Here is a 72089-nt window from a genome sequence, read left to right as displayed (position 1 = left end):
TCCCCCATTTATGGGTCACCCACCCACATGGGTCTTAACCATACCATGTCTCTGCCCCCCTTATTTATCTCATTGTAGTTCTGAAACAGAGCAGAACCCTATAGGCTCTCCCTGATTCAAGTCTTTTCTGTGCCCTCATTTCTTGTTTGCAGGAAATAGGCTCCCTTCAGCCTCCTTGACTTTCCCTGAGTTCCAAAGGGCAGACTCAAACAGTTGCTAGTCAGGAGGGAGGGAAGGGAGTGTAGAGACCAGGGAGGAACAGTCAAGAAACAATAATGCAGATTTTGGGCAAGATCCTGGTTCCTCCTCAAGGTGTATACACATAACAATATCTCTGGTGGGAGTACATGGAAACTGGCAAATACTACAAATCAGAATTTTTTTTTTTTTTTTTTGGAGAGCCAACTGTTACACATTTACGATCAAACCACTGACTTAAACATTCTTTGTCTGCCATTGGATCAATTAGCTAAGCCAGGGAGACTGGCCTCAGCACAGAGCTGGCCACTGAGTATGCACTCTTATAGATAGGTGCAGTTTCCAAGTGACAATGAAATGTGAGCCCCATGGTCAGTACAAGGGAGGCCTGAATTAACTCTAAGCCTGGTGAAAATCTATATGACAGGAGACACTGGGGGGAAAGAAGCTGATGTGGAATTCACTAGAGAAAGAAACTGAACCTCCTACTCAGCAGAGCTTTCGGGTGCTGTGTGTGTGTGAACCTCACGGACTTCCGTGTGCGTTAGGTCAGCGCTCATCAGACTTTCAGAAATTTTGGTCCAACAATATGAATTTTTAAAAAATTCTGGGTCTGGACATAGGATTACTAGCTTTTAATTTTTCTAAATTTGATATTATGAAATTGAACAAACCCCTGTCATTTTTCTATTTTGATGTATATTTTAACCTTTAAAATGTAGATAAAATGGCATTTACCACATGATATCTTTTTATGAGATAAACTCGGCTTCATGGAGAACTAATGACATTTCCTTTACATGTCTCACTTTCCTGTGGCTGGTAAGCATGTCTTCAGGAATCACGACCCATTTCACATGGACTTTGGGGAAATCACTCTCCTGCGGATAGTTCTGATGGTTTAGAGCACAGGAAGAGAAAGTCTCTCAAGGGCACAAAAACAAAGAAGGGAATGAGGGAGTTAATGAAAGGGATGCAGTGGAGATCACACTGTCTGTCTTTCAGAGTCTGTTCTCTCTGCTTCGTTCTTTATGTGTGTTCTGCCTGCCTCTTCCACTTCACATTGCCTTCCCCTGTACACTCATCTTGGACTTGGCCTGGTTACTTACAAGCTCTGGACTTGGCCTGGTTACTTACAAACTCCTGGCCTGAATACACAGCGTTCACTGAGGATTTCCTTCTCAGTATCTGTTATGGGATAAAATATGCCCCACAGAAAGATATGGTCAAGTCCAAGCCCCATATTTCTGAACAGGACCTTATTTGGAAATAGAGGCTTTGCAGATACAGTCAAGTTAAGATGAGGTCACTGGGATGGGTTAATCCAGTATGACTGATGTCCTTAGAAGAGGAGAAGAAACAGAGATGGATACACATAGAGGGAAGACACACAGGGGAAATGCCACATGATGATGGAGGCAGAGATTGGAGTAATGCACCTACGAGTCAAAGAATACCACGGGTAGCTGGCAACACCAGAAGCCAAGAGAAAGGCATGGAACGGATTCTCTCATAGTGTCTTTAGAGAAAGCATCACTCTGCTGGCACTTTAATTTTGCACTTCTGACCTCCAGAACTGTGACAGAATAAATTTCTGTTGTTTTAAGTCACTACGTTTGTGGTACTTTGTCACAGGAGTCCTAGGAAACATGTAATATCGTAGCCAAAGTTGCTGAGAGAAGCTGATTAGCTTTCCTCATGGCCTAATCCTGGTCCAGCCAGAGGCCAGCCTAGCTTTGCTTCTAGACTTGGGTAACTATGAGTGGGTAACTTTGACCTACATGTCTAATACAGTAAAGCTGGCAGGACCCACTCCAGAAAGGCCAGTGAGTGTGGCCAGTGGCTTGATAACATAGAAGTGAAAGCAAGATTCAGCTTTGGTACCTTCTTGGGTTTGAAGCTTGGGTTTCAGGAGGTCACAGTGAACTCACAATGAACAGAAAGTCTCCCATTTCTTCAGCCATAATGAAGGGTTTTTTTTCATTTTACCATGGGGGAAAGGGAAGTTTTCTGGGGTAAAACACCAGAAATAATGTTGACCAATACTGTCTTATTTTGACAAAATATCTTAACTTCTCCATGCTGGCCATTCTTACAAAATATGGTTCCACAGAGAAGAAACACTGGTTAATGGCCTAGCTACTCCAAGACACAAGTATGCCAAACAAAATGGACTATTCTTAAAATTATTAATCTGGGCTCTTTATGGCAGTAATAGGCAGGTCAGAGATTTAAAACAAATGAACAAACAAACAAAAAAACCCACATCAACACCCAACGATGTATCTGGTATACTGTGTTTCCCTAATCAGATTGAAACCATTGAAATGGGAAAAATCTTTTTTCTGGGGCTCTTTTGCCATTCTTAGAATTCCTTCACATTGCAGCTGGGAAAATAGGCCTCATGGAGTACAGATCCAAGTTATGAATCATTCCCCCTACATAAATAAACAAAACCTGAATTTGAGCCAGACCAGTAAATCCATTATCTTTTAATCTGGGAGCTGCGGTGTACTGGTAAATTTCCAACAACCGGTTCTCCTGGGGGAAAGGCCCAAATCTGCAATGTGTGCTGGTTTCTGACTCCCATGATGGCTAATTTCAAGTCACCGAACTGAAAACCGTGAACCTGAGCTTGGGAGGAAATGTGCACCACCCAAGTGCAGCTAGCTCCTGCACACAGTTCCCTGGGAGTTTGTCTAACAATGCTTGACATCTGCAGAGAACTTAAAAATGTTTTTCTTTGTACCAGGTGTTTCACGTAAGAACTTCTTCACAGTTGACATTCTTTTAAAATTCTTACACTTGACGAGGTAGCTACTATCTTAGTTTTATAGGCCATAAAGTTCAAAGCCTAAGAGAATGAGTGGTTTGTAGAAAGCCAGGTAGCGAAGCTGAACTAGGCAAGTTATTTAATCTCAATGGCTTTTGTTTCCTTTTCTACAATGTGGGTTAAATATAATAGTACCTCATATGTGGTTGGGAGGATTTACTAAGATAATGCATGTAAAATTCTTAGCACATTGACTGATGTGCATTCTCTATTTCAAATGCAATAAATATCCAATGTAGAATATTAAAAAGTACCAGTATGCAAAAAAAGAGGAGAATTTAAAATACTTCTAATTGCTAATAATCTCGGTGTAGAATTCCAGTTCTGGCTTAAGATGATTTATGAAGGGCAGTCCGAGTATACAAAATTCTTTTTCAGTGATAAAGCATTTGAGCAATAGTTGAGTGCAATTCTGTTTGGATCATGATGGAAGCCTAGGTTGCATAACAATGTATGCAAATTACTTTTAAAAATAAATTAGAGCAGGAATAATAATGTCACTGTCACTTGAGTGTGCTATGATGTTCTCTCTGGAGTGGGAGTCCTAAGAAAGAAGATGAAGCCAAGGTCGAGGGCATTTAATAATTATGGATGGGATGCCCATGGGGGCACGTGGTGGCTGTAAATTATACCCCTCAAGAATTCTGCACAAAAGATGGCGGAGAGAACTGAGTTGGACAAATTCACAGTTAGGGAGAGCTAATGTGTTTCTTTCAAGCCGAGTCATTGGTTAACAGCTCCCTGGAGCACGATGCTAAAAAGGACAGTGGAGCCTCTCCTGTCAGGGTGGGGGTGGGGGGTGGGTGCTATTTCCAGTAGATGGCAGTTTATCTGATTTGACTGAGGATTTTCAGTGGAAACAAGAAGTGATACTTTTTTTGGTTCTGGAAATTTCACCATTTTTTGTTCAAAAAAAAAAAAAAAAAAAGCCTTGTTTTATTTTTGTTTTCCTTGTTACCGTAATTTGTTACCATAATTGAGTATTTAGGAGGTGGGCTTGTAGCTTAGTTTGCATGTACAGGAAAAGTCTTTTCTATTGTTCTCAGGCATGATTTAAAATGAACACATATGCACATAGAATATTTCAAAAACTGAGAAAAACACAGAAAAGCAACAACTTCTCATATTTCCACTACCTTTTTGTGCATTCCTTCAACCTTCTAAAAATGGTATACCAACATATATCTCTGTAAATACATATCAACAAATACTTTTTCAAAAAAAAGTCATGCAATATACTCTACCACTTGCTTTTTTGTTTAACAATAGATTGTAGACATCTATTCAAGTGGGTACATAAGGAGTAACCAAATTCTTTTAGTGACTGTGTATTTCTTGTGTAAATAAATGAGCTTCAGTTACGTAACCATTGCCAAATATCTGATTGAGGGATATTTACGTTTTTAAACAACGATGTTACATTGTTAAATCACAATGGTACGTTGTTTAAATTTGTGTGCGTGTGTGTGAATTTGTGTGCATGGGTGGCAATTTCAAGCTATGCGACTTGAATATTCTTGGTATATCTTTATGTACCTATATTAATATTTCTGTAAATATACATTCCAAGAAGTTGAAAGCTATATACACAAATTTTTCATAGTTATTAATGTTCCAGATTTTTCATTTCCTCACATCTTCCAAACCTGGCTGGGTTACAAATTCTTACTTTTATCATTGATAAATTTCTGTGGTTTCTCCTTGGATTCTTGGAAACCCAGGAGGCTAAAGGCCACAAAACTAGAGATATGGTAGCACTGATTGCTCTGTTAGCTGCTAGGAAAGTTTTAGATCTGGAGTCAGAGAAGGCTATTCCAGGGTTAGGGCAGGAAGAGACTCATGCCCTCAGAACAAAGGACTGCACACAGTGTGCGGCTGCAGTGGCAGTATGGTGGCAAAGCAAGATGGCAGATCCCTTCATTTCAGCTCAAGGTAGCATCCTTTGTACTAGAAGCAGGGTAAGGAGGGGTTGCATCTCTAAGAGTAGTTTGGTGCTCATCTCTGTGCCAAATTTAAATAGTCCTGTGAGATTAAAGATTTGTGATTCTGAAATCCCTCCATACTCTACTGAGATTAGATACTCCTTCGGGGCGGCTGAGTCTAATCACAAGAAAGCGTGGGATTTTATTTCTTCAGGCAACAGACTTTATCAAGTCCATTTGATAGGCATTGTTCTAGACACTTCAAAACAGAATAAGATTTACATAAATTCAAGGAGTTTACAAATTAGTTGGGGTGGGTTGGGAGACTAAAAACCAGAAACTAATACCTTCCATAAAGTTCAGTACAGATGTGGTTGATATTTGCCTATGCAAATTGCAAATTCACCCACATAAATTTTTGCCACACCCACCTCCCCCCCCAAAAAAAGAAAAGAAAGAAAGAAAGCAAGCAGGAGGAAAGGAGAGTCTTGTACCAGACTTCCAAGATAAGGTGCAGATCACTTGATTGCTTCTTGGAGCTAATTTTACAGTGGTTCAAGTGGGTGGGTGTGAAGGAGGATTAATAAAATGGCCGCACTTAGGCTAACAGATGGCTTATTCTTATGCTCGCCCTTAAAATGGTCAACTGGCCTGACTGACCGGTTGCTACTCACGGTTCCAGGCCTCTTGTTAAAAGTGAAGCTATTGATCTTTCTGTTTCTACTTTATTCCAGTAATTCAAAGTAATAATCAAGCTTGGTCTCTAGGTCCTTCTCCAAGGAGAAGGTCACAGAACTGTAACCTTACAAAATAGCCTGAATTACCAAGAAGACCACACCTTGAGTGCTTACGAGATAAAGAGATCTAATCCGCTGGCTTCTATAGAATTGTTCGCCTGGAGGCATCATGCCACCATGCTAAGTCATCTGATAAGAAAATGATTCTGTTGCTTCTTATCAATGCTTTATTATTTGAGTTCTGGCTATATAACCATCCCACCGCAACTCCAAGGCAGGGTCACTGTTTTGAAGGAACTAGGCCGCTGTGAGTCCCCTTTGTCTGGCAAAGCAATAAAACTGCCACTTTTCTTCTTCTTTTTCTTCCAAGACCTTGTCTCTGGGTTATTTGGCTCGTCAGGTTTGGGGGGCTGATCTTTCGGCAACAGGTGGGGCAGTGGAAAAAGGATCTTCTGGAGTAGATCTTCTCAAACTGTGTTCATATGACTCCCTAGAAGCCTTGTTAAAATGCAGATTCTGATTCAGCAGGTCGAGGATGCTGAGATCAAGACTCAGAAGTTCTAACATCCTCTCAAGGAATGCCAGCACTGCCGGTTCCATGACCACACTTTGAATGGCCAAGTTCCAGGCTGAAGTAGCCCTAAATCCTTTAATATGACTGGGAAGGAAGGGGATGGTTTGTGTCAAATATAAAGTTTTAGAAGTAGGTAGGATCCGGCTAATTGTGAAGAGCCATTGGGATATTAAAAAGAGATGAATCAGGGGAGGTCGTGAAATATATTATAGCTCAGCAGACGAAGGGAATAAATCTCCTAAACTTTCCCCTTCTTCATCTTCTCCCCCTACCCTGCTCTTCCCCCTCATCAACATCATCATGTGTTTAAACCATAAAAGTGGAGAATTACCTGGAGCAAGCAAAGGGGATGCCTTCTGAAACAGTAGATTCATAATATAGTTTATGACATGACCTTGTTGGTTAGGACACTGACAACATACATCAATAGTATTTGAAAAGATATCCTTGAGGGAATCTTGGTTTGGCATACAGTTGGCTGTTATCTGTGTGTTCTGCATCTATGAATTCAACCGCTTGTAAATCAAAAATACCCGGAAAAAAAAAAAAAAGTCCATCAAGTTCCAAAAAGCAAAACTTGAATTTGTCCCATGCTGGCAACTATTTACATAGTATTTTCATTATATTTACAATTATTTAGGCAGCACAATGTGTTAGATATTATAAGTAATCTGGAGATGATTTAAAGTAGAAGGGAGGATGTGTCTAGGTTAAATGCAAATACTACACCATTTTATATAAAGAACTTGAACATCCAAGGGTTTTAGTATCCACGAAAGGGGCATGTCCTGAAACCAATCTCCCACAGACACCAAGGGATGCCTGTACTGAGGAATGAGCACTATTTTGAAGACGAAAGGAGATTTCTGGCTGTTACAGAATTCTTAGGTTTCTGAATTCCTTAAGATTTGCGAGATGAGTTTTGATCTCCTACAAAAGGAATTTTGCCTGTTTGCCTTACACAGTGGGTGCCTGCTTTGGCCAGACTTCTGTGATTTGAATCATGAACTGATGACTTGACAATGGCTCCTCTGGACTGGGATCTGGGACTTTAAAAAAATAATAATCATTGATTTTAACGACAAGTTTTATCAGACTCTGATATCATTTTCCAGAAGAACTTTTTTGTAATAAACTCCCTACCTGGAACTTCTCTCCCCAAACCCAGTAAAATAAACAGCTCTAAACCAATTACTTAGTTGAATTTACCAATGCTCATTTCTATAGTTGGCTGGGTAATAAAATAACTTAGGAGACAATTTTCATTTCTGATGGGCTTTGGTTGATGACACACACTATAACTGAGTCCTCTTACCATGAATCCCAGATATAATATTTGTATTAAATAAAGGCTACTTATTCAGATTTTTTAAAAAATGCCTGGTGTTTAATTAAACCTGGGGAACAAAAAGATGGCTTCAGAAGTCATTATTGGTAACCAGACAAGGTGATGGTACAAGGGGACGCCATGCCATGGAACCCAAAACAGTAAGTCCCTGCTTCTCCAACCAGTACACGTGGCATTGTTTATTATTAAATATTGACATCTGGATTAACAAATTACTTCATATTTTTCCTGAAATTTACACTGATTTCTATAAGCATGTTTATACCTGCTGTGTGCCAGGAACTATGCTGGGATCAATAATACATACTCATTGCCCTTGCAGGCCTGATTATAGGAAGGCAAAACAGAGATGTAGCAGATAAAAGCAATGAAGTGTTAGTTTTCATCCTTGTTTTCATTTTATAGGTAAAATAACAAAGGTATGGTGTGAGCCAGCAAGTCAAGAGTGGAATGGAGAGCAGAATCGAATCGTTGCCTCTCATCTCGCCAACTAAATCATTCACATAATAAATGCGCCGGCAGCGCCAAGAACTTCTGCCTTCCTGACTCCAGTCCCAGCTCGCTCTGGCCTGTTGCCAGCCTGGAGTGAGCAGCTGGGTTTTCCAGCCTGGTGTGTGGTAGCAGTGCTGTTCGTGTTCTTCAGTTCAGAGTAAGGCTATGTGAAAACAGCAGCTCATTCTGTGGACAGTCATCCATATTTTCACTAAAATGATAAAGTGACAGACAGTCAATTGTGGGACAATTTGAGCAGTGAAGGGAATTCTGTTGGGGGATCCATTTTAACGCAGAAGGCACAAGAGTGAGAGGTTTTATTCGGAGAGACAAAAAATAATAAGGAGGGGGAGAGGCTGAACACAAAATATTCAGTGTTCTGTAATATAACTTTTTTGGGGTGTTCAAAATTGAAATATAGTTGATGTGCAATATCATATTAGTTCAGGGGTACTATGTAGTGAGCTGACATTTGCATACATCATGAAATGATCACCGCAATAAATCTAGTAACCATCACCCTGGTACAAAGTTATTACAATATAATTGACCATATTCTTTATGCTGTACTTTACATCCTGATGGCTTATTTATATTATAACTAGAAGTTTGTACCTCTAAAGTCCCTTCCAACCCTCACCCCCCACCTCCCTCCCGTCTGGCGCCTACCCATTTGTTCTCTATATCTATGAGTCTTTTTGTTTTCTTTGTTTTTTTCCTTAGTTTTTTGATTCCACATATGAGATCATACTTGTCTTTCTCTGACTGACTCCTTTCACTTAGCATAATACCCTCTAGGCCCATTCATGTTGTCACAAATGGCAAGATTTCTCTCTCTCTGTCTTTTTTAATGGCTGAGTAATATTCTCCTGGTATATATACATATATATCATTATCATCTTTATCCATTCCTCTTTTGATGAACACTTAGGTTGCTTCCATATCTTGGCTATTGGAAATAATGCTGCAATGAACATAGGAGTGCATATGTATTTTTGAATTAGTATTTTTGTTTTCTTCAGGTAAATACCTAGAGGTGAAGTTGGTGGATCATGTTGCAGTTCTAGTTTTAATTTTTTGAGGAACTTCCATATTGTTTTTCATAGTGGCCACACCAATTTACATTTCCCCCAACAGTGCACAAGGGTTTCCTTTTTTCCACATCCTCACCAACACTTGTCACCTCTTGTCCTTTTGATAATAGCCATTCTGACAAGTGTGAGATGATATCCCATTGTGGTTTTGGTCTGCATTTCCCTGATGGTTAGTGATGTTGCACATCTTCTCCTGTGTCTGTTGGCCATCTGTATGTCTTCTTAGGAAAAATATTTATTCAGTTCCTCTGTCCATTATTTAATCAGGTTTTTTTTTTTTTGATGTTGAATTGTATGAACTCTTTGTGTACTTTAGATATTGACTCCTTATCAGATGTATCATTTGCAAATACCTTTCCCCATTCAGTAGGCTGCCGTTTTGTTTCCTTGATCGTTTCCTTCACCTACAAAAGAGCTTGTTAAGCTTTGATGAGTCCTGTTTATTTTTACTTTTGTTTCCCTTGCCTGAGGAGATAGATAAAAAAATACATGTATATTGCTAAGGCATATGTCAACGAGGTACTGCCTATGTTTCCTTCTAGGAGTTTTATGGTTTCAATCTGATATAACTTTTGCTACTTAGTTTTACAAAGTATTAACTCCTAAAGATTCTAAGGACAGAAGACTTCCAGAGTTGCAATTATGTTAAGTTGTTACACATGTAATTTTTCTCTAGCGACTGCTTCATAATATCCAGTTACACAAATACGCTGATCGTTTGCAAACAGTATCTCACTACTCAGGATATTTCTGTAGAATGTTACACTAGCTAAACGTGAAAATTTGAACTAATCCTTGAATGGAGATGGTGGTCCACAAATGACTTATTTATACATGAAAAGTTACTTTAGTCAAAGTTGAATGGAAATCTTTCCCAATCATTTATGAAAAAAATGGTTATTCTACTGTCCCTTTTTGTGGAGGAGACTCTATATAATTGATAAATATTTCTACATTTTTCTTCCATTAAATAAAAAATTTTTTGAAGCTCTCCATTTTAAATTACATGCATTTAAAATATGGGTAAGGAAATCTGACGGGTGTATAACTGTATCCTATCTATCTAAAAAATTAACTTAATTGCCACAATTCTGTGAGTTAGGGTGTACATTACCATATTTCATTCATTCTGCCGTCCCCCTTTACAAATTTAACCTCTGAATGCAGCAACATGGATGGACCTAGAGATTATCATACTAAATCAGACAGAGAAAGACAAATATCATATGATATCACTTACATGTGGAATCTAGAAAAATGACACAAACTTATTTACAAAACAGAAACAGACTCACAGACATAGAAAAAAAAAACTTATTTTACCAACAGGGACGGGGTAGTGTAGGGATAAATGAGCAGTTTGGGATGTCAGATACAAATTACTATATATAAAAGAGATAAACAGCAAGTTCCTACTGTATAGCACAGGGAACTATATGTATTACCTTGTAATAGCCTATAATGAAAAAGAATATGAAAAGGAATATATATATATAATTGAATCACTTTGCTGCACATCAGAAACTAACACATTGTAAGTCAACTATACTTCAATTTAAAAAATAATAATAATAACCTCTAAAATCACCGATGGCCAGACAGCAGCCCTGACATACTTGTCACCCCCGGACACACTTGAATGTGGTTGTTTTTCCTGAAGACTATTAGAAGATGGAGTACAAATCTTGGCTATTATCTGTAGACCTTTGTTGATAACTTCTCTTACTATCAAATACAGCAGTGGCATCAAAACTTGCCCAGTGGATATCAGTGCTTGGATCCTAGGGATAATATTTGCACATTAAAAAAATGCACTTAAAAAAATGTTGTATCACTATGTTATTGAATAATATTGTTTAGAAAACAAGGGCATTACAGTATTATTTATGGTTGAGCTATAAATATGAAGAAGTTTGAGAACTATGTAAATAATTTATTTCACAAATTATAGGCTTGCAAAATTAGACCTGGTAAAATAATGGCCACAAAAGAAAATTCACAATCTTGGGAGCTATAGTTGATTTAAAAAAATTGATAAACATAAAGCTTTTATTTTTGCTGTAAAATGCATATAAAAATTGAATCCAATAAAAATAATTTCAGTAAGAAAAATTTGGAACAAACTAGCAACAGCTTGACTGTACCTTCTGGAAAATTTAAGTAAGAGAGTAAATGGGTTTAATAGAGTTTTCCCCAGAAATAAAAACTCAAATTCATCAATAGCAGTAAAAATGTTTTTTCTGCAAAGATTTATATTCAGTTACAGATAGTGTTACATAAGTTTGTGTGCCCGAGGCACCATGAGGCCAAACAAATCGAAATGTCAGAGTTTGGAGCAGAGAAAGGTTTACTGCAGGGCCAAGCAAGGAGAACGGGTGGCTTGTGCTCAAAAAAACCTTAACTCGCTGATGGTTTAGGGGGAAAAGTTTTTATAGGCAAGATTTGGGATGAGGGGATTGGTTGGTGGTGAGGTAACAGGGTGGTGTTCCAGGAATCTTGTGCTCAGCCAGAAGTAGCTGCATCTGGGTTGGGGCCTTAGTTCCTACAGAAGAACTCAAAGATATTGTTATGTGTATCCCTTGAGGACAAGCCAGGACCCTGCCCTAAGGCTGCACTATTGTTTCATGACTATTCCTCCCTTGTCTCTGCACTCCCTTCCTTCTCTGAAGGAACTGTTTGAATCTTCCCTCTGGAACTCAGGGAAGGTCAAAGGGGACATGGAAAGGATTTATACAAGGGAGGACCCCACAGGGTCCTGCTGGTTCAATAATAATGGGTAAGATTCAAGTTCAAGTCTGGGACTTACATCTAGAGGTTTTTCCATCAGTGCCACTACTACTTTTAAGAAAAGGTATGAAGTGAGATCACACAGTGCTAACTTCAGACAAATGAGGTAATATGTTTCATTATTTAATAAAGTAAAATTATGTTAAATATTTTATAAAATTTAGTACATATAAAGCACTTCTGGAATTAGATAAGACCCAGGGTAATGTCATTAGCCATTTTTTTTTGAAAAATTGTAACATTCCACAGAAGCAGGAGGAAGAAATGTATTGATTAGATTCTACTCCAAAATCTCAAACAGAACTGGGTATATATGATGTAATCTAAAATATGCTGCATTATTAACAAGTTTTTAGGCAAGGATCTACAAAGTGGCAGCTCTAGGAATACCTTCTTCCCCTGTGTGGATCCCAATTTCTCCCTTATTTTTCAGATTATTTTATGTTGCTGGCTTGTTTAATATCTTCTAGAAATTCCTCAATTTGGAGCCCACTGATGGCAACTTTCAAATGTGCATAATTCTTCTCTTCAATAGAATTTAGCGAAGGAGCATGGATTTGATCCATTAACTTGAACGATAAACATCAGGCAAATAATAGTTTGATTAAACGGTGATTATAGGAAAATAAAGATCTACTATAAATATTTAAAGGACACAAATACATAAGAAAGAAATTCATCATTGAAGTATGACTAACAGCAGAGGAATGAAATCAACTCCAAGCTATTAGGAAATGTACAGCAGCTGACTCTAGCAAATACTGGTACATAATTAGGAGGAAATTTTAATCCTTTAAGAAATTTGGGGCTAAAACGAGTGCCATCAAGAAACCATTTCATTCTGTGCCTCACACAAACCAGGCACTTATTAATTATTTATTAACAGACTGGAAAACATTGTGAGAAATGCCCTGGGATCTAATCCAAGCTCAATTATCAAATTCGATTTATAAAACTAGAAGCTATTGAAAAGCTAGAGCTCATGGAATCCAAACACCTTTTCAATAGGCCCATTCCAACCAACTTGTAACTTGAGCTACCTCTTATTATAAGAGTCCTTCAAAATCTCCTAAAAACGTGTTTTGTTTTGTTTTTTTAAATTTTCAGTATCTCACTTGACTTAAATGACATCTGTTAACGATTTTCTATTATGGGTTAACCAGCAGTTAACCTTGATGTTGGAAAGGTAGTAATTTAAGTTAGGTGAGTAGCAAATGCTGATTAATTTTTCTGGGACTGTCAAAGGAGAGCGTTTTTCGCTTTTTCTTCTTGGTAGAGAAGATTTTTTTCAGAAAATAAAGGGCTACAACTTTTGCAGAAAGGGTCTCTATAGCTTCCAGAAAAGTTCCTTCAAACTTCAATTTACATAAAAATAACCTCAGGATCTCCTTAAGTGCAATTTTATTTTTTTATATATATTTTTATTAAAGTACGGTCAATTACAATGTGTCAATTTCTGGTGTACAGCACAATGTCCCAAACGCATTTATGCGCTTTTAATAGGCAGCTCTGAGAGGGGCCCGAGGGACCAATTCTGACAGCTTCCAGATGATGCTGCTGGTCCGAACACCAAGCCTTGCGTAGCGAAGGTACACATTCTCACCCATCTTAGGTCACCTAATTCTCGTTAACGCTGAAGATTTTATCCAAGGGGGCTTCTTATTTTATAATGAAAGGTAGTTTCCAGAGAACGTCAGGCCTGCTAATTTTCCTCGCTTTCCAATGGGGGGAAAAATGCAATTCAGAGTCGCAGCTCCACCTTCCACCTTCGGTTGTCGCAAGACGGCTTTGGGGACTGAGGTACGCATCCTCGACCCGAGGCCAGGTCTCCTCGGCGCCGCCGTCCGCCGTGGCTCGGGGCCAGTGGAAAAAGCCGACGCCGGGGACCCCGGGGGATGCCCAGCCGAGCCGCCACCCGCCGCCGACGTGGGGCCCTTTTCAGGAACGAGCGGGCCCGCCCCTCGCGCGCGGCCGCCCATTGGTCAGGACGGCGCCGAACGTGACGTCAGGCCCCGCCCCGCCGCCCTCCGGCCCCGCCCCGCTGGGTGGCCCGGCGGTTTGGTCTGGAGCAGCTGAAACCGGTTTGAGCGGAGCCGCTTCCTGCAGCTCGGCGCCGCAGCGGGCCACCTGGGGGAGCGCTGGCGAGGCGCGGGCCGCGGGCTCCCGGCACCTCGGCCCGCGGCTATCGCTCTTGGGCGCGGCGGCGGCGGCGCGAAGCCGCGGACCCGGCAGGTGAGGCGGGAGGCCGGGCGGGTCCGGCTCTCGGCGCGGGGGCCGCTGCGGTCGCTCACGTGGCGCCGAGCTGTCAGGGCTGCGAGGCCGGGGGGCGCGCCGGGGCGGGGGGGTCGCCGGGCCCCGGGGGTCGAGGCGTGGGCAGGGACCCCCAGCCCGGGCGGGGACTGCCCGCCGGGGAAACCGCGGCCTGGACTTCTGCTCCGGTAAGCCGATGGGTAGCACCTATTTATCCTGTTTATTGTTCGCTGCCACGATTCCGCTGGGCTGGCTGCCTGGTGCTCAGTTCCCCTCCGGAAATTCTGTGAAGTGTTGTCGTTGTGAAGTGTCGATATACCATAATGCAGAGGGCATAGCACCGCCACGAGTGTTCAGAGAACCGAGTTAAGGAACGGAGAAACAGATGCAGCTGGAGTCGTCTGTGGGCCCCTTAATTCACAGCGTGCCCCTCGCCCACCACCGCTCTGCGGCTTTATCCTTAAGTGATTAATAGTGTTATGACAACTGCTTATTTAATGAAATTGCTTAACCAGGTAGTTTAGGACATGCTAGTATAATTGAGTTATTGCAAGAAACCAAGGTGCCTTACTCCTTTAGGAAAAGGTTCCAGGAAGAGACATCAGTGTCCTTGATACAATTTTAAGACAGCTGCCCCTTCTCTTAAAAGCTGTACTTTTCCCAGAGCTCTTCAAATTGCTTTGATGATTTCTGGGAGAAAGCGTCCATCAGTTAGGTGCTTCATCAGCCTCCCCTCACCCCACTGCTCCGTTATAAAGAAAATCGGACATAAATTCAGTCATGAATTGTAGAGAACTCTTTCTCCTTGAGGCAGCTGTCCAGACTGATGTAACACAGAGAGGAACTGATAGAACCAAGCAGGATGTTCGAACTTGATGTCTCTTCATACTCATACTCATACTGTTTCCCTTCCTAGTTATGCCCAGTTCTTACCCACTACGTTACCCCTTCTTGTTTCTCCGTCTTGCTACATTTCTGACAGTTGTGACTTAGCTAAGAAGTAAACGCAAGCTGTCACTCCTTTTTGCAACTCCTAACATTCTGGATACGAATAACACAAGATAAATAAAACAAAACAGGTAAAACTGGATGTGGCTCAGTCAGTTCTCAACTAGGAAGAACCAATATTCGTCCTAGACAAAATAAGACAGAAAAGTTGGACTCAGGAATAATGACCACAAAAGAAATCCCAGTGGCAGGGTGAGTAAAATTTGATATGTACAAAAAGTAAGTAGATGAATCCAATCTTTGTGTATAACTTAATCAGGAAAAAATATGAAATATGTATGAAAATAATGTCAAAGTAAAATGAAATGAAAAGATTTTGGAAAAATTTTACGGCATTGTTTAGAAAGATGATCAGAGACTTAATGAAATCTCCAGAAGTGCTTTCTCAATAAAAATCCATTCATGTCTTCATAGATTTGATTAAAATATTGGCTCAAAGTATACTGGGATCAAAGTAGCAGGGGCATGATGATCCTCTTACCCAGATGAACAGAAATTAACCCAGAAAAATCTAGGTATTTTGTATACTCCTTTCTTAAAGCCAGTTGTGTGGATCAAAGCTGTTGGATCCTAGGAAAGAGCAGAGAATTGGAAACAGCATTTTCTCTGAAAAAACTTTGTAGGAAAACAGTGAAATATGTTCTTTGTGGCCAGAAAAATCACATTTTAGCTAAAAATGACTTCAGTTTAGCTCTAAACTAAATGTTTCTGTACCTTTGTTTGCTTAAATCTCCTTTTTGTTCCCCAAGCTGGCAAACCAGCAAAGGAATGTGTTGGGGTAGTTTATTTGACAAAAAAAGAATAGAGTAAAATTTATTTTGCCAGGTAATAAAAACTCTGATACTTTTAAAATATAAATTACAATGTCATCTTGCTAATTACTGGAGTCTTTAAAAAAGCATTAACGTAGTGTTAAATACTACTCAAAGTCTCAATGCTGCTTAATACTTATCTGCAAAAAAGCATAAAATGGAGATGATGTTTAAAAACAAAACCAAAAACCTGTCTCAGGAAGCTTAGTGTCTACATGAGGCTATAGGTAAATTGGTTAAATTACTTGCAGTCAGTTCATGTTTGTAAAAATGACTAGCATTTTTCATCTTACTCGTGTTTTATGTATATCTAGAAGACTCCCCCATCTAAGTTGAGTTTTTTTTGTTGTTTTGGGGTTTTTTTTGTTTGTTTTTTTTGTTTTTTGTTTTTTTTGGCTTATTCGGAAGGAGAGGAAGTGGTGGTGGTTGTGTAAATTTTTCGTTCCACAGCACTGTTTTACTTTAGTGGTAGCAGGATGCCAAAATTGTTTGCTTCAGTCCTGCACCAGAATTTTGGCCTCTGTCCATGATCAAGTAAACTGCTGCAGCTCCGACGAGTCTTATTTGGTGTGGTATTAAGTTTAGGGGATGGGGCAAATGGAAATGAACAGATTATATGACTTTCAGCAATGGTGGAAGATGATGCTTTGTTGACATCTGGGGAAGTTTTTGGGGGGATATTTTCCTGCTTGTGTATGTAGCTTTGTATAGTGTATATACTGCAGCTATTTCCAGCCTAGTTACTGTAGCCACTCATACTAGCAACCTTAAGAATGAGAGGCTCAGTTTTAATCATCCATTGATTTCCTTTTCATTAAATTAAATTTACATGTTTCCCATTTAATGCAGTAGATATTTAGAGATAATTTTATACCAGTTGTTAGTTTTGATACATAGGAATAATTACATATGACTTCCCTAAAGTTGGTTAAAATAGTTACTTACAATTGATCAAAAACTGAGTACCAACTTTGTAACTATGTAGATGGGATTGTCCTTAGTTAACTGTGGCAGTAAACACTGGGTGAAAGTACAAGTTACGCTTTGAGGTGGATCATTCAGCCGTTTGCTGGATGATGGGGCTTTTTGCTGTCTCGAAATTCAGTAATTTAAAAGCCAAGCTTTTTTTTTTTTTTTTTTTTTTTGCTAACCTTAAGGTTTCTTGGTATGTTATAAGTAAATTAAATGATTGCACTGCTTCAATGAATCATTTTATTTACTTTATTTAGAAAGATATATTTGTACTCTTAGGGTTATACTCAGATTCATATCACATGTCATGTTAAAAGACAACTATTAAGATATTTGGGTAATGATAGGTTAATGAGAGGGTAACAATCTAGAGCTATTTTTAGATTTAGGAACATGTTTTGGCAATGCTAGAACTGGATGTATATGCTTTAAATAGATTGTGTTTACTCTTAGACACAGAAAGTAGATTAAGGTACCTGATTTGATCAAGGACAGGTTTTTCTCCAGTGTGGAGTCTTGGATTTTCTAACTGAAATGGTAGAGTTGCCAAATAGGGACTTATTTATCCAAGTGACATGAAACCATATTGACTGGTGGTCTTGCTGAGTATAGACATTCGGTACTTACATTTTATAATTGATGTAAGTGGAATGATACATGGTTTAGAGCTAACGTTGAGCCTGGACTCTTTGATTCTCATCGCAGCTCCCTGTGATATTAGATATTAGAGGTGAGATTTCTCATTCTTAGCTATATCGGTATTTGGAGCTGGACAATTATTTGTGGAGACCTGTTCTGTGCATTGCATGGTGCTGAGCAGCACTCCTCGCCTCTGCCCACTAGGTGGCAACCAGAAATGTCTCCTGACCTTGTCAAATATCCCTTGGAGGGCAAAATTGCCTCCAGTGACAACTGCTGCTATAGCTCTATCTACCTTGACTCAGAAGTGTGGTTAACCGTGAATGCCAGTGTTCATTAAGTGCCCATTGCAGAGTTGTGCGTTTGGGTCACAGGGAGGGGAAGGGAGTGTAGGGAAATGAGAGATAAATAGCTCGGAAAAGTAATTCAGGATTTTTTTTTAATAAAGTAATGAGTAAATACAAATAAACAAAATTTAGGGTGGTGAATTAATGGAAATGACATTAAGGACATGATTGGAATTCTTTTAGGAACGTTGGTGGATTAGGGTGCAGAAGTTTGGGGGGGGGAATTGGAGAAGTTACATACAATATGATGTGACCTTGTGTGAAATATATCTTTTTTATATTTAAAGTCTATAAATTACATGAGAATTGACATACATTAAAAAATTTTTTTTAATTTCCTATCTTCTCTCAGGTACTTAAATTAAGGGATACTAAACAGAATGGTTAGGCTGGGAAACACAGTGAAGAAAGGAAAAATAAGCTAGAGAGAAAATGTGGATAAGCAGTAGAGGACATCACAGGTTTAGGGGTTACTGTGTAAGTAATGGAAGTGATTCCAAGACAGGGACTTGAGGAAGAGTATTCTAATTGACAAAAAATGTATTGTAGGAAAGCGATTGGGAAGCCAGAATGTAAAGTAGATTAGAGTTTTGAATGAAGTTTAAACTTTAGGGGAAAACAAGGCATGTATGTAAGATCAATTAGAATCTACTGGGTTTGATAATAGTTTTGCAGAGTTGAGACTCTAAATTCAAATCTACAGAACTAGCGTAATGATGGTCTTGTGGTTGACAGAGAAAACCTGAGGAGTGATTTGCGTGGGGAGAGTTGTCTCTTTTTTAAATTTTTTTGTTGTTTTTTTGATGGGGGGTGATTAGACTTTTTTTTTTAATGGGGTACTGGGGATTGAACCTAGGACCTCAAAAATAATAGTAAGCATGCACTCTACCACTGAGCCATACCCCCCACCCCTTCTTTTTTAAAAAAAGCTCATGTACGCTTTAGAAGCAGATTCTCAATGTTGCAGAACATAGCTAGTTTGTTTCAGTAGGTGGTACTAAAGTTCTTTGGTTGTTTCCTTGTTAATAGAATTGGAACCTTCTTAATTAAAGCAGAAATCCCCTGGAGCCAAGCTTTTATCCATCGCTAGTTGGGTTTTGTTTGTTTTCCTCCACTATAAACTTGAGCCTGGTCAGGAAAGATAGGTTGAGTTCAGAACAGCTGCTTATCAAAAGAAAAGTATGTGACAAGGTAGTCTTGAATTCTTGAAAAAAATAAGTTTGGAGACAGTTGATTTGCAGTTTTTCTGGTCCATACATTCTTAAAGAATAGGTTTGTAACACTAGGCCCTAAAACTTGCTAGGTACTTCCTATGTCATTCAGGCTCTCTATATAAGGTCTCTGAAATCCTTTGCTCAGAGTTGAGATTCATTTTTGTTTCTGTGCTTTTTAACTTGTTTCTTGGTGGTAGCTATCTAGAGCTGATGTTTTCGTATACTAACAACGATGTCTTCTTTTTTTCCCAAGCACGACATCCTGAAGTAAATCCATCAGAATGACACCTTCTCAGGTTACCTTTGAAATAAGAGGAACTCTTTTACCAGGTATTGTAAAGCTTTACTTTAAGACATTTTGTAATTAAATGAGCATTTTTCTTATCTAGATTATCTTAGATACGGAGTTGTTACTAGAGTGGGCCTAATTTTTAGATGCAAATATTTTTAGGGCATGCCTGATATCAGAAATGTGCTTGGAACATAGTAAACTCAAGGAAAAAAAAAATACCTTCCCAAATAATGTATCTTATTCTCATGTTTTTCAAGAAAGCATGAATTTAATTTTGCACAGGACAGGGATGGTTGAGCTATGATTTTTAAGTAGTAGGAAAATGAGGGAAATGTTTCTAGTGTGAGAAGGTGGTGAAATATTTAGCTAAGTTTCTTCCCTACTTGTAAAGCTGTACCAGATTACCTTGGCTAAGCTTCATTGTATTTATTGTATTTGTTAAGCTTCATTGCATTTCTTGCTGTTAAAGCAGTGTGAAATGATGTGAGTGTCAGACAGCATGGCGAAGCAGTGTCACACCTGGGTTTGATACTTCCTTGTTTAGTATACTCTGGCGATACTGGCCATTTCCTCAAATCTGTTGTATTCCTTCCCTCCTTTGGGGCATTCTTAAATTATTTCCTTTGCCTAGATCTGTTCCCTTCCCCTGCCTTCCTGACTCTCCTTACCCCAACCTCCCACATTCAGCTAGGTTAAGGTCTCTGTGAAATTCAAGGTTCCAGGACTTTTTGTAGTACTTCTTACTGATTTTATGGAATTATTTGAGTAATTTTGCTTGTGGATAGATGGTAATAAGCTCTATGAAAAAATTTTTTTCTGGTTTCTGGACTTTGATTCATGCTGAATTCCTGTACCAAGCATAGTGTCTGGCTCAGAGCAGAGGTAAATATATTTTCAAGGAATGAATGAATGATTCATTCTGTATATCCAGCATCTTTGTTCTAGCAGCCATCACAGCAGTTGACAGTGTGTGTTTGTCCAAGTTCAGATTCTTAGCCAAGGTAATCTGGTACAGCTTCCCTCTGGGCAAGATTCTGCAGATCAAAGATCAATAGTTAGTTGATGGAGTTGGCTCCCTGGGGTCAAGTGCTCGCCTCTTGTACAGTGTGTAGCCTCCTCTGTGGAGAGAAGACCTCAGAAATCTATCATACTTTCGTACATAGGCAGTTAAAGCTAGAAGGAGCTGGCCGTGTCAGACAGATGGACTGACCACAGAATTAGCCTCAGAATGGTCTGCTTGACAAGGTGGAACTCTTGTTCTCAAGGACTAGAGGAAAGAGAATGGTGGATGTGAACGCAAGTGAATCTGTAGGTGGGAAGGAAAGGTAGAGGGATGGTGGGGGGGCGGTGTTGGGGCAGACTCTTCTCTCCCCCCAAACTTCATACCACCTTGGTGTTGTTCTCTGCTGAATGTGGAGGGCAGAGAGAGGTGAAGTTAGAGGGAACAAGTAAAAAGAGTATATGGGAGTGCTGTTTGAAATTCCTTTCATTAGCATTCAAGTCTTTGTAATCTTTTATAAATGAAAGCCAATTAAAGAAAGTGTTCTAGTAAATGTTTTCTTCATAGAAGCCATATTCAGAGGCAGTCAGCAAAGAGACAGCAGCACTGCAGGAGGGAACTGGTGAGATGAAGGCGCCCTTGTGGGGGTACAGTGGCACCAATTGTCCAAGTTTTACTTTCTCCACGTAGAATACATGTTCTTTCCAGAGCAAAGAACAGCTGCTGTTTTGTGTGGGGATAAGAAATAACTGACTGCGTGAAAAAGTTTTAATGAGACTCTCCTTTATAAAGGAAGTAGAAGAGGGCCCCATCAGTGATTTTATGATAACCTGTACTTCGAGCTAGGAGCCACTGTAGTGTATGCTGTAGCTGTGCAGAGCAGCAAGAATAGTCTTGGGAATGAATATTTGTGCTTTGTATTTAGCAACAGTGTTTATCCTTTCAAAAAAAAAAATGAGAAAAGGTCAGTATAACCTAAGTTAATTGTGAAAAAAATCTGGTTGGAGGACTGATGAAAAAAATAACATGAAATCTTTATACATAGCTGCCCTATGCTTTTACCCATATGTATTAAGGACGCTGAAAGCTCCTGAAGGACTACCACACCTGGAATTTCAGTTTTAGGCAATTACGCGTGTGGCTAAGGCCCACTGTAGTCCTGGTCTTCATAGAGTAGTGCCTTAGCTTGGAAGCCAGGTTCCCCTCAGAATGTGGAGGCGCTTGTCTTGACCTTTGTTCATTTGGGCTCAGTTAATTGTAGTCAGTTCATTTTTTTTAATGCATGTTAATAATAGTAGTTCAGAATGTGTTGATGTATAAATCAAAGACTTCTGCATACTTTTATCCAAGGAGTTGTAGAGTTTTGCTAAATATAGGAAATTTAGCAAATGTAGGTAAGAGCTCTATGTTTGGTGTATCTATTGAGAAATGTTCAGATGAAGTGAGTATTTTATTAAGGAATACTAGATTTTCACTATACAAGTCTTTGTTCTGAGGATTTTTTGTTGTTACATTGCTCTTGTCCCTTTGATAGTTTTCTTGATCTTTAACTTGTTAGTAGCTATTTTTAGAATTCCTGAAAAAAACTGCTATTTCTCTAGAATACTTACATGCATTTAGTGTTTGCCCCTTTAAATCGGAAGCTGCCTTGAAGACAAGGACTGTGGTTTGATCACTTTGTCTTCTTGGTGCTTGTTATTGGCTCAGTAAGTAGTCGAACAATGAAGAAAAGTCTGTCCTGTACATCTTCCTTTCCTCTGGCCTTGGTTCTGTAGAGAGGGGTCAAGTTAATAAGGCAGGTGCTTTGTGGTACCTGGGTCTACACCATGTCTCCAGTGAGACTCTTCCATCTCTGCTAATGTGGACTCTGCATCCAGGTAAACTAGTGCAACTGACTGCTCTTTTCTTCCTAAAACTAGACTTTGAGACTTTCCTATTTATTCCACTGTAACTGGTTGTGCGTTTTTTTAGGAGAAGTTTTTGCAATATGTGGAAGCTGTGAGGCTTTGGGAAACTGGAATCCTCAAAATGCTGTGGCTCTTCTTCCAGAGAATGAAACAGGTGAAAGGTAAGCAGGAATGTGTCAGGTTACAGAATAGTTGTGACATTCAGGTTATAAACTTGGGGGTTTCTAAGACACCTTGGTGTATTTTTTTCTTTTAGTTTTAATTTTTATCAGAGTTATCACTTATGCATTAAAGAGTGAAATTGTTTTACAAAGTTTGCTGTGAAAAAAACAAGTTCCTCTGTTTGTCAATTTCCACCTCTCAGATGTTTGCAGCTCTTGGCTGGTTCTTTTACTACCACATTTCTAAATAACTAGCGTATATTGCTATTTCTTAATTTAAAAATACTTTAAGGCATTATCTTTTGACTTCTTAGTACATATTCTTGATAAAAGATCTAATTTTTGCTTTAGCCTATGAAATTATTTTCTTGAGATGTTTATAGCATTAAAAGTAGGAGGGAGTGGAACATTCATGTAGATATCCTAGCTAACGTAATGAAATGAGTTCACTGCTGACATTAAGCACGGCACTCAACTTAGTGTGGGTGTACTGGTGCCCTGGAGCAGGGAAAGGAGGATATGGGGGCCGGTTTCAGTTCTGCAGGTATCTGTGATCTTGGGCAGATCTAATAGCTCTGGTCCTCGTTACCTCACCTGCATGGTAGCAGGGTTAGGGTAGAATCAGTGATGTCAACAATGGTTGTACTTCTCCACCTGGGGATATTTTGAAGTGTTACAGGTTGTCACGGGTTGTCAAGATGTACGTGTGGGGGTAAAGAAGGAGCGATGAGGGGATTCTAAATAGTATACAAATACATGCAGTGCCCCCAGAGAGCAGTGCAGTGTTACTAAAAATGTAGCCTGTGGACCAGTTGTAGACAGAAGACTTTGTCAGTGCGTGATGTGAGAAATACAAAACTTGAGAGCAAGCATTTAGGAATGTTTATGGCAATTTGACATTGCTGAGCATCCATCCATGTCATTGTGGGCTCATCTCATTGAACTGAGTGTGTAGACCAGAAGCCTTGGTCATGGGACAGGTAGAGTAAAGCAAGCAAACAGAAGCTGGTCGTTCACACTGATGGCAAAACAAAGGAAAATGACAAGGAAGATAAAACAATACCATAATGTAGGCTAAGGAAGAGAAAACAAAACATGTACACAGAGCACCCTTTTCCCTGTTGTCATTAGTGTGACACATTTTCTCAGCCATATCTGTTGTTTTTATACGTTGAGTTCCATTGATAAATGATATTGGAGTCAGAGACAAACGAGATGTTTATTTTCTTCAAGTGGTTATTTTTCTTTGATATGTTGGATCAGTCACTCCTGTCTGAAGTGAAACGTGTCTTTCTGAAGTCGTTTACCTCTGCTCTGAACTCTTGAGCTGCTCTATCACCTGTTTATTCCAGACTTGGAATGTGATATGAACAGAAGGAGAACAGTTAACTTCTTAACTTTAAGGAACCAGCCGTTTTGACATGGTTGTACACTGAAATTAACTGATTCATACATGGCAGATAAAGAATGCTTCACAAAGAGAAAGCAAGTTGATGACACAAGGTGATATAAGTAGATGATACAAAAGGTAAACGAATCTTTGCATTTAGACAACATTCATGTGTTTCAGAATTGTTTCTTTGGGATATCAGTGTGCTCTGCATCTAAGTCCTCTGTTCTCTTTTTCTCAGTCTCTTAAGCCTCTGTACCTACAAACTTGTGGTGCCGAGTTCTGTTGGAGTTCTTTTTTCTGCTTGGAAACAATTTGAAGGTTGTGGTATTGTTTCCTAATAATGCAGAAAATGTGGATTATTTGTGATTTTATTTGCCCTCATAGATTTTACGGTATTTTGGAGAGAGGATATGAGGATGATTCAGAATCAGGCAGGTGCAGTAAACCTTCTCACTGCCCCTCGTTCCTGGTTTTTCTTGAGTTTCATCTGGTTGTGTTCATTCTTGATGTCATTGAACAGTTCTGGTTCATTTTAACTTTCCTATATTTGCTTAGAGCAGTGAAGTAAGAAGACCCATTGGTTTGTTCTCTCCCTCTCATCTTTTCATTTAGTGCTTCTTAACCAGGGGAGCATGTTGGAATCACTTAAAAAAAAAAAAAAAACACCTTAAAGAATCTAAAGCCCTTTAAAAAAATACACATGCTTAGACCCTACTCCTGGAAGATTGTTAATAAGTGCATGAGGGGGTCCCCAGCATATTTTTTCAAAGCTTCCCACTAATTCTGTACACACCTGGGGCTGGTTTCACATATGTAGGCTGACTGTTTTATGGATGAGATAATACTGGAAGCATGCAGTTTTTTTGTAGTGGAGATGGGAAGTTAGTTTCACCTCAGCGTTCGTGGAATCTGCCTGGAGCCCTGTGTTGAAAAGGATCCTGAGGCTTATCAGAGAAAAGTGGTAGCAGCACGTGTGCCAAACATTAGGCTGCCCTTGCCTCACAGCAGCATTTCTCAACCAACCACCCAGAGTCTATCAAACTCCCCGCGACCAGGCTCCACCCCAGCCCGATGGAACCAGAGTTTCCCATGGTGCAGCCAGGGCATGTGTGTTTTATTACACCAGGTTAACCTGATTGTTGAAGCTGGGACCATGGGTGACAGCTGGTTGTGGATATCTTGTTAGGAACCAGGGCTGAGTCAGAGTGAGGATAATGCCCTAAAACCTGCCTTGGCAGAGCCAGGTGGGGAGCAGTGCTAGCCATCTGGTATCATGGGAGAACATTTGGAGCTGCCGTTTATAGTCACTGAGCTATTCATGCTGAATTAATGTTTGGGTAATGATCTGTGACTCAGGCTCTCAACCTTAAGTGTTCGTCATCAGAGTCACCTGGAGGCTTGTTACAAATTGCTTGGGCCCTCCCCCAGAGTTTCTAATTCAGTAGATCTAGATGTGGCCCAAGAATCTGCATTTCTAACAGGCTTCCAGGTGATACCGTTGGTCCTGGGACCACGCTTTGGATACCATTGGTCTGAAGCTAAAAATCAGTTATAGTCATGAATTGTAGTGAATTCTTTCACTGAATCCAAGCTTTAGAATTAGCCTTAGAATATGTCAGCATAGCATAATTCAGAGGAAGACACTGTTGAAACAAGTAAGATACAGACACTGATTGCTTGGCTAAGGGAATAGCCAGAGGCCGGGAAGAACAAGAGCAAGGAACAGCTGGGAACATGAGCTGACCTCACTGGCCTTGGCCTCAGAACCTCCTAGCAGCCTTGTAACATCCCTAGGTAAGTGGGATGTCAGAGGAGATCCGGAGATCTGCACTGCTTGCCTTTTCTGATTGAAATACTTCTCCTGGCTCGTAGGACAGCTCATCACTTAGGTCTCAGCTCCGACAGCTCTTCCTTGTTGAGATCTCTCCCTCCAAAACCTCTTGTCACCTCGGGAAGGCCAGCTGGCCCTTCCTGTGTATGTTATTTGGTTATTTTGTCTGTCTGCTCACAACAAGCAAGCAATCTCATTGAGGATGGGGCTCTTTCTACTTAATCATCACTGTGTTCCTAGTCCCTGGTTCAGATTAGACCTGGAGTAAAATTTTGTCTAGGAATAAATAAATGGTATTGTTCACAGATCTTACTTTTAAGGGGGTTTATGAATTATGAAGTCTTTATGTATTTTAGTTTGATGCTAATTTTGCTGCCTTTTTTCCCCTCATAGCATGTTATGGAAAGCAACCATTGTACTCAGTAGAGGAGTATCAGTTCAGTATCGCTACTTCAAAGGGTGCTTTTTAGAACCAAAGGTATGTTTTCTTTATCTAGTTTCCAATTTCTTTAGAAAACTGATTTCTTTCAAAAGCAACTAACTTAAGTTTGGAAACATTAAGAGTAAAATGAGTTTGTTTTGATCAAATAAGGAAAAAGGAACTCTAGAGTAATAACATTTTAGTACCAAAAAGAAAGGAAGTAGCCACTTCAGAGGCAGACGAATGTCTGCAATGGAATTTTTAAAAGACTAATAGTAAGTATGTTCTGCAATATTTTTATCATGGAATTGGTTTTAATGGTAAATGTTCTTGGTAGGTGTGCCTTTTCTGTAACTTTTATAAACTAGTTAGTAACCAATAGTAAGGGTTTTTCTTTTTGTTTTTTTTTAATTCCTCTGTGGTATAAATAAATAATAGATTAAAAAAATGTGTTTCACAGCAGTCATCTCTGAGTGGCTGCATTGTTTAACTCCCGTCAAAACTGAAGTCGTTCCTTTTAGATTTTTTCAGTGATGGTATTGATAGACCAGGATCTTTTCTGAACACCTTTGGAGTATCTATTAAATCTGAATCTGCTTGCTAACGATGATTTATTATTTTGGGATCATTTTCATATTTAGAAAAGAAAGTTGATTCTTTCTCTCTCATTTTAAAGATACTTATTTGCTGAAAGCATTCTTTTCCTTCATATTTTTACCTTTGAACACACTTTGGGCTGCATATGAACAAGGGCTGAGGCAGGAGTCTAAGAAGCAAAACACGGATTAGGCCTTTTTAAAATTGTATTTCCCTTCGGGGTCCTTGAATACCTGTTACATGTACAAAAAAAAAATGCAAGCAGCCATTGTTTTTTCCTTCTTTTAGCCACCATTATTAAAAAAAAAAAAAATGACAAACCCACTTCAGCTGTCTTTTGCACCTATTACGTTTCTTATTCCAAGAATATATTGTGAATACTCAGTAATTAAAATTAAATTACATTATGGTCGATCATTGTGTTGGCTTATCTTGACAACAGTCTCACTTTAATGGCTTAAGAGAAGATCATGTATTGGCATGGGGTTGTGTATCGGGGCAAAGTTCTTTAGTATATAAAGTGAACAATTGTGCATAGATTTGTGGGTCATGGCACTCATCACTTGGGAAGCTTACTTGAGGATCTTGGTATGTGAAATTTGTAACATGTGAAATAAAGTAAATTTTACTGAAGGGGGCATTTGGACGAGATACATCATAAGGAGTCCTTTGGGCATAGTTTCCTAAAGTAAGACTGTTGTCAACACAGGTCAAATTAAGCCAACCTACAGTATTTTCTCTTTTCATTGAAAAATGTAACCAAAAGCAGCAAATCGTTCCAAAATGCTTTTTTCAAAAAATTGGCAAGAAGTCTGCTTACAGTAAGAAACAAGTTTTTCCCCTTGTAATACTTGCAAAAGTTTACAGTATGTGTTGGTGAGTGTGTTTCTTTAAGTAGGTGCTCTGTATCGTGTACACATGTACCGTGTGATGCAGGGGCTGCCATGGTAAGTATGTTTTTCATGGAATAGAGTAAATAGCTACATAAAATCCCATGCATATGGCTAGAGGTTTTTTCCTCCCCCTACATGCCAGTTTAAAGTGACATTTCTTTTTAACGTTGGTGGCGCTTTTAAAATGAAACAATTTTTAATAGAAACAGTTATGAAACTTTGTCTCAATAGTCCATTGTCAAATGATAGAACTGATGTTCAAGGAATCTTAAATTCTGAAATGATGTAAATTATTAGAATATATATTTTATAAACACAAAGAATGATTGGAAAGCAGAGTAATTATGAAAGCATTGAAAAACTGAAGTGGTAATAGGATTAATTTTACTGGGTCAAAAGTTTTAGGTCATCTATCCAAGCACTTCTAGAACCTAAGCTAAAAATCTTGTGATCTTGTCACTTGACCTTCAAAATTCAGCTTTCTTATCTGTGAAAGGAAGGGTTTGAACTCTAGATTTCTTAGGTCCTTTGAATCACAAAAATGTTAACTATAAATAAAATTTTACCATTCATATTTTCTCTTTGGTAATTTGCTCTGGCATAATGCTTTCACTTTAGAAGTTAAGAATCTTGAAGTCATTTTTCTCTTAATTTTCACAGCTATATGTTCTAACACTTTGTAGAATTAAAGTAAGATGTTACTATGTTGAATTCTAAAATATTATGGGTGACAAATATTATTTAAACATAGGAAACAAAAATAGTAGATATTTCTGGAATGAAAACATTAGTGTGAGTCTGCAGATAATCCATTAATTTCATGTCTTCACAAAGATAATTTCTGAATTAACATGTAACTTAAACATTTTTCAATCCATGTTCACTCCTTCTTGTTTGTGGCTGGAATCAGGGATTGTTTCCTCATTCTGAGATGTTAGCCAGTTTTTAATTTATTTTCTTTGAAAATTTTCCTTCATTTCACTGGAAATAGCTCTTTATATTTCGGTAACATATGTGTCTCTAATTTTTATGTGTTAACATTCACTTATTAGATTCATTACACTTTTTTTTTTTTATGATGGAGGTACTGGGGAATTGAACCCAGGACCTCATGCGTGCTAACCATGCACTCTACCACTGAGCTATTCCCACCCTCTCTTCATTACAAACTATTTTACTTTGTTCTTAATCTCCCTTGATTTTTGTTTAAATCCTTTAAAAAAAAGAATCAGTCATCTGTGATAGACAGTTGTTTTCAGAATAGCCCGGGTTGTCTTTTTGTTCAGTGATTTCTTAGTATAATAAAATCCTTCTGGATGCTGAATACCCTCAGTTGATAACTTTGAATTTGAAGCATCCCAGAGATCTCTTGTGGCCTAGCCTTCTTTGTTTACTTATTACAGGAGACCAATTTTTTCATTGGTCTTACTAACAATACTGATTTTTAGGGGGAGGGTATGGCTCAGTGGTAGAGTGCGTGCATGCACGAGGTCCTGAGTTCAATCCCCAGTACCTACATTAAAAATAAATAAATACACCAAATTGCCTCCCCATCCAAAAAAAAAAAAAGTGATTTTTAAATAACTATTGGTTTGGCTTCTGACATCATAGATAAAAATTCAAAGCCCCTTTTACATGTACTTTTTTTTTCATTTTTTTCAAAATTGTGGAAAGAAAATCTGAAAGGTTAAAGTTGACATTTTCAGTTTTTATGTTTGAAAGCATTGATATTACACTATAAGTCATTTTGCTTGGTGGTTTGTTAAAAACAAAAATCCCAGTCTGAATGTTAGGTAATCTTGTTTCTCTTAATGCTTGATGTAGCTGAGTGATCTCAATAACTGTTTAAGAGAGCAATCATTATGACTTTTTCATGGAAACAGATTTTTTTTTGTATTTTTGTTAATAGGCACATTTGAAAAACATTCCAGCAATCACCTGATTAAAACATGCTAAAATATAAAATAACTCTACGAGTACCATTCATGGACTACTGTTTTGGACTGATATTGTTACTTTTTTCTCTGAAGATTCACCTTCCACTTGAAGTGCTTAAAATTGTAGCAGTCTTTTACAGAATGGAGTTCTTTTCTTCCCGAAGATCTTGAAGAATGACTTAGTTGCATTTAGCATAAAGGAGTGCAGGTTTTGGAATCATTACTGAGATCTTTAATATCCCAATGCGCAGGTCTTAGTTTTTTTGTTTATTTTAAAGAACATCAGTAAGCTAAAATTTAAGATTACCTTCTAAAGTTTAATAGTCCTAAAAATTTTGGAAATTTGTATTTTAAAACTTGGTTCATTTTTCCAATGTTGTAGCTTTTTTTTGTACCAACCAACACGGATTTATAGTGTAAACACCAGTAGACACAATTATAAATCATCTGTTGAATTTGGCTCCTCAAGACTCCATTCTTTTCAAACCTAGGTTGTTTTATGATTAGTGGGTTTGTTACTAAAACAGATGGGGGTGGAGTTTTTAAAATTACTACTAAAATATGTTCCCTATCAAATGTTTAATCCACATGGCTATTTTTACATGATTTAATATACATATACTGTCAGCACTTTGTGAAGTTCCCCTGACCCCTGAATTAAAACAAAAGCAAACTCTCTCCTTTCTTCCCCCTCATTTTAATCCTTGCTAACATTTAATATGCACAGCACCTTTTCAAGTCACTTTTGATTAGTAACTTTTATAAGAATATCAATCTACACCATTTTTGTAGCAAAGAGGAATTTTTTTTTTTTTGAGGGGGGTGCAGGACATGGGAGGAATGGAGGAAGGGAATAGGTTAGTTCTTTCTGGCTGCCCATTGCTAAACAGCATTCCTGCTTTTAATGTATGCATTTGCGTCTTTTGAGGATTAGAAAGTTTGACGTTTGAAAAACAAACTCAGAAAAATGTGACAAGAAAAAGTTGTAGTAAAAAACATCTAGCAGATGTAGGATCAAATGAATCTCATTTTTTAATGTAATGAAATGAAATTCACCATATTTTAAGATAGTTTTATATTTACATTTTTTAAATGTCCGTGCAGTTTATCAATTTATAAGTGAACCTTTATAACAAGGAGGTATGCAGCTAGATAAAATGAGTGTTTCCTGTATTATCCCAGGATTAATGAATGAAAAGCTAATGTAATTTTAGTTTTCTAACTTCAGAAGTTTGCAGGTTTTAAAAAAGATTTTAACCTCTGGTTATTTTAAGTGGTAAAATGATCCCTTGTGTCTAATTACTTAATAATTTGCCTAATTTGTTACATACTTATTTATTATCACTTGGCACATTTATTATTAAATGAAATCAATATTGTAGTCCTATAAAATGTTATAGAATATTTAATGCCATTTAAGGATGTAGAGAGACGCTTATATGTTCCAGACTTTGAGTGTGTACATACACACACACACAAACACACACACACAATATGCCTAGAAAAGGGTTTGAGGATTATATGTGAAGATGTTGATAGTGATTACCCCAAAGTGCTGTGGTAATGGATGGTTTCTGTTTCTTTTTGCTTCTCTATATTTTACTTAATTTCTTCAGAAGATGTGTTAAAGAAGAAAAAAATTAAAATACCTTGTAAGGTTATAGTTTGAAGTTTTGCTTTTTAAGTGTGTATTTAAGGATTGTATTTTGGCACATAAGTTTAATTTGTCGAGTTGTTTTTTATTTTTATTTTTTAGTAATTAAAGGAAAATTAGGAAGCATTACACAGGGAGTCTTTGTTGGTAGTTCATTCTTGCTTTTAAATTGCTATAGATGTTATCAATAATACATAAAGCTTTATTTTCTTTTTTAATAATAGAACTTGATAACAAAAGACAATATTAGGAATTGTCACAGTGTGTGAATTTGTAGACTTTAAGGCTGGATGTTCATTCCCTTTAATCAGACTGGTTCTTCAGATTTACCCATGCCTGTGTCCTTCCCTTTAAGGTTTCCTGTGCTCCGTAGAAACACTGGTTACTATGATATGAGAAAATCTAATATTCCTCCTGTTACCTACTTACTAATAAATATATGTAGTGAAGAGCTTTATTATGCCCACTAGTTCCTTGAGTAACTTGTGAAACTGATCTTGAAGTATTTGTTCTTACTCTTTCTACTGTCGTAGTTCAGGCTTTTTGCGAACACTTGGAGAGTTACTTAAGATGAGCTATTTCATCCAGCAATACCTCATTGACTGCTGACATACCAAACTTAAAGTATATTTACTGTTAACTTGGGACAGAATATCAGTTAAAGATTAAAATTGAGTCTTGTAGGCAGATTTAAGAATGGGTTTAAGTTGATTTTATGTGCCCGTTTATCTCATTTTTCTTTGTTTACTGCCTCACCCTCATTTTCTTCCAGCACTCATCATGTTTTGTGACATTCCTGACTTTTGGCATATAATATTGATATTAACAAGATGAATCTCTTGGTTTCATATTTAGTATAAGACTTAGACCACAAACATCAAATGGCATCATGGGTAGAAAATAAGATATAAGAAATTATTGCAGACATTTAACTTTTAAATTGCAGACTATCGGTGGTCCATGCCAAGTCATAGTTCACAAGTGGGAGACTCATCTACAACCACGAGCAATAACCCCTTTAGGTATGGGCATTAACTGCATCTGTTTGAGGCATATGCGTAAAGTTACTAATATGCTGCACAATGGCTTAGTGGGATTTAATAAACTTTTATTCTGAAGTTAAGGTCAATGCATTGTCAGGACTACAAATTTCACTTAGCGTATCATGGATCTTACTTTCAAAACTAAACTGTTCTTAATTACCTTTCTTTATAAACTTTATTAGAAATGCTTGCCTAGTTATTTTTAAGTTCTTGGGTTGGATGAGTTTATTGGGGAATATTTATTTTTCATTTGGAGTGGTTACAAAGTATAGACAATAGCATTCTTCTTGACTGAGCATCCGTGGCTTTATTTGATTACTTGCTCAGTGAACTTCGAGAACATTTTGAGGAAAGAATTGATCCAAAACAAAGATTCTTCAAATTTTAACATTGGATAGTTATAGAATAAGTTACTCTATTTATTATATATATATTTTTTAAACTAGTAAATACTTGGATAAATTTGTATGATTGAAGTCAGGCTTCTTGGTTGTAGCAGAATCTTTCCCCCTAATACCCTGCTGGCTATGTTACAGTTGCTATTCAGATAGGAGTTTTTTGTTTGTTTAATATTATTCCGTTTTCTTGTGCCTCAAAATGGCATTTCTCTTCATACAAGAATTTTTGAATTTTGTTTTCCATACTGAGATTAAAATTTGAAGTTCATTTCACATACATTAAATTACCCACTTGGAATCATTTGTAAACTGACTTAATGGTGAGAAACCTTTTAGTTTCTAAAGAAAAATCGAATTTAAAGGTAATTAATGCCTTGCTAGTTACTAGCTTGGATTAGAAAGTAGTGAGAGATTCTACTAGACCCTGTAGCAGGGACACTTCTCATGTAAACAGATATTACTTCCTCATCATTGGATTTTCTTTTTCTATGTTTTAATACATTTTTTATAATATATTTAGAATTTTTATGATAGTGTACTTTAGAATTATAGTAGTCCCATACTGAGGTTGGAAATTATTAGGTACTGAACATTTTTTTAAAAAATGCATTTTGAAGCATCTTGCAGTTAAATATACTTTCTTATTTTGAGAAATGGGATGATTTTGTTTCTGGTCTTTTAAAAATTTTACTTTATATATTTGGAAGATACAACTTCTGAACCTAAGAGCTATGTGGAATCTACCAGAGAGTCTTTATTGGGAACTACCATACTTATTTTTACAAATACTTCAGACTTAACATTTAAAGTAAACTGAGAAAGGAAGTAGCAGGGAAGATAATTAGTGTTTTACTCAGAGGGTGGGGCTTAACAGCATTTCTCATTTAGTTGAAATTTCTCTTAGAAGATAATGTGCCAGCATTTATTCTTTTGGTAGTTCCTCACAGCTCTGTGTATACAGGTAAGTTTACTCTGTTTGAAAAGCTTTTAGCTGGCTATAGAGAATAGTTGGGATTTGAGGAGCATTATATTTTAGATAAGTTCGGAATACGCACTACGTAAGAATAAGCATTTTAATTGTGCCAAGATCTTTGGTTTGAAAAATCAACCAGGAGATACTGTTGTCCAGCAACCTGTCAGTCTCATACATTGGTGGGTGTAAACATTTGTCTCAGTGCCTCTAGAGCACCTGTCCGAGGAGTTTTCTTTCTCTTCCTTAACGTTGTGAATAATCACCATGAGTGTAAGAACTACTGCTGTTTGATAGCCTCCTTAAAAGGGATTTCTTTATTGAGGGCTACAATAAATATGCTTATTCATTTTGGGCTGCTTCTAAATTTTAGAAATTTTTTAAAAATCCTTAAGGTGGATGATTTCTCAGTTGTTCATTCTGTAAACATCAAAAATTTTAACTAGGTTTTCCATTTTCCTTCAATTCTAGAAAGTGAAATTATTATTGACGATGGACAATTTGGAATCCACAGTAAGTGAGACTGTTCTGAAAATCCTTATTCATACGGTTGAGATGCTACCTTACATTTCATTAGAGACAGCACAGGGAAATACAACAGTATGATACTGTAAATAGACTAGGTTCAAGAGACAAATACATTCTGTTAAATAATAGTTTCCAATATAATTCTCATGCTTTAAAATCTTATCCTTTTGTTTTTTATTTGACTGGTGACTTCAGGTATATGGATAATATAATTAAATAAAAGTATTACACTTAACTTTTAATATATCATCACTTAACTACGTTGTTTGAAAATGGTATTAAATGATTCTAACCATTTAAAATGTGAAACTTTACTCATAACCTAAGTTTGTGCATTTTGTGTTTGTATATGCATTTATAGTAAAATCCAGGTTACGCAGAATGTTCTAACCATTCTGGCTGAGTCTTTAACAATTAATTAGAAATCCTCTGACTTCTGACTATGTTGAGATGTGCATTCGTATAATTTCCGCATCAGTTTATTTACTGATCCTTTATCCTAAGGATTCAAGTTTTTCCGTCAGTGACTGAAATTCTCACAGTGTATCAGCATTATGCTAAACTGCATTTTCATTTTAGATACTATACTATAGGAGTCAAAAGATGTAAAGGGAGAGGGCAGAATGTGTGCTTGCACCATGAGCCAGAGATAATTGCTGATAATCAGTTTGCTTTGCTGTTGGGTACAGGAAGGAATAGGGCCTGAGTGTTTTGGTTGTGGTTTTACTACGTATGTGTGTTTACGCACTTTAGAAATGTACATGCTTTTGCCATATTTGGATAAGAATTTAACTTCTTCTTGATTTTGAGAGTATATTATATCATAATGTAAACTTGAATATGTTTAGTGTTTTAGAGTTTTATTTACAAAGGATGCTATTTATGCTACATGTTTCGGAGAGCTTTTATAGAGGAGTTTTCTCATTTCTTCAGCTATAATGCATGATGTATCCGTCTATTATATGTTAGTTACTATGTGTGGTTATATATGCTTGGCACTTCTTTCCTCATTTTTTGTTTTTGTTGTCACCATCTTCCTAAATTCATCTTTAGTTAGCTCTCAGGATAGGAAGCGATTTCTCCAACTGTGTCCATTTCTGAAAAGAGTTCAAAATTAAGAGTTTTTAAAATTAAAATTAAGATTTCCCATTGTTTAAAATTTGATAGTTATGGAACATTTAAAAAATCATACCTAAGGAGAAAAGTTTTTTAATTTTTTTTTTTTAATGTCCTTTTGATGAGGAACTTAGGTCCAAAACAGTTGTCAGCTCTTTGTGGTGTTTATGAAAATTTTATTACCTCTGTTAGTAAGAAATTTCAAGGTAAACAGTGCTAACAGTGTTACCACAATCATGCAATTTATCTATGGCAGAATATATAAATGTGAGAATACAGAATTGACGCAACAGTTTTGTTTTTACCTCCTCATATCTCCACTCCGAGCACTAGTGATGTAACTAGTTTCAGCTGATAACTCATGGGAAGCTAGAAGTGTAACTGTGACCCCAGTGGAACAGCTGCGGGGTTAGAAGCCATCTTGGAACATGTATTCTTTCTGAATAGATTTGTGGTTGATAATGTATTCAGTAAGAACATTTTAATTTATTTTAGTTGTTAAAGTTCGGCTAATCGTTAATATTCATTTAACATCTCCCCCTACTTCATATAAAAGTTCTTTTTCAATGACAGATTTAAGACTACTTGTATATTTGCTTGGGAGAGAAATGTCAGTGGTATATAACCCAAGTGTATTAAAATGTGAATGTGAACTTGACTTGTCAGTATGTATTGTGCTTATCAGATTGTTTTTAAAAATATGTATAATAATTACTCTTCTTCATACTTTACCAGATGGTGTTGAGACTCTGGATTCTGGATGGTTGACGTGTCAGACTGAAATAAGATTACGTTTGCATTATTCTGAAAAGCCACCTGTCTCAATAACCAAGAAAAAATTTAAAAAGTCTAGATTTAGGTATGACTGTGTGTATCTGTTACTTAGGTTATTTATCTTCACTTAATACTGTAACATTCTGATCCATTTGGTTGTAACCTTTGAGTGTGTAAACTAAGAAAATAACACTTAAAGACAATTTCATATTCACTCATAACTGCAGAGTCTTGTGAGTGTGAACTGCTTCCCTCCCTCAGGGTTGCTGCAGGTATGTGTCTTAGTCTCCAAATTTCAAACCGGAAATTTTTGTTTTCACATAGATACGGATAAGTGATTTCCAAGCTTGTGTATTTGTAGTTTCTACCATTTAAATTTTTCTTAGTGGAGCAATAAATAGTTTCTTTCCTTCTTTACTTTTTTCCCCCTTTTAGTGGAGAATGTTCCTTCAGGCTCACCAGCAGAATCACTTGTTTAGAACTATTCCTAAGAGTTTCGTTTCTGAAAAGAGATGAGAATTTTTGTTTGAATTAGTGAAGTGGTGCTACTTTTGAGTTTACAAGGTGATTACAGAGCATTATTACTAATTAAATAATGTGTAGATATCCCCTCTGGGAGACCTCAGAGTAAGTGCCTGTAAGAAAAGCCTGGACAGTGGTTGGAGGCAGGAGGTCAGGCACAGAGAGCAGGCCTCCCTGATACAGTCCTGTTATTTGTGTTAGCAGTTGGACCCACTGAAATCTAGAATGAAAAGTTTTCCTAGCTCAGCTGTATTCTATACAATAACATGGTTTCCTACAGTATTAGTATTAAAATTGTTTAGTCTATGTACATTTCAACTGGTGCAAGAAATACTCTAGAATTGAGTTGACTTTTTGGCATGACAAGTGCCCTGTGAAACTAATTGCTTCTCATTGGGAGTAAACTAGTCTTCGTGACCCAATGGCTTGAGTAACTGGTCTTTTGTTCTCATTGCTGTGGGGCCTGTAAGAGTTTTAGGCTCTTGGTTTATTTTTTTGTTCATTTGTGTCATTGAAGAAGTACATACATGTAAATACACATACAATACAAACCACACATACATACGAATATGTGTATATGTATATATATTTAATACGATAATTTTCTTTAATGTACTTATCCACAGAGTACCTGGACTCACTGTGGTAAGGTAGAAGAAAGGGGGAAATTAAAAATTTACAACCTCCAATAAAAAAGTAAAAAAAATAAATTTACAACCTCCCTTCCATTTATAAAACAGATAAGCAAGGATTTACTGAATGGGAAAAAAGGAAACATTACAGCCTCCAACTCTCAACGTTCTTTTAATACACACTAACACAATATGGCTCAGTTTTGTACTTGTTTTATCTATACATTTGTGAAACTTCTGAAGAAGTCGAGACAGCCAGTTATAAATGGGATAATAGTGAATACCCCTTTAAATTTATTTTTTTAAAAACCCAAAGAATTAATGAAAGCAAACTTAGATATAATGAGCATTTATGTCATTTTAATAATTTGTGGAAATATGTGTAGATAAAAAGTCACTATTTTATGAAACATAAGTACTGTCCTAACCTATAGTATGTGTAATCTTTGTATGATATTTTTATTATTTGAAGATTTAGTGTATTTGGGGAGCACATTAAAATTTACCATTTAGGTAACATTGGTATGAATTTTTCTTCTTCTCTACTTTTTTGTTTGTTTTGGGGGGGAGGTAATTAGGTTTACTTATTTATTTTTAGAGGAGGTACTGGGGATTGAACCCAGGACTGTGTATGCTAAGCATGTGCTCTACCACTTGAGCTATATCTGACCCCTCTTTTTCACTTTTTGAATTTCATTATTTTCTCCTTTTGTGTAGGGTGAAGCTGACACTAGAGGGTCTGGAGGAAGATGACGATGATAGGGTATCTCCCACTGTTCTTCACAAAATGTCCAATAGCCTGGAGATAGCCTTAATAAGCGACAATGAGTTCAAGTGCAGGCACTCCCAGCCCGAGTGTGGGTACGGGTTACAGCCTGATCGCTGGACAGAGTACAGTATACAGACAATGGAACCAGATAACCTGGAACTAATCTTTGATTTTTTTGAGGTGAGTATATTTCACTGAAGGAGGTGAGAAAGAATACAGGCATAAGCTTATTTTTAAATTTATTTTGATTTTTATTGTAGTCTGATTTGTGTAAACATACAACTTTTTAGATGTTTACATTTTAACAGATTTAAAAAACTTGGAGCTGACAGACTCAAGTACTGTTAAGAATATAATTGAGAACGTCAGCAGAATTGATGTTTAAGATCAAGATGTCTTGATGTCTGTATCTATTCTAAATATAAATGAATTGTCTCAAAAGGAGCCTCTAAGGGTGGAGGGACAGGCAGGCTGTGTAACTCTTTGTGGGCAAACTGATGTAACTAGTATCATGAGTTCTCTTCATGACTGAAGCCTGAGGTTTATGGAAGCATTTTATTGTAAGAATTCATCATAACAGTGACTCATTTTTGCAACCTTACATGATATTGTAAATACATAAGAAAAAATAGTTGCTATGAAAATTGTGCCAGCTTGTTCAGAATCTGTTGTGCCAACTTTCCGGAGCTGCCTGTGGCACTTAGACTAGCGCTGTCTGGCTTACTGGCTGTTCAGATGCTCCCCAGGAATAACGAGACTGGGTTCTCCCCTAAGGGCTTTGCTCCATTGTGCCTGGGTCTTCTTAGGCTCTTGCTTTTTGGCCCTAACATTCCCATTTCCATTAGATTATAGAGTTTGAGTCTTTAAGGATAGGAAATAGTCCTTAACCAATGGTAGCACCTAGCCATGGTTTCTTAAAATAACAGAATTAGAATGGATTAAAACCCACTAAGTAACACTTGTTACACATAATTAAAATTATTATAATCTTTGAGTTGTTTAATTTGATGATGCCTTTAGACATAGCCTTTGTGAGTGACTTTGGCTACCTTGCATTATATGGAATTTATTTCCTTTGAGAAAACTATAATAAAAAACTTTATTAAAAAACCCCTGTGATTAGATCTTACCTAATTAATAAGATCTGTGAGACTTTAATAAAAATACGAAGTTTTGGTTGAATGTTTTCTTGTTCTTTCAATACCTGCCTTTTAAGAGTCTAACAGCCTAACTTCCTTTTCATTTGGTTAACAGTTTTGGAAATACTAATTTATTCATAGACTAGGCTGATAAAACACCCTGTCTAACCTCTAAGCGAGTATGCAGTGTCCTAGAGAGTTACTAGTCCTCTGTGTCAACTGTGTAGATGCATTTTAAAGAATAAAATATACAGTAAAAGCTCACTCAGGGCGATCTTAACCTTTGAATGTAAAAGTACTTAGAAACTTCCAGTCGGTGCTTTAAATTCACCCGAAACATGTTAGAGGATCAGAAGTGCAAATCAGTAGTTTTGATTAAGAATATAACACAATCTTAAAATACTATATTCTAAAAGAAAACGTATTACTCATTACAATGAAGCTAAATTACCTCAATATATATGTGATTGTATTTTTTGTTGATCATCCCCCATAGATTCTGAGTTGATTTTTAAGGGTGTTTTTGTGATCTCAGAAAATACTGAAGTGCAAGAATTTGAGTTATTTTAACCTCATTTTCTAGGAAGATCTTAGTGAACATGTGGTTCAGGGCGATGCTTTTCCTGGGCACGTGGGTACAGCATGCCTCCTGTCGTCTACCATCGCGGAGAGCGGGAAGAGCGCCGGGATCCTTACTCTTCCCATCATGAGCAGAAATTCCAGAAAAACCATAGGCAGAGTGAGAGGTAAGCCTGAAGAAGCAGAGTGGACCTTTACAAATAAGCAAGGTTAAGTTAGGAATTTCATTAGTTTCACGTTGAGCTTTTGGGAATGGTAAAGAATTAATTTAATAAGATGTTCTAGAATATTAACTAATAGAATAACAATAAGGACATATCTCATCTTCTGGAAGCTTCACTTTGAATGGATTTTGACTTTTTATTTGATTGACTGACAAAGCTGGTTTCAGTGGTATTGAAACATAATTGAGCTCATTGTGGACTTTTTAATTGTTTCTGTTTCTTCCCCCTTCTTTTCCTACGAAAGTTGACTATATAATTATTAAGCCATTACCAGGATACAGTTGTGACATGAAATCTTCATTTTCCAAGTATTGGAAGCCAAGAATACCATTGGATGTTGGCCATCGAGGTGCAGGGAATTCTACAACCACAGCTCAGTAGGTTGACTGTTTGCGTAGTATTAGCATTTGGTAGCTCATGCTTGGTAAAGTTAAAGGGGTTTGACCTTCTGAAGATCAGATGATCCTTTTAATTATCACTCTGGGATTTATGTAATTTGGTAATTGGGGTTTCCAATTTAAATTAATTGGAGACTATCTGCTACAATTCTGGTCATTCTTTTTTAATACTCTACTGAATTGATGATGAGAGAGAGACATTAAAACTAGGAAGCCAGGAGGGAAAGCTTGATGCAGTCAGCCTGATGGCATCATGTGTCTGTGTTGTAGTCGTGACTTTCAGCATGCTGTCCTCTGGGTCTTAGTTTCCTCACCTGTTCTCAGTGTAGTTTCCATACTTCTATTCTGTTGGTGTGTCAGCTTTTTCCACGTAAGGAACAAGTTTCTAAGTCTCTGCTAGTTCATGTCCATTACAGAGGACTGTTTTCTCTAATTTATCACCTCATTTGGGGAGGGATGTGGTGGTATATGATATGTCTGTATTCAGCTTGTAAATACCTGTAATTGTTGGAGATTGATTTGTGGAATAAATGCACACACCAAACAAATGATAGTCACAGTGTCACTTTGGGTTGGCCAAGTTAGCCTCAAAATAGAGAATAAGTACTATGTCCATTTAGCTGACTTCTTTGTAGTAATAGTTTTCTGTATCTTTTCTATAGTAATGATAATTATATCTCTATATTTCTTCTTTCAGGCTTGCTAAAGTTCAAGAAAATACTATTGCTTCTTTAAGAAATGCGGCTAGTCATGTAAGTGAACCTCTCTTTCTTTAAACAACTTTGGGCTTTGGTCCAAAGGTTGAAAAGTAGAGAAATGCAGATCTGGGAAGCCTCCTCCAGTTGGTGTCAGTAGTTTAAAATGGAGAACATGTATGCTCCTGAGTAAGTTTCTGAGTGAATATGAAGTATTTCTAGCATTTGTATTTAGATTCATGGTGAAGATTAGGATGGAACAATGGAATCCTAAGCATCCTTTTTTTGAAATAACAAATTTTGAGTGATTGACGCAAGAAAAACAGTCCCCACTAAGCACTGGTTTTCATCAGTTGAATTCATGTGCTCCTTTACTCACTTTGGAAATAAATGCTTACAGAAGGATTTGATAGTGATTTCATAGAACTTTTTTTTTTGTAAGTCTGTCAGTTAACATTGTAGATACCAGCTTGATTATGTTAAATTTTTTAACTCCTTTGATACAATTCTAAGGGGATAGTCTTTTTTTTTTTTTGGTCAGTTTTTTTAGTTTCAGTTTTTTAGTTTTTTTCAGCACCTGCAACTTGACATTTTAAATAAAAACCTGTGTATTCCCATCCTTTCCCCCATTCCTCTGCACCTGACTGAAAAGCCTCATGTTGTAAAGTTAAACTAAGGGGAAAATGGAGGAAAGTCTCATTTTATTTCCTGTGTGTGTGTGTGTGTGTGTGTGTGTCCTCCATATACCTTTTAAAAAGTAGTTCAGCAAATAAACTTGATTTGTCATATGTTTATCACTCATATGAGCAAATACCTATTCTAAGACAAACTTTTTCCATATTTTAACGACTAACATTGAGATGGGTTTTATAACTGTCTTAGCTTGTCCTGGTTTGGCGTTGTTTTTCTCCCTCTTAGTGGTATATAAAATAATGATGCATTTTGTATTTCATGACATCTTGTTGGGCTGTAGTTCATTATTTGGAACCAGTTTTAGTTCATTGTAGTGAACTAATTAATCTAAACATGGTATTATTAGCTGTAAACACTTGAAGATCCCTGTTAAAGAACTTTCAGGGTTTCTGTGCTTTTTGAGAGGGAATTTCATTAAGCCCTTTTCTTCTTTTGAAATCCTTTGTACTCATGTAGATCACATTTTAGAATGTCTTATGTTATTATTGGCCTGTTTTAATTTTTTTTTAATGGAGGTACTAAAGATTGAATCCAGGATCTTGTGCATGAAATCACATGCTCTTACACTGAGCGAAACCCTGTTTTAATAGTAGAAACATCTTTGAAGCAGTCTTGGTTGTTATTGGCTTACTTCTTAAACCTTGCTTACATAAATTTTGGGATCAAGTTTTATCTCAGTAAAATTATCATAAAGGATGGTGATCATGTAAAATTAAACATTTAACCTGCAAATCTGTAATTTCATATGTTTAATCATTGTACCTGTTTAGGGATTGCAGGGTTGTTTCTTTTTGGGAGAAATGGTTTGTGTTGTTATCTTGTTGACAATAGAAGGAGCTAAGCTTATTTCCTGTTTCAGAAGTCATCGAGGAAGTAGGGTTCTATGGTTCTATTCTCTGATCCGTGTATACTCACATGTGCGCACCATCCTTGACCTAAAGCTGGGTAAGGGATGGACATGTCTGTCTGTTCTTAAACAACCCTTCTCTGGGCCACAGACACATTACAGAATCCTCAGACTTTGTTTCCTTTGATCTCAGCTGGCTTTCTTTTGGTGAATGCACAAATTTTTATGTCAGTTTATGTTCTCAGCCTTTATTTGGAACAATTTGTAGTCAGAATGGATCTCACTGTTTTTAAATGTATACCCTTAAGTCTAATTTGTGTCCACCTCTCTTCTGCTTAGGCTTCTATCAGTTGGCATGCACATCATTCTTGTTGCCCATTTCTGCTTGCTCTGTCTTTTCAGTAGGAATTACCGTTTCCTCTTTATTCTGTCCCCTCACTTTCAGTCTGCCTGTGGCCTTCACCCTAAAGTGGGTCTCTTGTAAGCAGCATATTGTAGGCGCTTGTTATCCAGTCTGCCACGCTGTGTCTTTTGACTGGAGCATTTAGTCCATCTGCATTTATGGTGATTATTGATAGATGTGTGTTTATTGCCATTTTAAACCTTGTTTTCCAGGTGATTTTGTATTTCTTCTTTGTTTCTTTTTTTCTTTTTGGTTTTCCTTTTCTATTGTGATTTTCGTTTGTATTATGCTTGATTTCTTTCCATTTTTTGTGACTCTTGTAAGGTTTTGATTTGTGGTTACCCTGTTTTTCAAGTATGTTAACCCATTACTATATCTTCTTGCTTTAGACTGGTAATCATACAGGCTGAAACATATTCTAAACAGAAAAAACAATCTCCCCTTTCCCACATTTTATGATGTTGATGCCTTTTACATCTTTATGTTTATTCTTTTGCTGTTCATTGTAATTATGTGATTTTCTCTTTTCTGTAGATTTTCAATATTTCTTTTAGGATTGGCTTAATTATTGCTGTATTCTTTTAGTTTTTGCTTGTCTGAGAAATCCTTTCTCTCTCCTATTCTGAATGGTAATCTTGCTGGGTAGAGTATCCTATGTTGCATTTTTTTCTCTTTCAGGACTTAGAATATATCTCACAACTCCCTTCTGGCCAGCAACGTTTCTGTAGAGAAATCAGCTGATAACCTTATGGGGGATTCCCTTGTAACTAACTCTTTCTCTTGCTGCCTTTAGAATCTTCTGTTTATCTTTAACTTTAGCAATTTTGATTATAATACTTCTTATTGTTGATCTGTTTGGGTTCAACTTGTTTGGGACCCTCCATGCTTCCTGTAATTGGAATATCTGTTTCCTTTTTTAGGTTTGAGAAGTTTTCAGCCATAATTTTTTCAGATATGTTTTCGATCCCCTTTTCTCTTTCTTCTCCTACTGGGACCCCTGTCATGCAGAGATTGGTACACTTTATATTATCCCATAGATTCCTTATGTTGCTTTTGTTTGTGGGGTTTTTTTTTTTATCATTTGTTCTTCTGTCTTCTGTTCTGATCGGATGTTTTCCATTATTCTATCTTCTAGATCACTTGTTCATTCCTCTGCATTATGTAATCTGCTACTTATTGTCTTTAGCTCAGCTTTCGACTCAGCAATTATCTAATTTTATTTGGGGGCTCTTTCTAATTCCTAGTTTCTTTTTATAGTAATCTACATTTCTGTCAGTAGCCTCTCAATTTCTTAGTTCTTTTACCATCTCCTTTTTAAACTCAAGTTCTGATAAACTGTAGAGGTCTGTTTCATTGTTCTTTCAGGTTCTTTCATTGTTCCTTAGCATCTTCATCTTATATTTTTCTGACTATGAATTTAGGAGTAACCGTTATCTACTGTGATCTTGAAGTGCTGTGTTTATGTATGAGCATCCCTGTGTGGACTGTCTGTGTCTAAAATTTTTGTTGTGAGGGCTGTTTTTAGTATGGATGGCTCCCATGTCTTTCCTCTGTGTGTGCTGGCTGTTATCCCCTTGAGAGGGGCTGTGATTGGTGTTGTGGTGACCAGAACCTGCACTGGATGTTGAGCAGGGCCTCCTTTTTGCTCTGTGGTTGTCACAGCCCTGTCAGGGGCCAGTTCAGCTCCCCAGCTGTTGGAGTACAAGCCCCTAGGTCCATTTCTGAGTGTGTGTTAGGTGGATGAGAATGGAGAGCTTCTGCTGGGAGAGGAGCCACCATGTATTCCTCCATGAGAGATGTCCACCAGGAAGTGCACCCTGTGTTGTTGCCTGTCGCCTGTTGCCTGTCGCACAGACTTAGAGAGTACACTGTTGTTGGCATTGACCTGTTTTGCGGCTCCCTCCCTGGGGCACAGATCCCATTTCGATTCTCTTTTTCCTTTTACCAAGTTTTGTGAAGATCTTTTTTTGTAGCTCCACTTGTACAAGATCTTCCACCAGAGTTGAGTGGGTATTCTGTGAGAATTGTGCCACATGCAGATGTATCTTTGATGTCCTTGTAAGAGAGTGTGAGCTCCGTGTTCTCTTCCACCATCTTGAAGCCCCTCTCCTCCTCAATCTGATTATTGAGGTGTTTTATTAAGAAAAGCTATTAAATCTGCTACTCAAGTGCAACAAGGAGCAGAACCAGGAGCCTGCGGCTTATTCTTTTTCCTACCTCATCTCTGAGGCTTCGCTATCCAGTTAAGGTATGCGGGGTCAGCAAGGTGCAAGGTAGCTGTGCTCCAGGCTCCTCTTAGGCTCTGTTTCTGCTAATAGCAGGAGCGGAGGTGACACTTGTGGAGGCTGTCCACTGCCACAGAGGAGTCCACTTGTGTTCAAGTGGGTCTCAGTGCTTGTTTGTTTTGCCAGGAAAAAATTGATGTGCTGTTGCAAAAAAGAAATTATAATTGTTTTAAAAGAAGAAATTTCTTTTTAGAAAAATCTTGAAGGATAGCATTAAATAACTCATGAAGAAGGGTTTTTTTTGGTTTGGTTTTTTAAAATATAAGTCTGTAATTTTAAAGTGAACAGTAAATTTATGTCCTTATAGTTTTAGATGTATTGTGGGCCAAATAATGTTTTTCAAATGCCTGTGTTTTGTTTTGTTTGTTTATTTCTGTCAGGGTGCAGCCTTTGTGGAATTTGATGTACATCTTTCAAAAGATTTTGTGCCTGTGGTGTATCATGATCTCACCTGTTGTTTGACTATGAAAAAGGTATGTTAAATTCCTTTATAAAACTCAGTCAGATAAAAGGTTTAAAAATGTGGATGTTTTATATACACATAGTATGCCATTTTATATATAAGGGACTTGATCACTTGTGGATTTTGATATCCATGAGGGTCCTGGAAGCAATCCCCTGCAGATACTTATGGATGTAATTATTTGTTAAGAAGAGTTGGTCGGTTCATTTTCTTGGTGAATTACTGCCAGCCCTTTCCTCTCTCAAGCTCCTACAACATGACGAGAGACGAGAAGATGGGAATATTAATTTTCTAGTGTGAGGACTCTGTATTGCTGAATTTGCTTTTGTATATTTATCAAAAAGACATTTCAGGTGGTTTCTGTATCAGTCTACCACTGTCCCTATATTGAGGTAGGAAAGGAAGCTATCACAGTGTTTGTTTTCTGGGCTCCCTTTGTTTCTGCTTTGAATGTTTCCTCAAATTTATAGGCTTATATAATTTGGCTAAAGTGGGAAGAGCCATGGTGAAAAATAAAATTGAAGAAGTGCTTTGGAGCCAGATAGTGGAGGGCCTCAGTGAGGGGTTTTAGACTTGGGATCTCGGGAGATGAGAAAGACTTGAGAGTCAAATAGGGAAATGTTCAGAACTAAACTTGCAGAGGAATATTTTGGTACCCAATGTTAGGGTTAACTTAAGAGGACAGAGACTAGAGGCAGGTCAGAGTGGTAATGTGGGCCAAAGGTTAAGATAAGCCTGAACTGGAGTAGAGACAGTGAAAATGGAGAAGAGGGCGTGATAGAGGAGAAAGTCCAGAAGGAGATTTGAAAACGCATATAATTGTAAAAATCTTAAAAATTGTAATTGCTGTTGTTCAAAAATAATTGTGATAGTTATACAGTGCCTGGACTTCAGTGTACAAATTAACCAAGTGATTTCTCAGGTACGTAAACTAGGAGGGTTCCTTTGGCATTTTCTTTAAAACTGTGCTGGATATCATTTTCCATCGAGTTGCTCTGAAGGTAAAGCTAGTTTGCTGACATGTACAGACGCTGCATGTTGTAGTGTAAATGTATGACAAGGCCCCTGGCTCTGCCTGCTAGTCGATTCTGATCAGTCATATGAGTGTGGGTTACTGTGATGTGTAGAAAAGGACCCTTCCCTTTCTGTGAAAAGGTGTTATCAGTGTGTGTTTTCTAGGCTCCCTAGAGGATAATAAGGAGATGTACCTATTTAGATGACAGAGATAGAATTACTAGAATTGAGGCAGGTTGTTTTTGCTGTGGGGAAACATTCATGCAAAGTGAAACAAGAAGGAATGGAGTGGTGAAGGAACTCAGTAACCAAGACTGAAGTTTGAGTCTAGCTGTAATTTCTGAAAATCCATGAGGGTTAATTGACAAGTGTAGCTGATCCCACATTTTCACCAGACTTTGTCTTGCTCTTAAAGTTGAACCTGGTTGAGTTAACTGGGAAACAAAAGCAATGAATCATATACATTTTTAGTATTAATTTTTAAGGTGGTATTTTCCTTATAAAACCAATTCATGTTCATTTATAAAAGTACTTCAGAAGATTGTGAAATGAAAATTAAATCATCCTTTCCTTTTTCTCTTTGGTTGTACTCCCTTACTCTTAATAGTTTCTTGTGTATCTTTCCAGGAAACGTTTATGCATATGTAGTCTCATACCATATGTACATTAATGAATATAAATGTAATAGATTTTAGTTTATTTGTTGGATTGATTTATTGGTGGTACATTAACTCATTTCCTTAAGATAGAAGTGCCTACACAGTGTGACATTTGATATGGTATTAAAATCTAATAAATTAGATTTGCTCATTGGGAAAACATTAATAATAGAGTTCCTCGTTACTGCTTATAACTAATCAGACAATTTTCTCATGACAGTTGATTTCTGTGGCTATTTTAAACCAAACTAATTTAAAAGGTTTGGAAAAAATTGGAAACCTAGTGACAGAAACTAATCCTTAGATAGTGCTTGCATGTTGATTTCCTAGTCACGTTGCGTGGGTATATGTCCAAATAAAACATATACAGCATGACAGGAAATAGGGGAAATGACTGACTTCTGGCTTGGTTCTCAGTGTGCCATCAGTGCCACAGCTTCCTCCTAGCTCTTTTTCTCTTCCAGGCACCCTCACCTACATTAAAAACAAAAGCTGGGGGGTGGGGGAAGCTGGTAGGTAGTGGTAGGTAGGAAGGGCTCCCCTGCACGAGCTCCCAGTGGCCACCAAACAATTGTTCTCTCATCAGTAAATTAAGATACTAGATCTGTCTAGGGTAAACATTCAGTAATAGTTTGGGACCCATTTCTTTCTTTCTTATTTCTTTCTTTCTTCTTCTACTTCTTTTTTTTTTTTAGAAATTTGATGCTGATCCAGTTGAATTATTTGAAATTCCAGTAAAAGAGTTAACGTTTGACCAACTCCAGTTGTTAAAGGTAGTAGTAATAGTGTAAAATGTAAATTATCTTTTAGTTTTGGTATTATTTGTACTTGTCTGTGTATCGTAATGTTCTCTTTGCATATGGGGATGCCTATATATGTAAATAGCATGTGTAGAGTGTGCTTTGGTTTCCTGTTCTATTAGGAAGAATGGGTTTGTGCTAATCTGTCTTATCCTACGATTATCGTGGACCCCACCGGTTTTTGCATTCACGGAGGGGCTAGGCCATCAGTGTAGGCTGTTGGGTCAGCCGTCGTCTGAGGTTGTCTCTGGTCCACTTTCACCCTTATTTTACACTTGGCCTTTTATGCTGTTTTTGATCTTTATACCTGTGCTACTAAGATCCTTGTATTTTTCACCATGTAATTTTACATGATCCCTCTTCCTATTCTCATTTGATACCTAAATAAATGGTTGATTGAGTATAAACAGTTTCCTAACGTAATAATTTTAATACTCTTCTTCCCTACTTGAGTATTTGATCACAATCTTATATGCATGTATGTAAATGTAAAACATAAAGTGGTAAGTGCTTATTATTAAACTGAAGATTCTACATGTTATAAGTTTCTCTAACTTGCTAGCTTTGCAAGTTATAGTTCTGTTAACCATATCTTTACAAGCCAAGGCCTTTTTTTTTTTTCTGATTGCATTTCTTGTGTGTGTATGTGTTTTCTAGCTCGCTCATGTGACTGCACTAAAATCTAAAGATCTGAAAGGTATGTACCAGTATTAAAACACTGTTTTCATTTTTAGCTTGTGTAGTGTGGTTCCCTATCCATTTTAATGTACTCTTTGTGACTTTAATGAATAGAATACTGGACTATAAATGTAATTTTGTAGACATGAAGGCTTTATATATATTAATTTTCAAATGAATTTGTGTCGTGCATAGTAAGCATGACTTTTTTTTTTTTTTTTTTTTTTTTTTTTTTTTTTTTTTTTTACTTTTATGAGTTTTCTTAGCTTGATGATCAGAGTTCTTTATAATCTTGAACCTGGCCATCTTTCCTGACCTTCTTAAGCGTTACACAGTACAGAATATGTCACATACACAATCTGGCTCCAGAGCCAGGATCCAGCTCTAGCCTTTACCAGCTGTCACTTCTGGCAGGTTACTTTATTTGACCACTCTGTGCCTCAGTTTCCTCAAAGCTTGTCCTGCTTACAGAATCCCTTTGTATTTCCACTTTACTTTCTGCTCCCGTAGAACTTACTAGTCTGTGTCATCGTTTGAGCCTTAGCGTGTCCTTTTTATAACCCTTTATTTTTGTATATATCCTGTCTCTTCCACTAGAATATAAGCCTCTTAAGGGTGGGAAAAGTGTTTTTATATTCCCTGCGACACATACAGTACTCTGCATGTAGTAGGTACTCACTAGATGTTTATTTGTCGCTGTGATAGCAGGGTAGTTGGAATGCCCTTATGAGGAAACTGCTGTGCCAAAGACTGCAGAGATCCCCAGGGCACAAATAGAACTTCACAAGCTTGTAAATAGTTTATAACTATTAATAGTAAAATGAATTTTACCTTTATTTGACTGGAAAATTTGAATTTGTGATACACTGGACTGGGTTTGGTGGGGGGGGGTTGTGTTTTTTTTGGGTTTTTTGGTTTTGAGGGGCTTTTTTAAAAAAGAAAATCTTGATAGTAAATTTTTTTCTCTTGGGAAAAATTCTTGTGCGTCTTGACATAATGGATTGTTGATTAAATGGTGATGGTGCCAAACACAGTGGTGCCTGTAGACTCTCTTCGTTTCTAACTTCTGAGCTGATTTTGGTATTTCAGCTGGAAGTCTTAGCAAGATGATACAGCAGCCCCTAATTCCATTGAGAATTAACAAATCAGTGTTTGTGACTTCTTTAAAAGTATATTGCAGTTTTTATAAGAAAATAATCACTGTTGGGGTAACAAACTATGGTGTTTCTATTAAATGTTGCTATTTCAAAAATGCGGTTTTAATGGTTAAAACTAATAAATACAAGAGCCTTTTAAAAAATACTACATATAAAAGGATCTGATAACTGCTTAAGCATCACTTTTTTCACCCCTTAGATTTTGGGAAAAGGTCTTAGTGATAAAATGGCATTATTGTCTACTGATCTTTTTATAATTTAAAATTTCAGAATCTGTGGTCGAGGAAGAAAGTTCCTTTTCTGAAAACCAGCCGTTTCCTTCTCTTAAGATGGTAAGTTCTTTGGGAAACCTAGGACGAGGCTATCGTTACTTCTATTGTATCTGAATAATTTACTTTGGTCTCTTAAATGGGCACTAAAAAGGCTACATAAAAGGTAACACTAATATAAACTTGTCATTTCTACTTTTCAGAGAAGATGCATTCTTGTAAAGGGTGCCCTATGCTACTTTTTTTTTCCCTTAAGAGTAACTTGGTCAAATGAATAAAATTCCCACCTCAATAGGTTAATTTGGTAAGAATAGGAAATTCACATGTTTCTGTATATAAACAGGAAGGGGAGGGCACAGAAGGAGGGGAGGGAGGGAGGATTGATAATGGGGGAGACATTTTTATAATATTTCAAACTGATCCTTAGCTTTTGGAGACAAACAAGATTCTCCAACCAAAGGAAGTAAGTACCCTGGTTACTTAAAATGAGATACAGATTTCAAGAATTCACTTTGAAAAAGTGTAACAAAGACCAGCATGAAGATTTAAAAACGAGACCCTATTCATAGAGGACTTCCTTTGACAGCATCAGGCAAGCCCACATGGATGCCAGACACTGTCTTTGGCCAAGCGAGTCTGCCTTTGTTCTTGCTGGCTCCGTTTCTTAATTTTTACTCTTTACAGTCTTTTTCTGGTGGTGTATCAGATTCAGTAGATTTCTTAAACAAAAATATATGTTTCAGTTTATCATGATTATTCACCCCCCAAAAAGGATGCTATGAGAGCCCTAAAATGGTCATTGTCCTAGTGCATTTAAAACATGATTTAAATAATTTTCCAGGTATTTATGAAGGCCAGTTAAGTCATTCCTTCTAGTCCAAAATGCTAAAATTATTTGATTTTTGGAGATTTTATGATTTCTAAACTTGTGATTTCGTAGAACAGAAAAACAGGTATTAAAAAATGGTGTAGCAAAGGTTTGACAACTTTTACTTAGCTAAATAAGTTAAACACATTTATTCACTCACTTTGCCATCACTGTAATTTAATCACAGAGAAAGTTTAAAACCAAGAAAGGCTGAATATAATCTCATGTTAAAGGAGAATTTTTCTGCAGATTTGATGTTGACCAGTCTTAACACTAATACATGCTATTGTCCTTATTTTTTCTAATTTTGCATTAGTCCAGAAGAAACATGACAGATACATTAAATAAGGCTACACACATCCAAGAAGAAAGCCAAAAAAACCCACAGGAAATTGAGTACAAACTGTTGTATTTACTATAGTTTTCAGGCAGCTGGTTCGTATAGACCCAGGGCTGGATCCTAGGTCACCAGACTCCAGGTTATGATCTTATTCTGTTAGCATTCTTTTATTTACTATTATAAAAATAATTCTATATATACTATATACATTAAGTGGTTTCTAAACACTTGAAATAAATCAAAGTTAAAAACAATCTGTTTCAAATTTGTTTTGCCCCGGGCATGCTTATGTATTTGTCTGACTTTCATGTTTGTTTGAAAATTAAACAATTCTTCGTAAGTTAATAACCAAGCTTCATATTTTAGATTGGATTTTCTGGTTATGGTGCCCAAATGGTCTTATTGAAAAGTGCCTAGGTAATTTAGTTTAGATAAATTAACTTCATATTATTTGTTCATTTATATAGATTTAGCCTTAGTTATTTATGGGCCACTTTATTTTGGAGATAAAATCTTTTGGGGGTTATCACCATGGTATTAGTAAAGCATCAACACCTTCAAAACAAGCTAGAAATCATGGTTTTTCATATAACCATGTCTTAAATGGATTAACACGCTTGAATGGAACTCAGGAAACATGATAAATGTCTTTCAATTCATGAGGCTGTCTGTCTGATTTCGGCTCGCTAGATGCTCAGTAGTAATGGTGAAAAGGATGTTAGGTTAAAGATCACCTTTGTGGTAGTAGTGATCAGTTACCACAGACGTTTCCAAAGACTGTTGCTTTTGCTGTTTAATTTCTTTTGACTTTCTTATCAGCCAGGTTGGTTTATTTATCAGCCAACTTATCAACTCATCAACCAGGTTGTCAGTTTGACTATGGGAAAAGGTAGTGGTTTCTGTTCAAAGGCACAGAATATTTTATCCTTACCAGTGATATGTTTTGTTATAGATTGCTTTTTGTAATAATAAATCTATTTTTCTTTTTTCCTTCTTATTCACTGTTCTTCTTACCAAAAACAAAAAAAAATTTACCACCAACAAACAAAACTCTAGGTTTTAGAGTCTTTGCCAGAAGATGTAGGATTTAACATAGAAATAAAATGGATCTGCCAACAAAGGGTAAGTCATTCTCTCTCTACCACGTTCTTTGTTCCCTCTCCTGTTTCTTTAAATGTATTCTTTGCTGTCTCTGTTTTAATGGAATAAGTGAAACTGAAATCTTACTGTGGCTTCTTCCAGTGAGCACAGTGCTTTCTGGACCTTTTAAATACAGTATATCTTACACTTACACTAATATCTGAGTACTTAAATGTAGTGGTGGAGTTTTACAGTAGAAATTTCACTTTACCTGTGCCTCAGGTGCACACCACTGTGCACGGTTTCTGGGCACACTTGTATAGTGACCAGTGAGAGCTGTCTGGACAATCAGGACTTTGTAACTCTGATGAGTTTTTGTTTTCTTATCCCCGCCATCTTAATATTATACCTTAAGTAATTTCTAAGCAATTTTCTGTTTAAAAAATAGGAGTAATAATTAACCAGGAAAAGAAATTTCTGCAGATGTGTTTTAAATCACTCACTCTGAGTTTTAGTCATTCTTTTTTTCAGCAGTTATTTTTTGAGAAGCTGCTATGGGCCAGGCATTTTCTGGATGCTGTAGTTAAGTTGTGAAGATAACAGAATAAAGCCTTGCTTTCCTGGAACGTAATCATCTTCTCATTGAGGAAAACAACTTAACTGTTGAATGTATTAGATGGGGGTGTGGGCAGATGGATAGGATGCGTGGAGAGAGGGCTGGGTGGAGTGGGGGGCGTTGGAAGCAGTTAATTCAGGCACCATGATTGGGCGGTTGGAGCAATAACTTGGTATTTATTTTGGCCAGAATGATATATAACTGTTGCCCTTAAATCATGTCTTCTAAGTAGCTGTGTCTGAGAAGCTGGTCCTGGCTAACATAGAACAACATGTAGTGCTCAGCCTTGGTTTTCCTAATAGGTGATTTTTAGTTTTTATAGCTTTTTAAATATTATTGTAATGACTAATATTTAAAATGTATCAGCAGGGCTATTGGTATTTTACTATAGTTAGAAAATTATGTTTATTATTTGTAGAGGATACTTGGTATGCCTAACACTCAGAGAATGAGGTTTTTAGCTGGTAATTCTTAATTACCAGAATTTTTTTGTTAGTGAGTTAGCAAATAAAGTGGAGCGCTTTTGTCCACTTATGGTTTATGGTTTAGTCACAGTAGATGTCCAGTTTTTATTTTGTTCATCTTATTAAGGCAAGAGTCAGTCGATACTATGATTACTTTGTATGTAGGTGTCTCTGTGCCTGATTATGATCATTCTCACAGGCCTGTGCCTTCCTCGCCTGTGAAACAAGTTGGACTAGATACCCTGAAGCCATTTTCCTAGCACTGTGATTCTAGGGTATTCACTGACCGTTGTTTTCCTATTCTTCCATTAGGATGGAATGTGGGATGGTAACTTATCATCATATTTTGACATGAATCTGTTTTTGGATATAATTTTAAAAATTGTCTTAGAAAATTCTGGGAAGCGGAGAATAGTATTTTCTTCATTTGATGCAGATATTTGCACAATGTGAGTAATTCAGTTTTTTCCTCCTAAATTCTTAGACGGTAGCTAGGATTTAGGGTACAGAGATTATAGTTGGAAGTAGGGAAGTTGCCCTTCTTCACCCTTGGTTTGTCTTCTCGGTTCCATTATGTACATAGTCTCACGACCCGCAGGACTACCTCCTGGAACACCCTCCGTGCCCCTGGGCTCTCGCACCTCACGCCCTGTGTTTCCGTTTACAGTCATATAACATCCTTCTTACCAAATTGTAAGCCCTCAGGGGCTTTCTTGTTGCCCATTTCTGAGGCTATTTTAACTCTTATACAGAATAATTTAAACTTTCCCCTTTCTGGCTGAAAGTCAGTGTATATTATTGGTGGTTATATCAGTAATGAGAGTATGCTTTTTTACTTTTTGTTTCTTTATCTTTTTAGTACTTTCTGTAATTTCAAAACTATAATTATCTCCCCATTAAAAATTTTTTTAATTATCTTTCTTAGGGTTCGGCAAAAGCAGAACAAATACCCCATATTATTTTTGACCCAAGGGAAATCTGATATTTACCCTGAACTCATGGACCTCAGATCTCGGACAACCCCCATTGCAATGAGCTTTGCACAGTTTGAAAATCTACTGGTAAACTATGTTTAAATTTTAAATATTTATTAAAAATGTTTCCGAGCTCTGGTACATAAAGTTGTGTGTTACTTTACACATCAGACTGGTTAGTTTTTACCTATGTATAATGAGCAGATAGCTGTACTTAAAATGAAGATAATTAGATCTCAGAGTGAAAAGCAATTAAATGACCAACAAAAAAGGTTTCCCTCCAGGTCTAGGTTAAATGAGTTTTGTGGTTTAGTTTTCTACATGGATTTTATGAATCATCTAAAATGGTTAGACTGTAAACTTGTTTGATAACATAAGTTGTAAGAAAAAATTCTAACATTTTCTTTCCCTGTCCATTCTGCCTTGGAGAACACTGATCTAGCATGTGACCATTCAGCATTTGCCTTTAGTAAGTTACTCCTTAAAACACAAGCAACTTACTTTTTTTCTTTTAGGGGATAAATGCACATACTGAAGACCTGCTCAGAAACCCGTCCTACGTTCAAGAGGCAAAAGCTAAGGGACTAGTCATATTCTGCTGGGGTGATGATACCAACGACCCTGAAAACAGAAAGAAATTGAAGGAATTTGGAGTTAATGGTCTGATTTATGATAGGTATTTGTTTTTCATGAACATCTTATAAAATTATAAATATTAAACTTAGTTAAAATTCTGTCGTTCAGCGTGAGGTTTATCTTAACATTTGTTTGTCAGTGGAAGTTTTCAAACTTTGGAGTATGCCACCGTCAGCTGGAAAGCTTATTAAAAATTCATGTGACTGGACCTTAACCCAGATATGTTGAGCCATCTTGGGCTGGGGGTGGTTGCCCTAAGCCTCTTCTCTGACTACACCAGCTTTCTTGGTGATCTCATGCAGTCCTGTGGCTTTTCATATCTTTATATATTCCCAAATTTATATATATATCCACCAGACCTTTTCCTCTGACCTCTAAACCCAGTTGTCAATACCTATTTTTTCTTATAGACTTCCGATATCAGTAAAAATGACAACTTTCTTTTCAGTTTCTCAGGCCAAATACTGATTTGCTGATATTTGGGATTTTTGCATTTGTGATAATGAGTAAGTTGGCCTTTATTTACCTTTCTCAGGTTGCTGTCTAATTTTAGTATGAGGATAATACTCAGCTCTTAGGGTAAATTGAGGAGTGTTTCCTCTTTTTATAAAAAATTAGTGTCTATGCAGTGATTTACTAAAAATTCAGTAACAGACACCCATTAAAGATAAAGAACATTATTATTAGATTTAAAGTCCCCCATGTACCTCTCCCTAATTCTGTTCCCTTATCCTCCCTCAGACATAACTGATTATGAAATTACTATTCTTTTTAAATTTTTAAAATTCATATTTTGGTAACTAAACAGTTAAAAACTTAGTTTTGCATGGCTCTAAGCTTTATTTTTACTTTTTTTTCTACTTGTTTTTCCTTTTACAGTTTTATTAGGTATAATTGTTACAGTTCGCGCATATATGTTCTATTGTGTGTAAATACATATATACAGTGTACTGCACATTTTTTAGTTTACATATATGTACTGATCATTGTTTCTAAGAACAGAGTTTCTACATGTTATATTCTTAAAATCAATCCATGTGTTGCACATAGTTGTAATTTGTTCACCTTCATAGCTATATGACTCTGCTACAATTTATTCTTCTGTTGGAGAATGTTTAGGTGGCTGCCATTGTTTTGTATTACAATGTTTGCTGTAAACAGCGTTGACCACGTGTCCTAGAGTATGTGTATACGTTTCTTTTGGGCAGTGACTTTCAAACCCTTTGACCCCCAACCCATTTAGAAATGCATTCTACATTGCAAGCCATTGCATACGTAGATATGTGTATTTACAAGTGTATACCTGAAACAATTTTAAAATAATGCCCCTTGCAGATTTCCTGTTTATGTTTGTGTGCTTTTTAAATGGTAGTCCACTGTACCACTGGCCTGCACCTTTTTCGATGCTGGTCTTAACTTTCTGAACTGATTTTGCAATCCGCTCAGTCTCTAGCTCAGCACACTGAGGCATCTGTCTGTGGGCCAGGCACTGGGAGGACAGCGGGAATGTGGTCATGTGGAATGGGCTGCTCTGTGCTCCTTGTAGCCTTCTGCCAGTCCTCCGGAGTAGGCCGGTGCGTGATGGACCTGTCAGGTCGAGTGGGAACTTCATCAACACGTGGTTGATGGTTCAGGGCACTCCGTCCATAGGTTACAGAGCTGGTAGAGTGGCAGTGGCCTTCTTGGAGTGATAGCTCTTAGCATGCCTTCCCCTTCGCTCAGGCTGCTTCTGTACAGATTGGCTGACTTCTTTGGGCTCAGCTGCCATCCTGAGTGATGGCCGCTTCCTGACAGTTCTTGGGTCAGCTCCTGTTTCCGGTAGTCCAAGGCTTTTTCTCTCTCTTGCTTTACTGTCATTGTAATGGAATGCATCCTTCTGTATATTCTTGAAAAAGAATGGAAAGTAAATGCTTTTGAGATCTTGCATGTCTGAAAGTACTGTGGATGAGCATAAAATTCCATGTTAGGAATAATTTTCCTTCAGAATTTTAAAAGCATTTCCCCATCTTCACAATCCCATTGTGCTCTTGAGCGGTGTGAGACCATGGCAATTCCCACTCCCTCATATGTGATATTTGTTCTTTTTGGAAAGTTTGAAGAATCTTCTCTTTTGTCCCCAGTGGTCCAAACTTTCATAGAGGTGGGTCTTGTGCAGCTGGTGTCATCCATTGTGCTGGACACTTGGCAGCCCTTTTAGTCCTTTGACACATGTCCTTGAAGAGGTGATAATTTTTGTGAATTATTTGCTTGATTTTTGTTTCTTCCATTTTTATAAGTTTTTTTTTTCTTTATAGAAATCCTTTTTTTGCATATTATACACTCTTGGACCAGACTAAAAATTCTTATGTTTTCTCCTACTTTCTGCCTTTGTCTTTTTGTTCCACTTTCAAAGATTTCCTCAACCTTATCTCCCACCCATCCTATTGAGTTTTTCATGTCTGCTATTGTGTTTTTCATTTTCAGTTGTATGTATGTGTATATAAAACACATCATGTTCTCGTTTGATGAAAGTACTACTTTTCTCTGAAGGCATCCAGGACGTTTTTTTGGCGGGGGGAGGCTTTTTGGAATTTTCTTTTGCTCACTGTCTCACATATTTGGAAATCCTTGGCTGCTTCTCCTGATAAGGAATTGGAAGCTACAAAGCCTGTCGGAAGCTCTTAGTGTGTGAATGGGGCTGATGGGGTTTCACTGTGGGGTGATCTGGGGGGACTGTTTGGTCATACATCTGTCAGTAGATTAAAAACTTTACTTTGGGGCTAGTCACATTCCTTGAATCTATACATTCTACCTAGCGGGTCCAGGTTTGGCTGTGCGGTTCTTGGAATCCAGTGAGGGAAGAGAGACGGGGTAGGAGGGGTGGCTCTGTATGTAGTGTTTGTTGTGGGTGTACCATCTCTAATTTCCCTGATGCTGGTGCCTGTTTTATAAAATGCCCAAGCACTCACCTGGTCTTGTACTCCATTCCAGATTTCCTGTACAATTCTGGAAATACACGTCGGCCAGGTGCCGTCAGGTGTGGGAGGGGCAGCCTCCCCCTAAGGGAGTGGGAGGAAGGGAACCACTCGCTGCTGCTCCAGGCTTGGACTCACCTCCCTGTTTGAGCCCCGCCCTTCACCCCCAGTTCTAGGGGGGTTTGGGGCTGCTATTAACTCAGCTTTTCGTCTTTTCCACCTCTGGCTTGTGATGTGGACTTTTCCATCCTGCTAACTGAAACAGAACATATGGAATGATCTTAGATGCTTCTGTTCAGTCTGATACCTTGACCCAGAGGTCACTCTTCATTCTCTTATGCGTGTCTTTAATTATCAGAAAGTCTTTGTTTTAAGGTAGTTGGTACTTAATAGAATCAATACTTTTAAAATCTTACTTAGAAATTCTTCCCTACTGTAATGTTAGAAAGAGTGCCTTATAGTGCCTCGCTTAGTTGCCTGGCTTTCACGCTGAGGCATGAAAGACAGTCATTTCTCTGCCAGTGAGCAGTGCCAGCACTGCCATCGTCACATGGGGCTTGTTCTGGGCTCTCCACTCTACGTACGTCTGCCAGTTCTACGTAGCTTCAGGATAACTCTCACACTGGTGAGCAGTCCTTGTCCTCTTGATCTGCAGTGCTTTGAAGTCAGAACTGGGTATGAATTCCATCTCTGCCTCGTATTAATTCCCGTCTGTAAAATAAGGCATTGCTGATTGATTAACTTGGAGAGAAGATATTTGAAGAATCACTAAAAGCTACAGGTTTCATTTTCTGATTCAGTTGCTTTATAATCAGCCCTTTTGCATCAGGGGAACAAAAGGCAGTGCTGCTATTCTGCATTATTGGAAAGACTGGAAGAAGAGAAATATTTTTAAATAGAACTGGTGCTTACATCTTTTAAAGAAAAAATAAAATAAAATAAACGTAAATGGATATTCCAGGCATTCTGTAAATTCTCCTGAAAAGGTTGAGTCAGACCGGTCTTAAGTAAACCATAAAATAACACTATTTTATGTTTTGTGTTTGTTTCATCATAGGATCTATGATTGGATGCCTGAACAGCCAAATATATTCCAAGTGGAGCAGTTGGAACGTCTGAAACAAGAATTGCCAGAGCTTAAAAGCTGTTTGTGTCCCACTGTTAGCCGCTTTGTTCCCTCGTCTTTGTGCGGGGAGCCTGACATCCACGTGGATGCCAATGGCATCAACAGTGTGCAGAGCGCTTAGCGTTTTATCGCGTCAGATCGTGTGGGGCCCCGCGCCGCTATTCTGGGTATTCGCTGTGCATCACGGAGCATTGTTTATCTCTGCCTTTTAGGTTTGCAGTCCAATGAAGCAATAATGTAATATCTTACTATTTCACTACAGTTCTTGCTAGAATTTCAAGTATGCTATTTAAATCACTTGGCCAGGTATAATTACCAGTCAGTCTCTTTACAAGGAGAAAATTTATTGGTTGGTAAATATTTTAAATTAAGTATGTAAAAATGTATAATGTTAAACAAATGTTCATTAAAAATATAGTACTTTGAAATGAACTATTTAAGTATGTCATATTTACATTTACTACAAGTTTTCATTTGATCAGGTCTGAAATATTTAGCACTCAAAACATGACTGTGCATAATTATACCTGACCATGGGAAAAATAAGTACCTCAAATGCATGTATTTGCACTGGTGGTTCCAGCTGCACAGACCTTTGTGCCATTTGTGTACATACGTATTTTCTACGTGGATTGACCTGCACACGTGTACCATGTCCATTCGGTGTGAACCTGAGGCTGCTGCCGTTTCCCCACTTTAACCAAACCAATGCCTGTGTGAACAGCCTGGAGGTGATCCTTGAAAACTTGTTTCATGAATCTTTCATAAGTTGTTTTGCATAAATATTAAAATTTCAAAATGCTGCAGGGTAATTTAATGTACAAAATTTTAGCAGTAGTATGGGTTGCACACTTAGTACAATAGATCATAATGTATAAATTCTCGTCAATGCATGCTTTAGGTTTTAAGCATGAGATTGTACACGTTTACTGTAAGTCCTTGCATCTGTGGTGCTAGGTGAGTGTGAGAGGGTGTCAAGGACTGAAAAATACTTTGTTGCCTAAAAGTAAGAAAGAAAAAAGCCTCTTTGACAGGCATCTTAAACATGCTTACGTGTCTCTCACTACCTATTACACACCGTTGCTTTATGGGTTTGTTTTGTCTGTGTGTGTGATTTGGTAGTTAAATCTCCAAGCAGAAAAACAAATGTCCTGAATTCTCATATTGATACTCTTTATTGGTTAATGTATATCATGCATGTAATTTATTTAGAAATGTAGAAGATTTGTACGCATGTTGTTAGGATTATACAAAGGATTTTTTCATTAGAAGCAGATTGTTTTGACATAACTGTAACTTAAGGATGAATGTTAAATAAAATATACAGAATTATTTTCTTCATTATAAAATGAGATTTTAAGAAAGTGTTACTTGTGCAGAATTGGCTCTGTGGCATTACTGTGAGAAATTGGAGTTGTGTCCACCCTGAACGGGACGGCTTGGTCGCATCTGCCTTGTGCTGCGCGTTAGTCACTAGGTGGTGTTTTCACGTACTGGCATATTTTGGCAGTAGCTGAGAACTGAAAACTTGGCTTATATGTGGTATCTTTTATTTTTTAGGCCAAGCAATGCAGTTTTGGTCAGACCTTAATTGTGTGATGACGATCGGCTTTAAAACCCTCAGGTATTGTGTTTGTACCGCTGATACTTGACAGAGAACAGTTTAAGAAACAGAGTCTTCTGCAGGCGTTCTGTGTATATCTCTTCCGTTGAATGAATTTTTCCACCACTTGATGTGGAAATTCACTTGAGGTGAATTAGACACTTTTAGAAAATTACTGAAAAAGAATTAGCTTTCTTGATCTGCAGACCTTTGTACAATACAATTAACCATTACCTTATGATAACTTGATTAGCCGTACGTGTGTATTTCTAGTCTGCCTGTCTGCTCCTCCCCTCTGCCTTTCCAGTTCGAGCTCCATTTTGAAGACTCGCAGGTCATGAAGGAAAAGAAGAGAGGAGGAAAGGAAGTGATGGGGTGGGGTGGGGGGTCAGTTTGCTGAACGGTGTGATTTGCTGAGAAGAGCTTACAGTGACTGCTCATGGCATGGGCAGAACCTCACTGCTCACTTTCTTTCCTGTCTCTTCCCAACCTTATAAACACCAGGGTTAGTAGATGATTAACGCATAGCAAGCAGTGGCTCCCTGTCTCCATAGGACTTAGTCCAGGCTTCCGTATCCCTAGCTGTAGCCCGGTACGCTCTGCTCCAGCCACGCCGCACCTGTGCTAGGCCCTGGCCTCGCCGAGTTCCTTACTCCTCCCTGTCGTAGCCAGGTGCCCTCTGCCTGGAGGCCTTCTCCTCCCCAGACACTCTCTGCCAAACTCATTTCTCCTTAAGCCATCGATGGACCTCTCTCCGCTGCAGAACTTAGAAGGGATGAATCCGCCTTTTTTACTCCACAGTCGATGCTCGTTCCTTGATCACGCCGTGGATCACGGCGCATTCTCAGTAGACACAGTTGTTTGCCTCAACGGGCTGCTGGCTCTTCAAGGGCAGGGACCTTGTCTTACAAATTTTTATTTCCACAGTGCATGGAATAGTAGAAAGTAAGCGTTGGGATCATTGGGATAGTATAATTTGTATCAAATGTCCTTTTGAATCAAGAGGTTTAGTTATCTTTACTAAGAATGTACATTTTGAATTGGTTTACATTTTGACTGTTGGAACAGTATGTTGATGTCAGTTTTAAATGTAGAGTTATAATGTTAAATTATTTTATATTTTCTGGAAATTGAAAAGTTTGCTAAAATGCCACCATTGTTCTTTGGTATTTTCCACTCTCTGGAATCATGTACTGTAACTGGATGTAAATGTGAGGAACTGCTGCGCCCTGTGTCAGCGGTGCCTCAGGGCTGCCACCGCCGCCCGTTTACCTCACTCCCATTCTCCCTGAGACGCTCGTCTGCTCCCCGAACCCCGCGCTTAGGCCTACCTCAGTCCCCCGTCCCCTGTCTTCCTTCAGTGTGCAGCTCAGGGGCCACCTCCTCCAAAACACTCCTCAGCTTTTGATCAGAATCATGATGCAGACAAATGTAGACAGCCTCTCAGTCTCACTGCTGTATTTGGCAGCTGCGGTAACGCACCCAGACAAGTTAACTGACTTACCAGGTTGGGGCTAGAACTGGGCTTTGCGACTCCTTATCCCGAGTCCTTAAACGGCGCTGCCTTCTGAGTTCTCGTGGCATTTGTTAGCTGTGCTTTCTTACGGTCCCACTTTTTATGTGCCTGTTCTTTCTCCCTGATAAGATTGTAAGCCCCTTAAGGGCAAGGACTTCTTTGCATTTCCAGCACTACCATAGTTTTCTATCCTTAGGTATGAACTAGATAAATAAATGGTGGTGGCTACAACCCTAGTTTCCTAACTCAGATTGTTTCACAGTGTACATTTCCGAATGATCTGCTTGGCCGCGTTGTCTGGAGTTGTGCGTGTGCTCCCGTGTGCATGCGTGGGCTTGTGTGCTGGCATGTTCACACGTGGCATTCTCACCCCACCCCAGTTGCTTGGGGTCGCATATTTGAGGGGTTACCACTACCAATTTTCTATTCCATGCTGAGAGGACAATGCGGGGAACAAGTGGAGGATGAGGCAGTTTTCCCCCAGGCTTTTTTGTCCCATCCTGGGGCAGCACACCTCGATCCTGCAGCTGGTGGCCTCGTGGTGAGGAGGCGGCTGCCGTGGACAGGACTTGGTGACTTTGGGAGGCTCTTGGATTAGTCCAGAAGGACTTTTGTTGTCCTTTGAGCCTTGGCTCTTTTCTCTTCACAGCTTGAGTATATTTTGTCTCCCATATTATTACTGGGCTGGCACTCTGTGCAGTCCTGTTAACTTAAATTTCGACACAAGTGATTTGCTCCCTTGTATTTTAGGTTTGGATCATGTGCTCTTGGGGTAGAAAGCTGAGTATGTGTATTAGAAATACTACATCATTTGGTGTTCATGAGTGGAAATTCATTCACATCTAATCCCTTAGTGGGTTTGTATAGTTTGAGAAATGGATTTGAAATGTTTTAGAAGTAAGAGAGCATACGATTCAGATCACATGAGTGTATGCTGGAGGTAAGGAGGGAGAGGTCATGAATCAGAGCAGACTTGCTGCAGCCCTCCAGCCCTCTCAGAAGCGGCTGGGTGTTGGGAGTTGTGAAGCTGGTTTGGGGCACGGCCTCCGTAAACTCGGAGGCCAGGTGTGTTCCAAGGACGAAGGAGCCACCCCAGCAATGGAAAGGGTTTTTCCTTGTCAGAGGCTTTGCATCCTTGTAGGAGATAAAAGTTTATTGATTTTAAAGGAAAATGACATGAAAATGAAATATTTGTTTAAATAATGAAGGAAGTAATATTAGTACAGGAGTAATAAAAGGAGGAGTACAGAATTAATTTGTCTAATCCTCTAATAAATGACCTCTACCTGTTTTCCTTAAACAGAGATGAAGATGGGATGGGTGAAATTCTGAAACTGACTTAGAAGGCCAAACAATATAATTCCACAGGAAGAAAACAAAGCCTCATGAAAGTTCCGTGGCATCTCTTATTTTTCTTTGGTGGGGGGTGGGTCGCTGGCGGCAGGGGGAGCATTTTCTTTGATTAGATTGCCAAAGATCTATGTGCATCTATAGATATTTTTTTAAACTAGGCATAGTAGTATGGAGCAATCTTTTTTTATTAATTACTGCTCTTAAATTTACTTTTCAAAATTCTACCTAATTTTGATTAAGTTGTACCTTCTATTGCTTCTTGAGTTGTCTACCTCAATATTAAATACAATTCTGGTTCTATAACAATGGAACAATAGAACTGACCTTGGAGAAATGTTTTTAAATGTGAGAAAGAGAGGGAGAGTGAGCAGGTGAGATTCCAGGGTCCCTGTGTCCCCTTTCCTCCCTTGAGGCAGAGTTGGGGGGTCCCCAGACAAGCCTCCTGGTAAGTAGAAGCCACACCAGTGGAACCATCGCCACGCGTGTGTGGGGTTGGGGGGGGGTTGCATGGCTCTGGCGCAGGGGATGTGGGGAGAGCCTGAGGGTGCTGGCTGGTGAGGGGACAGCAAGGTCCTGGGGGTAGCAGCAGCCTGGCCTTAGAAGGTGGGGAGTGATGGAGGGGACCTTGTCAACAAGCCACAATATACGAATGCTAGTCCCTCCCCAAAGGCCAAGTGGAGCACATGTGCAGGTGGATCTAGGATAAATTCCTAGAAATGGAATTCTTGGGCATAAGCCACGTGGATCCTGTGGTTGTGTTTAAAAAGTTCCTGCCTATTAGAAATCGAAAATAATGTCACTACAAATAAAGTAATATGTCATAGATTTGCTTTAAAATAATCTAATCCAGCCAAAAATTAAGTGACTGATGGGGAGGTGGTGACATGAAACAAGAATGGCAGAATGTTAGTTGTTAAAGTTGACGGGTGGCTACTGTGTTCATTTGCTAGGGCTGCCCTAACAAAATGCCATACACTGGGGGCTTAAACAACAGGAGTGTGTTTTCTCACAGTTCTGGAGGCTAGAAGTCCAAGATCACAGTTTGGTTTGGTTTATCTGCCTGCCTGTCTGTCTGTCTGTCTATCTAATTCTCAGAGGGAAACTCCCACTTCCAGCAATATGGCAGATTAGATACTCTGAAACAGCTTCTCACCACAAAACAAAAACGTGCTTAGAATAATAGACAAATTCTCCAGAAACCAAGAAAAACCAAAGTCGAAGCTGTGGTTACCCAGAAGAGTCTGCTATTCCAGAAAACTGCAGAGTAGATTTCAGAGACCCTGTGGATGCAGAGATGATAATGTCTTTGGCCCCTGCAAGGTGGGGGCGGGGACTGAGACCCTACAAATGGCTACAGTTTGAGTGAAAGTGTGATCTAGAAAGTAAGTGACTCCCAGCAAATCACTCTCAGTCTGTCTCAGGCCTCTGCTCAGGGTTAAGGGGGAGAAGAGCCTTCCCAAAATTTCAGATCACAGGTCTGTCCTTACACAATTTCCAGGCTTGAATTTATACTACCACATGATCAGAAAAAAACCTAGACTGAAATGATTTTCAAAATACTTCCTGGTTGGTTATACCCTGGGGACACCTTGCAGAAGCAAATGCAAATTCTATTTGGAAGAAGTCCCTCTCATCCTTCAGATTAAGGTAAGGCAAATATTAATATGCAAAAATTTGCCAAACATACAGTCAACCCACAATGAGTGAGTGAGCAGAAACGTCAAATAGCTTATTTGGCCTCCCAAGGACTCCCAACAGCAGACTTACTCTCCTGCTTAGACCTGGAACAGGTAGAGCTGCGGAGGTAGAGATGGCAGAGCAGGACACCGACTTGGGACTCCCGGGGCAGGGTTTGCCTCATTTGCTTTGTGGGAGGAGGTGTGTCACATGAAATGGACTTTCATAGGTGAGACCAAGAGGCTGATTGTTCAATGGCTATGACCCATTAGGTCACCGGCTCTCTCCATGACCTCTTTCCCAGTTCCCTGGGATTGAACTGGTCCATTTGTATCCTCCTTTTTGTCTTCACCACCTGGGATACTTCATCTCAGTTATTTTTCATGTATTTCCTCTCTTGGACCATAAGACATTTGAGCCCACAGAAAACACATCTACCCTGTGACTTTAGCGCCAAGCACTAATCCAGAAATAAGGCATACGTGTAATATTTATTGAATGGGTAGGTATTTAGTAGAGGAGAGAGGAGATTGTTGCTTTATGTTTATTAAGTGTTTTATTCTTCACAGCCACCCAGTGAGATGGGTACTATTACTACTCCCACTGTCCCAAGAGGAGACTCTGGTCCATCAAGAGAGAACTAACAAAGTCCTTACCAGCAGCACTGGCAAGAGTGATGGGGAGGAAGGGAGGTTCCGATCTGGAAGATACGGAGCATTAGAGCCTGCAGGACTCAGTGTGGTTGCATGGTGTGAGGGCAGGGGAGATGTTGGTCGTGAGTCCTAGGTTTCTGTCTTGAGCAACTGGGTGGATAATCCTGCCATGTGCTGACATGAGGGCATCTAGCAATTTCTCCTTTGGGCCTGTCTGGACTGAAGTGTCTGGGCACACCCAACAGGAAAGTCCCTTGAGCAGCTGGATATATTGGTCTGGAACTGAGCAGGATGTCAGGTAGAGAATTCAGAGTTATCCCTGTGTAGATCTGCCTGCCACTGTTTCCTGTTTCCCAGCTACACACACACACACACACACACACGCGCGCGCGCGCACACACACGAGCCAGGAAAGTTCCTTTACACTTTGTTACACAGTCAGAAATCCCATCAGCAGTTTATTAAAGTCACAGGCCTATTTTAAAAATGCAAGAACTCCAGGGCAAGGTTTCCATAGTGTAGAGTCTACAATGGAATTCTGGAGCCAAAGGTACAATGTAAGAGGAGTTATACAAAAAGACGGTTCTCCAGGTAAAAGGTTGGGGAGACGTTCCCACCCCACACCTTTGGGAATTCTGACCAACAGCATATCAGCAGCTCTGGGGAATCAGTAATAGAGAAATAGGTTTCACTTTAAAAAGTCACTTGTCTATACACTCGTTCTGGAAAATGCTGCTGTGGTAAGATTTTGACCCAATCAGTCATTTACGTCTCAGTGTGGATTAATTTCTGGATGCAGGCGCTGAGGGAGTGGCTGTTCTGACCGACTAGGAGGACAGGCAGATAATTTTGGAGCACAGGACACTTGGGTCTTAGCCTGCCCTCCATACAGCAAGACAGCATGGGGGACAAGAGCCAGGGAAACAAAGGATTTAGAGGAGAGTGTGAGAGGCTGCCAAGGAGAAGAGAAACTAATAAACAGCATTTGGCCTAGTGTGGCCCTGGACCAGGAAAGGACAAGCCTCTTGTCCTCCTCTCCTGTCTTGTCCCCGTGACTCACAGTGCTTTCAGCAGCACGCATGTGCAGTGGGCTGGCCGGGGACCCTCCACTGCCTGTTAGAACTCGCCCAGCAGGTGAATGGCATCCACGTTTCTAGGGACCAACGTATAAGCAATCTTTAGCAGCACAGTATCTTGTGTCAGTAAGTGTCTCTATTTGAGGTAGCACTGAAGATCTGTCTCCGCTGACTTTGAGGTCATGGTTTGGGGAACGGACATGATGAAGATATTCCAGGCTAGGTGTTGGGAGAAGGTGGAAGTCATGGGGCGGGGGTGGGGGTGGGAGGGGGGGTGGAGGAAGAGGAGCCCATGCTCCAGGCCTGTTTTAAGGGCTCTGCCCAAAGTGCAGGATTCGTGCACCATGGCTCAGCCCTGTCCCCACTGGAGGAATCTGCAGGCACCCACAGACCAACACCATGGAGGAGCCAGCCAAGCAGCGTGAGCTCCAAGTTCTGTGAGTAACATCTTCCCTTCTGGAGGAACTTCATTGTTGTCCCAAAAGAGTTTTGAGTCTGGACCCAATAATTCTGTCAGCACATTGGTAACAGTTTGGGTGAGGATGCCTTTGGCTCAAGAGGACTCTCAAAAATATTTGCTTCTCTTGCAATTATTTCTGTTTAGGAAATGTTAGGAAATAAGGCAGCTGATGGTTGGTGATGCCAAAAATGCAGAAAGAAGCACTGCCTCCCTCTGCTGCGGTCCTTGTGCTGTGTCCTGTGGGGAAGGTCACGTGTGGACAGGGCTCACTGCTGCAGCTTCCGGGGCTGAGTCCTCAGTTTCCCCCGCGAGGTACCATCTGGGGTGTGGGCACTGCTTTACAGAATCCGAAGACACGCACAAGATATGTAGAATTTCACCAAGTCATTGCTGGCTCTTTGCCAGGCACAGAAGCCTCAGCACTGAGCATGTTGTTACCACCTCATGAGGCTTAACATCTAATGCATTGGAATCCTGGCTCCACCTGTACAAATCTCTCTCAGCCTCGAGTTATTCTCACCTTTACGTTACCCAGACCAGTCCCCTTAAACCAAACCAGCCTCTTTGTCCAGCCAGATCGCATCTGTGCCAGTGAGAGCGTAGCGGGTGCCAAGAATGAGCAGCATTTGAGCTTGATCAAAGCCCGACACACAAAGCTTCCTCCCGTTCCACCTGCACCCTCACCCAGTTTCTGGGCAGCCTTCCCTGCACCACGTGGCCTGATCTTCCAGGCCAGCTGTGTCCCTGCTCCAGGGCACTGAGCACCTTGCAGAAGAATAGAGGCTTATCCAGAAACTTCTGGCCTCACCGCCCCACCTGTAGCACGCAGCACAGTGCTTCGTACTTCTGATTTATGAGCCCTTTGTCTTAGTCTCCTTGGGCTTTCATGACGAAACACCACAGACTGAGGTGGCATACATAACAGAAACTGATTCCTCATAGTTCTGGAGGCTGAAAGTCCAAAGACCAGGGTGCCAGCATGGTCACTTCCTGGAGAAGACTCTCCCTGGCTTGTAGTGGCCTCCTTCTTTCTGGGTCCTCACATGGCCTTTCCTTGGTGTGTGCCCATGGCGAGAGAATGCTCTTCCCTTCCTCTTCCTACAAGGACACTGATCCCATTGCGAGCACCTCACTCTCAAGACCTCATCTAAACCCGATTACTTCCCAAAGGTCTCATCTCCAAATACCATCACACTGAAGGTTTAACTCATGGATCTGGGGCGACATAGTCCAGTACCCAGCACCCTTCTCTTCCCCAGGACAGAATTTAACACCAACACTCGATTCAGAGCTTGGCACTCATGAGGTCCCAAGTGATATGTGGACGAATAAATAAAAATGACCTAACATAACACCTCAAGTCTGTCCCGTGTCGGCAGAGTCGGGTCAGGCCCCCCCTGCTCCTGAATGCTGGGCTGGCCCCAGGGAGCCTGGCAGTGCAGAGTGATGCATCGGGGCTCTTTTCCAGGCTCCTTAGAAAACCCCTCCGAGCACTGGATGAACGATACATTGTGAGATACAATCTCATTCTCTTTCTTTTCTTAAAAATGTCTTTTTGATTTGTAACTTCATTACTTTGAGCAAGTTTAGAATATAGATAAGCAAAAATCTAAAAAAATAATAAAAATAAAGGCCACACATCATCCCTGAGAGGTGACACTACTTTGACTAGGCTATTTCAGACCCTTCTCTAAGCGTGCGTGTGTGTGTGCTCACACGGTGTATATTGCTTGTGATCTGCCGATTCCCACTGAGTTGTACATCTTGGGAATAATTGAATTGCTTTAGTAGCCTTTTCAGCATCATTTCAAAAGGCCACTTGGCACCTGGTCTTTGTTGCTGTAGGGAGAGGGCTGCTCACAAGGGCCTGCTGAGGACCTGGGCAGGACTGGGGGAGAGGCTTTGCTGCCCCTAGGGGGTGGACCGTGTGACCGGGGCCCTGGGAGACCCCAGTGGCAGGAGTGATGGGCAGGAAGGAGTGGTGAGCTGCTCCAGCTGCCTTCTGCTGCGAGAGAGCTGCAGAGGCAGCCCGGACCCGTGGAGTCGCCCCAGGACTCTGTAACCCGGAACGAGCCCCTCTTGGGAGCAGGGAGGCTGGCGCTCTGCAGCCGTGAGGGATCTGCACTCAGAGCAGCCATGTGGCCCCGGTGTAGGAAGGTCAGGTCCTCTCTTCCTCCCCCTCCCGGCACTGGGGGTGTCAGTGCTGCTGCCTGAGGAAGAAGCAAGCTCTGGGTGGGGTGGGGACAGAGAGACAGACTGTTTCTCTTTGTCACTCTGTCTGAACCCCCGGAAAGCCTGTGTCTAGGCTGCAGGCAGTCAGAGCCATGTGGCTGGGGAATCAGTTCTGCCCGGGCTCTGGTGAAACACAGAGTGGGTGATGGGGAGACGGGGTGCTCAGGACAAACTGAAAGGTCCAGGGACAGCTTCCTGCCACCGATACGAGTCTCTGCCACTTTCAGGTCCACAGATGCACAAAAAAAATGCAGAAACACCCACACTTGAGAGAGTGGAAGGGACAGTGGGGTCCGATATGGCAGCCGCCAGTCACGTGGCCACTGAGCGCTTGCAGTGTGGCTAGTGCGGCTGAGGAACTGAATTTTTAATTGAATTTAATTCCAATTAGGTTAAAAACTGCAGCCATATAAACTGCTTTTTTCTGTTAATCACACCTTTATTGTTTCGGTAGGCCTACATTTCACTTGAATCATTGAAAATCCAAATCTAAGAGCAAAATACACACCAGACTTGAAAGACAGTATTAAGACGATGTAAAGTCACTTAGTAATATTTTTACACTTTTTGCATGTGGAAGTTACTGGGTTACATAAACAGTTTTTGCATTGTAAAGCTGGTTTTTTTTAAAATTAAAATGTATTATTAAAATTAGTTTTACCTGCTTCTTTCTATTTATTTTAATGTGACCACTAGAAAATTCAGAATTACATCTGCAGCTCAGTGCCAGCTTAGAGAAAGATGATGACGGGAACTCCTAGACAGGCGGTGGGGGCCTAGGGCACTTAGCTTACAACTGACCACGTGTGGTGGTGGTGACCGATGGCATGAGTTCCCACTGGGAGACATCAGCTTCGAGGATCCTCTAAGACCACCAAGCAGAGATCTTGAAGAGGCAACGGGCTGTGGGGTCTGCAGTTCACAGGAGAGGTGAGGCTGGAGATATGAAGCAGAGGGTTGTTGGGGGACATAGTGGGCCGGTGTCGCAGGAGGTAAAAGACTTCACCAAAGACAGTGGGTGAAAGCGGGAAAGGCGTCTATCGGGTACACTGTCACAGACAGGCAGGAGCTGCCTGCCTGAGCACCGGGGGTGCCCGGGCAGGGTCGGCCAGTGAGGGAGGGGCTGTGAGCACAGAGGGGCAGGGGAAGAGATTTCTGATTGACTGTAAGCGAGGTAAGAGAGTTAGGGTCCATGAAGAGACAGTGACTCGTAGTGGTCAGTGCAGGGTTTTCATTCTCTCATTTTGTTCTTGCATTATGATAGGTTTCAGTCCAGTATCTATTCTGGTGCTAAAACTGCTCAATCTCAGGTGGTGGAAGTCCCTGCAGATTGGCTCACACGTTCCTCTGACTCTATTCCAGGCGTCCTTGGGGTAATAAGATGCCCCGTGCTCCTCCTCCATGCCCTGCCCTAGACGTGTTAAAATCTATTTTCTGCTGGCCCAGAGTGACTCATGTGCCATTCCGCAGCCTCCTCTGGTACTGCCTGTTCCTTAGGGTGTATCCGGGCCTTTCCCCTCATTAACAGTTGTGGTCATTCGAGTCTGGTCTTCATCACCTCTTCACTTGGCATGACACCCTCAGAGTTTTACTCTGTGAGTTTACATAGCCCCAGAAGGAAAGGGGGAGAAAGCAGGACATTCTGGAGGCTCAGGTTGGCCCTTGGAAGAATCCAGTTTTGATTCAGGCACTCACTTCCCCTCTCTTCTCCAAACACTGCTTCCCTTGGCCAGAGGGGACACCTGAGCTGAGGCAGAGTCTGGAAGGGGAATTTTGACATCCGACATCCAAAGAACAAATTCGCATTATTCACTTCTGACTCTTCCTCCATTTCTGTGTGTCAGAGATAAGGTGAGACTCGGGGACAGGGAGCAGGAGTGGAGTGAAGCTCTGAGCTGGAGGCGAGGCCCAGGGCAGGAGTGGGGCTCAGGTTGGGTGAGGCTCAGGGATGTGGGCCATCAGGAAGGATGGGGAAGACAAGGGAGCGTGGGGCAGGTTGAAACTCAAGGGTGGAGTGAAATTACCTATTGTCCATATTCTAGCTGGAAGTTCAGGTGAATAAGCTGAAAGGCCAGTGCTTTGCTTATTATGCT

General features: G+C 39.1%; 1 protein-coding gene across 5 annotated transcripts; it reads left to right on the top strand.

Annotated features, from left to right (window-relative positions):
• Positions 1–14077: 14077 nt before the first annotated feature.
• Positions 14078–64026, top strand: GPCPD1 (glycerophosphocholine phosphodiesterase 1). 5 transcript variants are annotated; one of them, XM_031434221.2, is made up of 21 exons: positions 14078–14217; positions 19481–19557; positions 22491–22587; positions 26205–26289; positions 32260–32335; positions 34196–34237; positions 36104–36227; positions 38014–38245; positions 39788–39950; positions 40252–40384; positions 41103–41157; positions 45709–45801; positions 48160–48237; positions 48922–48961; positions 50370–50431; positions 52633–52698; positions 54049–54185; positions 54662–54797; positions 55226–55386; positions 55795–55852; positions 59358–59498. In XM_031434221.2, the coding sequence occupies exons 2-20, from the start codon at positions 19509–19511 to the stop codon at positions 55820–55822; spliced, it is 1857 nt and encodes a 618-aa protein (XP_031290081.1). In that variant the 5' UTR covers positions 14078–14217; positions 19481–19508; the 3' UTR covers positions 55823–55852; positions 59358–59498. The 5 variants fall into 5 exon arrangements, 4 of the variants coding, with proteins under 4 accessions (XP_031290081.1, XP_031290080.1, XP_010992858.1 ...); XR_010376663.1 differs by lacking the exon at positions 55795–55852 and adding an exon at positions 63849–64026 and having other exon boundaries at positions 14080–14217; positions 59358–61050; XM_031434220.2 differs by lacking the exon at positions 55795–55852 and having other exon boundaries at positions 14080–14217; positions 59358–62776.
• The last annotated feature ends 8063 nt before the right edge of the window (positions 64027–72089 follow it).

This window comes from Camelus dromedarius, chromosome 18, assembly GCF_036321535.1.
Source record: "Camelus dromedarius isolate mCamDro1 chromosome 18, mCamDro1.pat, whole genome shotgun sequence".
Classification (NCBI taxonomy): Eukaryota; Metazoa; Chordata; class Mammalia; order Artiodactyla; family Camelidae; genus Camelus; species Camelus dromedarius.
Note: the sequence above shows the minus strand (reverse complement) of the source record. Positions and strands in the feature narration are given on the sequence as shown.

What these genes read in the sequence shown, in the direction of transcription:
- GPCPD1 (XM_031434220.2), top strand. Translation starts at nt 19,509, where the DNA reads ATGACACCTTCTCAGGTTACCTTTGAAATAAGAGGAACTCTTTTACCA. An exon ending in GTTGTTTGACTATGAAAAAG is followed by an intron (nt 45,802 to 48,159) that starts GTATGTTAAATT and finishes TTTTTTTTTTAG; the next exon opens with AAATTTGATGCTGATCCAGT. An exon ending in CACAGTTTGAAAATCTACTG is followed by an intron (nt 54,798 to 55,225) that starts GTAAACTATGTT and finishes TTTTTCTTTTAG; the next exon opens with GGGATAAATGCACATACTGA.